Source organism: Leguminivora glycinivorella, chromosome 19 (assembly GCF_023078275.1).
Source record: "Leguminivora glycinivorella isolate SPB_JAAS2020 chromosome 19, LegGlyc_1.1, whole genome shotgun sequence".
NCBI classification, from domain to species: domain Eukaryota; kingdom Metazoa; phylum Arthropoda; class Insecta; order Lepidoptera; family Tortricidae; genus Leguminivora; species Leguminivora glycinivorella.
In genome coordinates this window covers 8,570,022-8,642,110 of record NC_062989.1, presented here as the reverse complement: position 1 = coordinate 8,642,110, position 72,089 = coordinate 8,570,022, and positions in this window count along the sequence as shown.

The following is a 72,089-nucleotide window of genomic DNA, read 5'->3' as shown; positions in this document are numbered from 1 at the left end:
GAAAAAAACGTACCTCAGTACCATATAGAAAAAGGTACGGTGGGCTAGATGGCATTACACCTTTGGGATACGCACAGCTAGATGGCGCTAATATTAATATTTGACATTTTAGCACATATCAAGCTAAGAATATGGGCCAAATTGTTAAAACTGAGGTTCAAAAGTTTTAAGCCTGTGTCCAGAGATGGCAGTCTATGCACTGTGATTACACATTTTACTTCGACATTAACTCTCTATAATACTCGATCCTCTTTGCTAAAACGCATGATAAAGCCAGACTACAGTAAATATCACAGGTATCTTTTCTAGACAAGAACAATAAGGGTTTACTTATTACATTATGTCACCCATGGGGGTCCAAAGTTCAACGTTTGAATAAGATTGAAATGAAATGAAATATGAAATGAAATGAAATTAAATATTTATTTTTCCAAGTAGGCATATCACAATGTTCATAATAATTATGAACGTCAAATAAAGCTACGCCGGCTCTAACCCTACGCCTCAGCCTCGAGAAGATTTCAGACCCCCCTCAGTTGGGGATTACTTTTAGTACACGGGCAAGGCTGCGGGAAAAAGCTAGTTATTTATATAATACTAGCTTTTACCCGCGGCTTCGCTCGCGTTAGAAAGAGACAAAAAATAGCCTATGTCACTCTCCATCCCTTCAACTATCTCCACTTAAAAAATCACGTCAACTCGTCACTCCGTTTTGCCGTGAAAGACGGACAAACAAACAGACACACACATTTTCCCATTTATAATATTAGTATGGATTTCAATATAGGCCTGAGTGATAACAGGATATCGTCATCATCATCACAGGTGACTCGATCACACTATAAACTTGGTTCCCGTCACTAGCGGCATTCGTGAGCGGAGGTGGCAGATAGTTAAACAAGCGCGGCTTCCGCACCACTGGCCCGACGATGGCCTATTTTGTATCCGTGTTACATGAATTAGTCGGCAACTACTTATATATGTTGGAAACACGGAATAGTTTATATATATAAGGTACTTATAAGAACTTTACGTGGCTGGATTTAAAATATACTCGGATTTGGGTGGAAACTTTGTCGATGTTTGAGGCCCTAAAAAGGGTTACCTTACCTTTAAAGAACCTACTCTGAAAATAAATAAAATCCCTCATGTATTTATTTATTATTCAAATAAGTTCAAGCCAAGGCACTCGGAAACCGAAAAATAAAATGTAATTCAAACTTTATTTCAAATAAAGCCGGTCTTGCCCGCACTGACCTTAATATATATCTTAATATACCTTAACTGACTGTTTCTGTTTAGGCCGATGGTTGACTGGTAGAAAATGCCTCAAGGCGTTGTCCGCCATTTGTACTCTTTTTTTTGTAAAATGCAATAAAGTTTAAATAAATCAATAAGTATATAACACAAAAAAAATCTATTCATTCAACAATTTAATCATCATCATTTCAGTCATTAATCGCCCACTGCTGAGCATAGGCCTCCCTTCGTGTACGCCACTTATCCCGGTCCTGGGCTAATCTCATCCAGAAGTGCCCCGCAGTTTTTCAAATGTCGTCTACCCAACGAGCCAACGGATGCCGAGCGCTTCTTAACATCCGATAGCGGGTGATAACATTTTAATATTCTCATTGATGTATATTAAATAAATATATGCAATTTTTATAGTAAGCGATCAATGTGGTCAATTGGTTATCGTAAGTATTTTCTGAGATTGACCGAAGTCTCCATTAAAAAAGTCCTTTATTTTAAAGTAACAAAACACGGAACGACTTCTGGGAGTTTGGACTCGGCAAAATTGATCGTTAGATTGGTGATCATTCTCAAGCTTATTGCAACTTTCAAGAACTTCGTTAGAAAGCAGATTAGTAAGAGTAAGTAATTACTTTTTCAGTACAGATGGTGTTTTTTTACGCATTAGTGCGAGAAGTTTTTTTTTTTATAAATGGGCTTACTCTTTACCACAGACTAGCCAAAGGCAAAGACGTGGCCTACGATGGAGTGAGCTTGATTTGAAGGTTGCCGGGTTATATGAGCTCGGAAATATAGCCGCCGGCAAGGAATTCTAATATTAGGAGTGGTTCATTATATACCAGGTCGAAACTTCGGAGGGTCATCGGTACTGAAAAACGTCGTACGATACACGTGCGAAAAGGAAATTCGTAACTCGTGTCGATTTAAAACACTCCCTTCAGACGTGTTTTGATTTATCGCCACTCGTTTCGAACTTCCTTTTTTCCGCACTTTTATCGTAATGTATATACCTATTATGGCTATTATTGTAATAAAATACACTATAAGTATTCGTAAAACAAATTATCCAGTTTTTTTGGTAGTCTTTTGTTTCAAAGAGCCTTTCAACGATTCAATATCAATTAATTTCAAACATCGAAAGAGGACAAATTGACGAAAACGATAACCTAATTATCCCCTCAAAATGTACACCCTGTTTTAATTGAATTCCTTTAACTTTAAGGAATGGTTCTTTATATCAAATACAATTATTAATTTCTCTAAGAAACTAGCGTCGTTACTCTTACGGTTATACAATATAATACAATAATTTGAAATAATGCCCTTTTCTTTATTGCACACCTCAATACACGTGTTATGAAACAACTTTGTTGTTGTAAAATACTCTAGCAAGTGTTATAAACAACAACAATAGGTAAAACAAACGATACTGCGTGAAGGCGGTCTTATCGCTAAAGAGCTCTCACCAACTGACAACCTATTTCTTGACCTCCTTTAAACGTAGTGGAGAATAAAAAATTTAACCTTGCTAAGAAATAGGTGTACTAAAATGTAGACTTAGAGAACAAAACATAAAATATCTTTAACAAAATAATAAACTACCATTCAGAAATCTAGCACAAACTATACTACGCAAAACAATATCTAATTATTAAAAAAATAAAAATAATTACTGAACACGTGTGTGAGAACCTTTACCACTTTCCAGTGTTATTTGTTTTAACATATGCCGTCAGTCACTTGACACTAATTTGAATATTATTCTTAAGGGTCTCTCACACTAATTAATTCATTTATTATGTATGGAAACGATGAAAAAAAATTTTTTGCGAATTTAACTAAAAGTGATATACAGTTCCTGATAACGAACCTAACGACATGTCGAATTTAATGGAAAACAAAAAAAACACTGTGTATACGAGACGATATAAGGAGACCCCAAAATCATTAGTCCTCTAATATTTCCCGAATAATTAATCGTGTTCGATCACTCGCTCTTCTAATTTCGGCAAATTGAAAACTGTGCTGATATTGTACGATATTGGAGAGATGATTTATGATAGGCGGCGTCTGAGGCCCTTACTACGAACCACGAACAGAAAAGTTTACCCAATATCACGATAGATGTCGCTGTATCATCTGTAAACTGCTGTACTACCTAATAGTTATTTCTTATACAAGGGTGCAAAGTTGTATTTTAACGCCGAATGTGGAATTGAAAACCGAGCAAGCGAAAGGATTCCATATTATTTCGAGAATAAAATCGTGGACTTGGCAAGTTTTTCAACACACGAGAAGTAAAATTATTTGCACCCGTATGTAACACAAAAATATTCCCCTCACAATGCTTTTGCAAAGTAGTAGTAAGTATTTCCACCCGTGGGAAATCATCTTCATCACTAGATTCACCAAGGTCAAATTACTTTATCCACTAGTGGATAAAATGCATTTTTACCCGCTGGCATTAAAGGATAAAACACGTGTTTCCGAGCTAGTGAGGGGAAAATAGAATTATGAGTAGGTAGGTGAGCTTACACACGATTTCACCATATTACCTCCGTGTCACACTTGCAAATTCGTACGTAAGTGTGACAGAGGCAAGAGAAATACGTCGAACATGGTTCACTTCACAGTATTGTCAGTTATGGTATGGAGAAACTGTTACTTACTAGAACCAAACATAGGGATGACGACTACATAAAAATATGGCATTCTGTTTAGTGCGTTAGTTAGATCGTCTAAAAATAATGAACACATAGTTTTCGCTTTTTCTAATTAATGAAAAAATACAAAGGTACGTCACTAAGTAAAAATTGTACCTAGGCGTGAAGTCACGCGAAACTTCAACTGTACGGTCGTCATTTTTCGTATAGGTACAAGAAAAAAGAAAAAATATGTGTCCAATATTTTTTGATAATGTAACTGACAGACTAAATGGTTTTTTCAGTACAGATGTTTTTTTTTTACGCACTAGTGGGAGAAGTGGTTCATTATGTGTCAGGTCGAAACTTCTGAGTGCTATCTGTACTGAAAAACGTCGTACGACACACGTGCGAAAAGGAAATTCGTAACTCGTGTCGATTTAAAACACGTAATGTACTATTTTAGTCGTCTCGCCTATTTCACAGGTACTTACATTATCAGTAACGTTTATTATCGAGTAACTTATTCTAAAACGGGGGAAACTCGTGGTAAGGGTACTGGAGGGATGTTAACTAGCGTTCTATTCGGTGATCGGCACGTTTTACTTAGCGCCATTAATGGTTTTTATCGTTTTTATTTCCTGAGATTTGAGGACGATTTGAGGTTGATTTTAATATGGGATTATTTTTTTAAGTGCACAATAATACCAAAGACTTATGTAACTACGTATAGACAGCTAAATTCTAAGAAAAAAACGTACCTCTAAACCATATAGAAAAAGGTACGGTGTCATAGATGGCGATACACCTTAGGGGCACGCTCGGCTCGATGGTGCTAATATTAATATTTGACATTTTAACACATATCAAGCTAATAATATGGACTAAACTGTCAAAACTGAGGTTCAAATTTTTAAGGCTGTGTTGAGAGATGACAGTCTATTTACTATGATTACCAGAGCCCGGAAAATCCATAGCAAAACAAAAGACTGTCGCAATCAAACTAGGGTGAGAAACATTTTTTTATCGATATCGATAGTTCTAAATATGAGAAGATGAAAAAAAAAATGTATAAATAATTATACAGGTACAGACAGATGAAATTTCTTCCTCGAAATCCACGTCAGTACACACAGCAGCACTTGACATCTTATTGGGTTTGTTATAGTAATAGGAGTATATAATCATTAATTTTTCAACATTCTCTGGGAGAAGACTGTTTCGTTTATCACTGTAAAGCCATTTATGTATACTAAATGAACGTTCGACTTCACTCGACGTCAAGGGAGCAAATTTATAAAACTCATTGTAGACTAGTTCAGGGTGATTGGTTATCCACGTTTTAATACGATCTTGCACATTACTCATTTTAAATAGTTTTATATATCAACCACGTCCGTGTCAAAATATTTAAGGTTTAAATAATAATTATCTACAGAGACACAACTTATATTTTATCACTGTCATACGCAATGAAATGATAATAATGACATTCAATGTCTTATGGAATATTAATTTTCTGCAGTGTCTATTATAAATTTACAATGAGGTTGATTACCTCTTTGTCACCCGACTACGGCCAAGCTAAAAGGAAAGGGTTATTACTTACTTAATATGCAGAAATATAAGTAACATTGATAATATAGGTTACGTTGTATTTTAGATGAAATAATAACACATATAAAACAAACCCCTAACTTACTACTTGTTTTGCGTTTGGCGTGAATAATTATAAAATAACGTACGTACCTAAACATATCGGTATGATTTTTTTTAGACAAAACTTACTCGATATCGATAAAAAAATGTTTCTCACCCTAGTTTGATTGCGACAGTCTTTTGTTTTGCTATGGATTTTCCGGGCTCTGATGATGATTACACATTTAACTTTGACAGTAACTCTCTATAATACTCGATCCTCTTTGATAATACTATTTTACTCTAAGAACAAATTAAATTATTTTCATAGAAATGAATGGTGGTTAATGGTTCGATTCCAGCTCGGAACACTGGGGGCCTAATACATATTTTAGTTGAGAAGTTACGGTTTAATGCTAATAATAATTTTAAAATATGTCAGGAACTCATAGCAAAGAGCCTCGACCAACATCTTGAGAGGCTGTAGCTAGGCTGAATCAAGGGTCAGATACAGTTAAGGCTGTGATGGACAGGGTGACAGGGCGCTTGGACAGGATGCGGTTCGGCTTTTGCTCTCTAAATATGCGGCAACCACCGGCAGCTTTCGCCCTGCCTCGCTGCTGGCGGCACCAGTTAAGTTTTTTGTTAAAGTTATATTTTTTTGTCGTTTTTATTTTGTAGATGTTTTTGTATTTTACTTTTATGTGCATACTAGCTTTTTCCCGCGGCTTCGCTCGCGTTAGAAAGAGACAAAAAATAGCCTATGTCACTCTCCGTCCCTTCAAGTATCTTCTCTTAAAAAATCACGACAATTCGTCACTCCGTTTTGCCGTGAAGGACGGACAAACAAACAGACACACACACTTTCCCATTTACAATATTAGTATGGATTGTAAATCGCCTAACCTAAGACTTTAAATAAATAAACAAGATTTCAATGTCAACAATAAATAATTAATTTGTTAAAGATTTTACTACCCACACTATAAAGCCAGCCGATATTTAAACAAAGTTTAAAGTTCCATTAATCAAACCGACTAAATTGATACGGTGGGCTCACAAACTGAAGTTTATTTGGACACAATAAGTTTAGCAAAATAGCGGTTTATGGCCAAATAAATTATTTTGTAACAGGGCTGGGACATTATTCGAATTAATGTGTATGTCAACCGACCACCAGCCAGTCTAGTCAAGGTGACAACTGTTTGCACTAAAATAATTAAACACTTTGTGTCTCTCTAGTTTTCTTAATGAAGTAACAGAGACAATTGGCTACGCGGCCTGATAATTGTTTATTTTATATTGGTCTTGCCTGCTTCCTCTCGTTCCTAAGATCGTTACTCTTACCGGGATTCGAACCCAAACCAGGTAGGCAGGGTCACCCACTAGGCCAGAATGGTCGTCGAGGAAGACATGATAAAATCGTGAAAAGTAAGGTAACCATAAAATGGTTTAAGACTTTTTCTTTCCGCGCAGACTATATTTTGTTTTAGATTGCTGGATGTCCAGAACTGTGCTTTTCTCCAGAAACTTATTGTCTTGCACAGCAAACTGCGTAATGAACTGTCGCCTGCCATATTTCTAGACCGATACGACCTAGACCTTCAAAGGCTTCAACAAAGGATCGTACTCCCATCGTAAAAGCTCGGCCACACATGCGCGTTTTGAAAGCGTAGGCGGAGTGTTAGTGAAGTGCTATGATAGTGGTGTGCCGGACGAACGCGTGGATTGCGAGCGGAATGCGCGCGGATTGCGAGCGGAATGCGCGCGGATTGCAAGCGGAACGCCAGCGTTCGTCCGGCGCATCAAAACGCTTTATGTGTGGCGGAGGCTTAAAGGTTGGCAACGCACCTCCAACTCTTCTGGTTGGTTCGAGTGTCCATGGACAGCGGTGATCATTTACTGTCAGGCGACCTGTCTGCCTTTGTGTGTCTCCTAATAGTTAAGAAAGTAGTAGGTAGTAAAATAGTAGTAGTAAAATTAGCCGTTAATTCTGAATCGCATCAAGGGAAAATATTTTCTTCTTAACTATTCTGTAATATTTAAGCTCTTCTAAGAAGATTGCTTTAAGCCGAATGTAAATAAATTCAAAATAGACTGAGTGATTGAATATTTCAATAAATTAATTGAATTATATAGAAGTATAAATTGACAAACTTTCTAAGTCCATTTCGGTTAGGACCATTAACTTATTAGTTAGAAACTTAGTCGACCGTTACACTTTTAATGGTTAGTAAATTTTCAATTATTCAAATCAATTCGAAATGGATGTGAATTTTTACGACTGCTTAGAATCGTTTCAGTATTAAAACTCGTTAAGTTTCAACATTTGAAATTTGTAGAAATAACGTTAAAGTTATTAACTACATTTAAATCTTTATCTTTACAATTAAGTGAATTTTAACACCTACGAAGTTTTCTACGGGGTATTTTGAGGTGACCTTAAATGTCAAAAATATGATGTCTTAAGGACGAATTGAACCCACCAGACGCATTTAACCCGGTTGAACTTATATTAAAATTACATTTTAGAAAATACAATGCCACGATGCAATTAAAATCAACCCACATCCCATTCGATGTTGTAGTTGGAGTGTCGCCAATGGTACCAACATGGGAATTGAACGCTGATGGCTTGTTTTATACATACATACATACATATTATCACGCCTGTATCCCATAAAGGGGTAGGAAGAGCACATGAACTACTGTTTGTGTTGTTTGTTTTATACACATAGAAAATATAGACGGAACACAGAACGGGTTTAAGCAAATTTAAAAATATTTTAAGCGGGTTACTCACGTATTAAGTCGATATAGCGTCGGTATGCGTCGCGCTCTCGACATGTAAAGGCGGGGTGTCGCTACTCTTGAGAAAGGTTCTCGAAATTGAACCGAAACATGTCGAACGCTATATCGACTTAATACGTGAGTAACCCGCTTAAAATATTTTTAAATATGTATGAGTCTCACGGGAGTTTTATGGGTTTAAGCAAAATTTAAATAACCTTATAATCATAACTTATAACCCTATGTACCTATATACTTTCATGAAGCATGTCATTATCGCGTTCCTACGCCAAATCTTGAGATTAATTGGCTGAAGCGGACCCCAGGCTCCCATGAGCCGTGGCGAGTGCCGGGATGTAAGAAGGATGATGATGATGAAGCATACCATATATACTGAAAGAGACAGATATAGCTACTCAATTTTCAATCAGTGAGGTGGCGTGGTGCCGCTATTTCTTCCAACTTTATGAAAATTATATGAGCTGTTGAGCAACTGGCTATCAGTCATAATTATACTGTCGTGATGGAAAAGTGGCGCCGTGATGACGTCACATACACCACCTCTAGGGGTATCTACTATCTATGGCTTGTATTAACATTGCGTTTGAGTAGACCTCTTTATTTCCAACACAAGGTGCTCGGTTTTGTTATCTGTGGGTTAATTTTACGCGGGGCGTAATGGCGTTCAGGGAATGTGTTGTGACAATTATTTCACCCATTCTAGGAAATTTACGAAGTGTGAATACGAGGAAGCTCTCGCGACGTGACATGGCCAAATAAATGGTGAAATGAGCATTTCTTTTTTTTGCCAATAAAAAAAATTTGGTTGTTTTAGGGTAGTTTAGGTCAATTGTACTCAGAATCACGAGTACTTTCAATCTCACTGGGAGACAAAAAGTGTCCCAGAATTTCCATACATCTTTGTTACCTTCCTCTTTTGTTACCCCATACAACATGTATGGAAAATGGTAACAAAATAAGAAAAAATCGTATGGGACAATTTTTTTAACAACTAGGATTCAAAAAGCTAATAATTCTAAGTAGAAATATCATTTTTTTTTAATATCACACTTCATAAAAGTGGCAAAAAAAAAGAAATGCTCAAATAACGGCACAATTATTGTTTTAAATAATATTTCTTCTAAAAACTCTGTCGCCTAATTTACTATGCACAATAAGTAAAATCTTATGTAAACTATTCTAAAAGTATTTTATGAAACTTCAAGCTTGTGCGACCAGTGGCCCATTTCTCGAAGCTACAAGTTACAAGTGGTTGTCAATGTCTAATATGATAAGTTGGAAAGAGACTTCCGCTTGTAACTTGTAACTTTCAGTTTCGAGAAATATGCCCTTTTTTTTTTCTCCTTGCGTTATCCCGGCATTTGCCGCGGCTCATGGGAGCCTGGGGTCCGCTTTGACAAGTAATCCCAAGATTTGGCGTAGGCACTAGTTTTACGAAAGCGACTGCCATCTGACCTTCCAACCCGGATGGTAACCAGGCCTTATTGGGATTAGTCCGGTTTCCTCACGATGTTTTCCTTCACCGAAAAGCGACTGGCAAATATCAAATGACATTTCGCACATAAGTTCCGAAAAACTCATTGGTACGAGCCGGGGTTCGAACCCGCGACCTCCGGATCGAAAGTCGCACGCTCTGTTACAAATTAAACGTAAATACACATCATCATCATCATCATATCAGCCCTTTATCGCCCACTGCTGAGCGTACTAGAAGAGAGGCCTATTCTCTTCTAGTACGCCACTTCTCCCGGTCCTGGGCTAGTCTCATCCAGTAACTAAAAGGCATGTTTGTATTAAATACTTTAAAGTTTTACCAGAATACCGACGCAGAAAATTGTTGCCCGTGTTTTAACGTTGAATACTTCGTTTCTCGGCTAACTTTATAGTTTCCTTAATTGGATGTAACAATAAGATTCTTTGACTCCCATAGTACACGGTTCTTACTAATTATGCGTTTATAAAACAATATAAAATACCCAGCTACCTAATTAAACAACGAGAAAAGCATATTTGCAATATCGTACGCCATAATACCGCCTCGCAATTGTGGTCGCGTTCAGATGTTTCGGAGGGGCAGGCCGTACAGCTGCGTTCGTGGCCCACAAACTGGTCTCGCCGGAAGATCAGCGCTGACCCCTGGGTCAGCATCTATGCTGAGGCGGGACCATTTCGTGGTAAACCCGTCATACATTTTTTAAATATTAATTGTAAAATTTATGAAATATTTATGTAGATAATTATGTGTTTACCATGAATAAACTATTGAATCTGAATCTGAATCTGAATAATTATAAGCTTTACGAAGTATTTAAGTGTTTAACATGTCATGTAAGTAAATACATTAATGAAATCTCCTTATTTATATAAAAATATTTACATAATTATATAAGAAACTAAGACTAAACTTAATGCTAGCTAATGTCTAAAATAGGCCCTTGAGGCCTTGGGCTTGTACCAAGGATACTGGCGACATTTCCTCGCTGTATCGCAATGCTGATACGTTGTGCGAGGAAGTCGCCAGCTCTTCGGTCACCAGTTATCTCAACAAGACGCTTCGCGATTTCTGTGAACAACTTCGCGCTGGGACCCCATGGATCTAGAGTAAATACAAACCAGAGTTGTTAACTTGTTACCCTAAGATTTTCGCGTTGAAGAATACGTTAAGTAAATACTTTGTCAAGTAACAACGTAAGCATCACGGAATATGATATTCATTGTATGGAGACACTGATCAGCGCCAAAAAAAATATCTACATTCATTTTTATAACGTATTCTAAAACATCAAAGTCTCATAGAGGTTGAGTAAAAAAGATATATTTTATCACAAAATATAAAAATGCCTTCCAGTAAAAATGCTGCAATGTTTATTCGATAAATATTCGCCCAATACATTGAAATTGGGGAGACAAAAAAGGCATTTTGTCATAAAAAGGAGTCTAAAAGATTTAGCAAAGTTAAAAGGGGACTCTAAACAAGTTAGAAGGCAGATAATGGCTTTTGGTTGGCAACCGCGCTTTGGATTAAATCGCCGAAACTGTCCGACTAGGGACGAGCTCCTACTGAGAAAATATTCGGGAATATTCTCGACTCACGAAAATCTTTGTTTCAAGTTTCAAGTTTCTTTATTTGGCCAAGTAACAAAACACGTTACATCTAGCAAGTCAATTACAGGTCATTGCTAAAACTAATCATGCAATGTCTTAAAATAGCTTATATAAAACAAAGATATAATTCATATAAGATGTACATTATTTTTCATTTTCTCAGTAAATTCATTGATTGAATAGAACGGATTACATTGAAAGAAACGTTTCAGTTTATTTTTAAATTCCGTACATGTTAAATTTATTACGTTTACAGGCAGTAAATTATAAAGAGTAACTTTTAAGGAGATACCTTGTTTAAATGTTTTGACTAACTTTGTTGCAGGAACGCATAGCTTATACTTATTTCGTGTGTTATATGTATGAATGTCCTTTCGCGTTTTAAAATCATTCTTACTTTTGTGGATTTCTAATAGGCAGTTAAATATGTACAATGAAATTACTGTCATGATTCGACTTTTTATAAAGAATTCTCTAACGGAAGTGCCTTTGCGTAGATTGTATACAATTCTCACTGAATGTTTTTGAGATATAAGAATTCTTTTTATTCCAACTGCGTTGCCCCAAGTAGTTACAGCATAATTCAGATGAGCGTGAACTAGAGCATAGTAAGCCGATATAAGTGTTTTACGATTGATTAAGGGTCTTAGTTTTAATAGTGCATAATTTCCTGAAGCTATTTTGTTACAAATTTTGTCAATGTGAAATGAGTGACTTAACTTATTGTCAATATGATATCCTAAAAATATTGTGTTAGTTACGTTTACTAATCCTATCTCACTAATATTTATACTATCAATTATATTTTTATTATGGTATGTCAATAATGTAGTTTTGTTAGAGTTTAAAATGATTCCGTTAGCATTGAACCATTCTCCAAGCGTTTTCATGATATTTTTGATATTCTGTTCCAGTTTGTCTAGGTTAGTCTCTTTTAAGCCCACATGTGTGTCATCTGCAAATAGGGTAACCATAGCGTAATTGGGTATGCATTCCGGTAAATCATTAACATATATTAAAAATAAAATTGGGCCCAAGATAGATCCTTGTGGTACACCAACATTTACGACTATTTCTTTTGAAGATGTGCCATTGATATTTACTTTTTGACTTCTGTTATTTAGGTAGCTTTTTATCAAATTAAGTTCTTGGTGTTTAAATCCATAGTAATCCAATTTCATTAATAGAACATCATGGCGGATACAGTCAAACGCTTTAGACAGATCACAGAAAATACTACAGCATTTTTGTGATCTGTCCAAGGCTGAAAGCACGAAATCTATTACTTTACGCAACACCATTCCTGTTGATTTTTCCTTTTGGAACCCATATTGGTTCGAATTAAACAAACTGTAACTATCGAAATACTCGGTTATTTTATTTTTAATTACAGACTCTAATATTTTAGACACAGCTGGAAGTATGCAAACAGGTCTATAATTGTTAGGGTCCTCTGTTGCTCCTTTCTTATGAAGTGGAATTACTTTCCCTATTTTGAGACATTGTGGAAATATACCCTCTGTTAGGCAGCTGTTAATAATATTTAGTAAGATTTCTAGTAAGTAGTTATTTCCTAAGAATATTTTTTTAACAAAACGAGAATCTACATTATATACGTCTTTGGAACATTTATCCTTCAACTTCTTTATTGTCTTAAATAATTCAACTCTATCAATTGGAATAAACTTGATACGCGTGTTTGGACGTTCAACTTTACATAGGAAGTCTTTGCATGTTTTTTTGTCATTAATTAGGTGCCCAGCCGTTTTTTCTGCAACCGAAGAAAAGAAATTATTAAAGGAGTTTGCGATTTCTTCTGTATTAGTAATGCATTTACCATCATCATTAATTATCGCTTCAATATGATTTTGTGTTTTTTTGTTTTGTTTCGTTTGTTCTTTAATAATTTTCCATGATTCTTTAACAGTGTTCTTAGCTTTATTTAACCTTTCTGACAAACTTATTCTTTTTGCTGAGATCAAAACTTTACGTAGTAGTTTTTTGTAGGTTTTTATATGATATTCTCTCTGAGCGCAAGGTGTAACTTCTTGTAAGATTTCTAATTTTTGTAAATTTTGTTTAGATATTGATATGCCCTTTGTTTGCCATTTTACATAATTAGAAGTGGGTTTTGATACTTTACGCTCTGGAAAAGCTATGTTGAAGTAGTGAGTTATCGCTTCCATTAGTAAGTTCATTTTAGAGTTTGGGTCAGAATTTGTTACAATTTGGTGTAAAAGATCACAGTCACTAGTAATTAGATAATGAAAATATTCATAGTTAGATTTGGACATGCTTCTGACGAGTATGGGAGATTTTTCACATTTACTATTATTATTTATTGACTCCACTGATATTTGGACAGTAATAACATTATGGTCTGATAGTTTGGTGTCTAATACTTGAGATTTGCAAAGGTTGTCCTCTAAATTAGTTATAAAATTGTCGATACAAGTAGCACTTGGCCCTTTTATTCTAGTTGGTTCTTTAATAAGGTATATACAACCATAATTATTTAAAATGTTCTTAAATTGTTTAATTCTACTGTCAGACTTTAAAATATTGAGATTAAAATCGCCAGCCATGATCATCTTCTTTCCTTCGCGCGTGATCTTATTGAATATCGTTTTTATAGTATCTTTAAAAGTCGGAAAGTCATGCTCAGGGCGGTACACACAGATTATGACAATGTTTGGCGACTTCAACTCTACGGCTGCAATTTCACAGCTCATTTCAAATGCAAGCTTTACAATATCTTTTCTTTCTTTTACTCTAATATGTTCTTTTACATAAATAGCCACACCCCCGTGCTTAAATAGTTTTCTGTTGTAGTACGATGTTAAAACATAGTCTTCAAGTTTCATGCTATCTACCTGACTATCATTGGCCCATGTTTCAGTAAGGCAGAGTACATCACAATTGCTTTCTTTAGTTAATAATTCTAGCTGTAGGTATTTATTCCTAATGCATTGGATATTACTATGAACCACTGTTAAGTTAGGTCTTTGGTTTGGCAATTGCTTGTAAAATAATTATTACATTGTGCTTCATTATTTTGAGTACAATTTATGAACTGTAACAAAGATGAGCCATTAAACTTGATAGAGTTAACAGTTATTGTGTCTACAATTAATTCCTGAAGAACATTTCTTGTATGTTTGTAAGATGAATTGAGGTCCAAAAACTTTACTCCTTCATATGTATTAGCCAATAGTGCTATGCTACGATTGATTTTATATATAATTTCATTATTTATTCCGTCATACAACATGCTGCTAATTATTACATTATATTTCCTATCTGAAGAGTTCAGTAATAACTTAAATAACAATTTTCTATAGTTAGTTTGTGTTTGTACAAATTTACTTAGGAGAAGGACTATTGTATCGTTTTCGGAGAAATCCTTAGAATAAGTTGCAAAATTTTCCAATATCTGCTCAGGGCTGGCATTTGGTTTGCAAATATTGGTGACAGATAGTGAAGAGTTCTTCTTACTAACTCGCTGTGCCAGTCCCGCTCCCATGTGATCGGAGAAAATTAAGACTGATTTCTTTTTACTTTCACTTTCTCTTTGCCCCTCACTACGACTCTGCTTCACTGCTTTTTGTATCCCTCCGTGTATTCCGTCTACTGTTATTATATCCTGGTTCGACTTAATACTATCTGGTTCCTGGCTTTTCACTTTACAATCGTTTTCATTATCCCTCACTGATGATTCTAGTTGTAATTTCTTCATATTTTGGTCCATTTTGAATTTATGTAACTGAAGTCTTTTATTTTTATTTGTTAATGATTTAATCACTCTATTTTGGCGTTTTATTTTTCTTTGCAATTTCTGGTTTAACTTAGGCTTATTTTTGTATTTATTATTTTTGACTGTAAAGTTGATAGCGTCGTCGTTTTCTTCTTTTTTACATTGAGACTTCTCGACTGCCCCAGAAATTTCTTCGCTAAAATCTAATCTGACTTTACATTTCTCCAGTTTTTCAATTTTAGACGTACTTCCATCTATACCGTTGTTTTTACTAATGCTTTCTTTTCTAGGCCCACTTAATATATTTTCGCACATATTTTTATACATTATCATTTTCTTGTGCAAGTCGGTCAAATCTGTTTTTAATTTCTTATTTTCTTCATTTAAAACTATTATTTCTTGATGCGCGCTTTCTAGTTCTATTTTAATATTTTGTATCTTGAGGTCGCATTGTGTCTGTAAATCATAATCCTCTGTGTTGTTGATGTCTGGTAAACTTTGATAGGTTTGTAAAGTGCCCGGCTCATTTTTAATTGTGTCCGGGCTGCTATTATATTCTAAGCTTTTTATAGTTTGTCTGGAATTTGAATCACAGTTGTCCAATTGTGCTTGTTGTTGCAATCTCAGCTTTCGCCTCGTCATCATTGTAGGTGTACCTTTTTTCTTATCAGAGTCCATTATTTTTATCTATAATACAAATATTTACAGTCTCCTTAAACGCACTTAATCGCGTTTCCGAACGTAACCGTCACGCTTGACATTGACAGCTGATGCACCACACGTCATTCCGTCAAACTTGATACTCGTGTTGTTATGACATTCAGTCGGTATTAGATGTTTAATTACCGCTGTTTTTATTACTGTTTTTGAGGTGGTTTATTCCTTGGGAATATTCTGTTCGTGTTCTGTTCCATTGTTGTTTGTTCTGCGGAAGTTTCTGTTTGATCCAATGGTTGACTGGTAGAGAATGCCTTAAGGCATTAGGTCCGCCATTTGTACAATTTTATATCGTGCAATAAAGTCAATAAATAAATATTCTTAACTCACGGGAATATAGATTAAAAAAAATCATAAACAGGAAACAGGAACCGAAGTTGAAAGGTCAAAAAGGACCGAAGTTGGAAGGTCACCTTATACGTAAATCGGCAATCGTGAATGAGAAATGTTATGAAAGTAAAGGAAGCAACAGTCAGTTGCTGAAAATTACAGAGAAGGAATTTCAGGGAGGGTGGACTGAAAGCATATTTACAATCAATATTTCTCATCAGAAATTCACCTCCATTTTATCGTATAGTCACCGGCATTAAGAAGTGATGATTCTGTACCTTGTCGCTTTTAATCGTTTGATAATATCGTATGACATTTCAAACAAGATGTTAATATGACAAGGTACAGAAATCATTACATATTTATGCCGGTGGCTGTACACAAACATGTAAAAGAATAAGGGAACATATTTAATGCATAAAACCTGGGTGGCTAGCCGAATGGCACAATCGCTCACGAAACGCTCACGAAACGAAGCGCTAGTAGATATCTATCTCTATCGCGCTTGCGTATTGGCGCGACAGAGCCAGCGGCGTATCGCTTTCGTTTGGCGTCGGAGAAATGCCATTCGGCTACGGGGCCTGATCATGTAACGGGAATGAAATTGTATTCCACGTTCCACGCCACATCACTACGCCCGACACAAATTGCGTTAGCGGCTTACAATGCATCTACTCGTTTATCGCCGGTTCGAGATTATGTCCAAGGAATATAAACCTATTTACAAAAACGGTAATGGCACTTTATACCTTATATATTAGTTTATAAAGAAGAGAGTTGCAAGAGCTGAACTTTTGTTGCTACACGCATGGTTGCACTAGTTGGTTTGGGGTGGCTCAATTTTGTCGTAATAAGATCGGGAGTACTAAAACTGAACACTCTGAGAGTTCAAAGATTTTGTTACGGAACTACAAAAACGAGTGTATTGTAAAATATTTTTTCTCAAACATGCAATGAAATATTGTCTTTACATTCCTTAAAATGGGCTGGGAAGTATCGCTTTTTGGGCGCAACAACTCGAGAGGACTGTAAAGGGATTTCATATTATTTTTTAGGCCTAGGCCTGCAAAGTAACTTTTTTTTATAAAATATTGTCCTTTAGAGCATTTTTTTTTATTTCATTGTATGTTTGAGAAAAGCACTATACATGCCTCGGCGTGAAAACGGATTCCCGGCCTCGTATCCCTATCCCACTTGGCCGGAAATCCTCATTTTACCGGCCTCTGATGTAATGTACTATTAAAATCGGGACGGTATCTCCAACGTTTCAGGGACGAAGAGTCTTCTCCGAGACCACGGGGACAACGCCGTAGGATTTCCCCCGTTTCAAATATAATTAGTATAGATAGACTGGTAGGGGTACCATCGTTCCAACGTTAATCATTTTAGCAAGCTAATATAGTTAGAAAATTTAAGAATAATGTATATTTGAAATCTAAATATATAAAAGAAGAAGCTGACTGACTGACTGACTGACATATCAACGCACAGCCGAAACCGCTGGTCCTAGAGATTTCAAATTTGGCACGTAGGTTCCTTATGTAGTGTAGAGGAGCACTAAGAAAGTATTTTCCAAAATTCACCTCCTAAGGGGGTCAAATGGGGGTTCAAAGTTTGTATGGGGAAACAAGATTAGTTTGACTATTTTATTCGAAACTTCACAGGAAGATTCCTTAAGACATATGACTGAATACGTGTTTCAGGTTTTTTGAAAATTTAACCCCTAAAAGGGTGATAAAGTCAAAAAATCAATATGGGTATCGTTTTTATGGTTTATCGGGTCGCTGATCACGATAAATACAACGTTTTTAAAATCTAACGAGGCGGAAGTGAAATACCTTCTCCCCTGTTGTGGTGCAATGGGGTTTAAATATCAAAAATATATATAAAAGAAGATATTAACTGACTGACTGACATATCAACGCACAGCCGAAACCGCTGGCCCTAAGAGATGTCAAATTTGGCACATAGGTTCCTTATAATTATAGTGTAGAGGAGCACTAAGAAAGGATTTTTCAAAATTCGCCTCCTAAGGGGCTCAAATGGGGGTTCAAAGTTTGTATGGGGAAACAAGATTAGTTTGACTATTTTATACGAAACTTCACAGGAGGATTCCTAAAGACATATGACTAAATACATGTTTCAGGTTTTTTGAAAATTTGACCCCTAAAGGGGTGCAAAGGGGGTAAAGTCAAAAACTCAATATGGGTATCGTTTTTATGGTTTATCGAGTCGCTGATCACGATAAATACAACGATTTTAAAATCTAATGAGGTGGAAATGAAATTTTCTCCCCTGTTGTAGTGCAATAGGGTTAAAATATCCAAAATAGCCATAAGAGGAGCACTAAGAAAGGATTTTTCAAAGTTCACCTCCTAGCATGATAATTTGACAGGGGCAAGGACAGGGACAGGGATAGGGACAGGGACAGGAACGGGATAGGGTTACGGTTAGGGTTAGGGATAGGGATAGAAATAGGAATAGGGGACGGGGATAGGGATAGGGGAGGGACGGGGATAGGGATAGGGATAGGTATAGATAGGTATAGGGATAGAAATAGGGATAGGAATAGGGGACGGAGACGGGGATAGGGATAGGGGAGGGACGGGGATAGGGATAGGGATAGAAATAGGAATAGGGGACGGGGACGGGGATAGGGATAAGGGAGGGACGGGGATAGGGATAGGGATAGGTATAGATAGGGATAGGGATAGAAATAGGGATAGGAATAGGGGACGGGGATAGGGATAGGGGAGGGACGGGGATAGGGATAGGGATAGAAATAGGGATAGAAATAGGAATAGGGGACGGGGACGGGGATAAGAATAGGGATTGGGGTCGGAATAATCGGTCGGCAATCGATATCTAGGCAGTGTAAAATGCAGGTGGCTCAGTGGTAAGGGATTAAGTACGTAGGCATCGGCGAGTATCCTGCATCCGTGATAACTATTATATTCAATGTGCCGTAAGAAGATCGTTGTTTGCTTGCCTTTTATATGTTTACGTTTGCAATAAGTATAAGCAAAATGGAAAAAATTGTAAGCGATAATGCAAGGAAGTACTTTTTACCCTACCGACCATAGCGTCGAGATACTGGCTATGTGGGTTGTATGAAGTTTCCCCAGTATAAATATTTATATAGGTAAAATACATACATATTCGTACCTACTACCTACGCTGTGGTCGCTGTGTAACAATTCTACAATCATTGCAAGAATTTCTTTTAAAACAATAGTAATATGTGTAAGGTACAGTCAGCCAAAAAGCAGTGTAAGGTTCTTGGCTGACCGTACAGCAAATAGATTAGTTACAATGCCCCCCCAGTCGAGAATTGCCCCGCTTTACCTTAATCGAAATAATCGCGGACAGATGTACCTACAAAGAAACCTACGGATCCAAATGAAAATCTTATTTTTTGTAAACGTTTCAATAAGAATACTTTTATTACGCGGGCGAAGCCGCGGGTTAAAGCTAGTGGCTAAATAATTCTATAACTGTATATCGAGGGTTTACTGGTGAAACCCGATAAGTTGAGCAAACTGGTTTTTGAAATTCGAACTATGTGTAATTTCTACAATGTTGTTATTTCAAGGACAAATTATCTCGATTTATCTGATTCCATCGGTAAACCCTTGATATGCAATAAATATTGAGTATTGAGTATGTACCTTATGAACGAGATGTTATGACTGTATACCCCGTGCTTCTTTTGTTTTCCATTAAATTCGACACATCGTAAGACTCAATAATAATACTAAGAAGATTTATAAAGGCCGTGCTATTATTGAGATATTAAATTTATTTTTTGAATAACTCGATAACACTAAGAGTTAAGACACTAGTTTCTTAGAGAAATTAATTGTAATACGCTTAAAAACCTTCCCTTAAAGTTAACGGAAATCAATAAAAACACGTCGTATAACAGTCAACAATTAATAAACTTTTTTTTAATACTACGTCGGTGGCAAACAAGCATACGGTCCGCCTGATGGAAAGCTTTCACCGTAACCTATGGACGCCTTCAACTCAAAAAAAAGTGTCACATGCGCGTTGCCACCCCATTAGAAACTTGTTGAACTTTGCCTGTTTGCCACCGACGTGGTATAAAAAAAACTTTACTTGAAAAATTTTGTGTCTCCGCCAAGAACATGAACTAAGTGATCTAACTATTTATTGCTGATTTTCCTAATTGCGCTGTTTTAGTTTTGTAAAATTACGTTTTGTTTTATCATTGTCTCTTGCCATAAGATGCAAATTTAATGCTTTGCCAGACGACTCCATCGCATACCTAACTTTATCTGCCAAGGTTGTATTGAAATATGTAGTTCTAAATTGAATCTTTTGAAACAGAACACTAAGTTTAAAGTCATATTTACTTACTTTATACGTTATGCGCCTTTTGTTTTATTTTAAAGTTTAAGTAAATAGAGAAATAAGCAAATAAAGAAAGTGCCAAGTTATTTATGGCTCTAGCACACGTGAGCAATGAAAAGTGTATTTTTCGTTTGTACTTAAGTAAGGACGTAACTTTCAAAGATTATTTTTGAGAGAAACATAAGGTGCAAAATTGTATAGCCACATTAGAAACGAATTATACGTATACATAATGTTCATGCAATATTGCAGCAACGTTGTACAAATTTTTGTTCAATTGTCAAGTTTACAAAATTTTGATTATAAAAGAAGAAATTGCTCAGAATAAACGGCCGTACGCTTCTTCGACCAACGTGTCTGAATATCGTAACGTGGTGACATAAATGTTCGAATACGGCAGAAAGAAGCATATCGTATTACTTAAATAAGATGACTGACCACTTATTTACTGGATTTTATGAGACATTTTTGTTTGAAGAATCATAATTTTTGACACTAACATATTATTATATCCGATTTATAACGTATCAATAGCTAAATCGTATCATTATCTTAAAGCGTAGGTGTCCTAACATTATTTTAAAGTTTTAATCGCGTCGACAGTTCCATGATGTTAATCGTAAATGAATAACACGCATAAACAAGCCATGAATCTGTATTTTGATACGACAGGTATAAAACATAATTCAACTAATGCAACCTCGTAAAATTCTCTAAATAAGGAAAACTACAAACGAGACGTCACAAACAGGAAAAGTCAAATAAAAGCCCACAAAAAGCAGGCCAGTACCCGTCTTGCAGTGTTTGATTACTACGGAACAAAGACTCTCATCCATCGGCATTCCTTTGTCTCCCGGTATAAAAAGGGTACATTTCAAACGATGACTACACATGTACATCATTAGGGACATGCATTGTCAATGCAAGCTCATGGGAAGGATGCATAAAGGATGTTAAAAGGATGCAAGATCTGTTATGGATGCATTTAGCGCGCGTTTCAATGAGCATTCATGTGTGACGCTATTCAGAGTAGGTTGTCGTTTAAATGTACATAATGTATACTTTTTATAGCTTAGAGAGTTTTAATGTTACACAACTACACCCATTATGTGTATTGTGTGTTAGAAAACATGGTGATTTTGGAAAGTCCTACTTTTATACTTTTAGCTTTTATATTATGCCTCTGTAATCTTTGTACATTTCATTAAATCTTTATACCAATTCGTTGTCAAATATACATTTTGTAAATCTAATTAGACATAATAAAATTGTAATGACTGAGTGATCATAATATCACTGACATCCTGTTTTCACACGTCTACCTAGACTGAATATATTAAGGGACAAACTATTGTAATCCAAGATCTTTTGTAACCATATGTTCATTGTGAATAAACGATTTCATTCATTCATTCATTCATACGGTTAGCGATAATCAACTAAACAAATTTTCATTCGGTTTTTACTTATCGGTTTGAGAATGTGAGAGTGTGCGGTTTTGTGTGACTCGTGCAAAGCCGTGGCGAGTTAATAAAATATGCATGGAAAGGATTGCAGTTTTATTAATTTGTGAAGCAAGCGAATCCTGTCATGATAAGCAAATACCGAAGCTGATGAACACCAGCGACATCAAAAGGGTCTAAGTTCGTTGCTGACTTTTAGGTGCATAAGTACCAAAGCCGCTTTCGATACTATCTTATAAGTGTTTTGATATTTCGAATATTTTGACCAGTATTTGTTAGGGTTCCGTGCCAAAAAAGTACAAAAGAAACCTTATGGTGCGTCTATGACCATATGTCTGTCACATTACTAAATATCTCGAATCGAGGACTACTTATGCTATCAATTTGATTTTTTTTTTCAGTTTAATCATAGTTATAAAGTAACCAGTTTTATTAAAAGGATCCTAGTTAATAATATTTATGCCTTGCATGTTGGGTTTGGATTGTGGATGTCATTTTTAATTATTAATGTCAACTGAATTTATTACTCTGTAATTACACTAATGTATCGTGTCAGCTATGCGAGATTGGACACAGAAAAATGCACGATTTTTATGGTGCGGTGTCATTTTGAATTATATTACTGGGCACAGTCGACTTATTTTATTTATTTATAACCCCCGACGCAAAAACGATAGGGTGTATTAATTTTGACGTGTCTGTCTGTCTGTCTGTGGCATCGTAGCTCCCGAACGGATGAACCGATTTTGATTAGGTTTTTTTTTGTTTGAAAGCTGAATTAGTCGGGAGTGTTCTTAGCCATGAAAATCAGTCCAGTATGTCGGGGGTGTTTTCAAAATTTTAATTCATGCGTTTATCATTCAAGGAGAACCAGGCGTTTTCGTGCTTGGATTGACCGTCATGGACAACACGACGCCACGTGGGTCGGTCTTCGGCCAGTCGCTGCCACTCGTTGCACGGAATATGAAATGTGACCATGTCACGCTTCACGCAACATTTTAAAGCGCAGCATTGGCCGTCCGACCGGTCTCTTTGCATCTGCAACCTCTCCCAGCAGGATTTGACGTGGTAAACGAGTCCTCTCCATTCGATGAGTGAGTTAAAATTGTCAAATATTCGAGCCATCTAGCCGACCATACATATTTCTTGATAGTCCCATGGTACGTTTCTTTCTTAGACTTTATCTATCTATACGTACCTAATATTGTCTTCGGTTACCGCGATAGTTACTCATGAAATAAAACTATGGAAACGGATTAAATCGTGTATAGTGAATTTAAAATACATCCCGACGTTTCGAACTCTTTGCAGCGTTCGTGGTCAACGGGTGACTGAGGAAAAATTACAATGTGCAAAAACTACCCACATACAAGAAATATTAACGAACCATGACCACAAATAATATAGATTTCTAAGGCAGGTTCACACACTATTAATAAATCCGCGTGATTTAATCCGTTTCCATAGTTTTATTTTATACGTACCTAGTTATAATATGTATTTGCTACATGCATATACTAGTGATATTACATACCAAATCCTAGTTTTCAAACAAGCTTCTCAAGAAAGAAAGGGCACACAAGACTCACTACCAAAAAGTACTTAGGCTAATGAATTATCAGATGTCAGCCAGGCACATTCGTGAAAGCGCTCACTCGCAATGAAAAGAGCATTGAGTCTGAGTTCTAAAGTTTGAATTAGAGATGGGCCGAATATGCGGTAAATATTCGGTATTCGGCATATTCGGCAAGTTTTTCAATGTTTGTACTCGGCCGAATAATTCGGTTGCATTGCCGAATATTTACCGAATAAACAAATTAATTAACTAATGAAGATCTTACGTATTCCATTGGATAATAAGCTCCTATTTTAGTAGCTTTTCAAGGAGCTGCTAAAAAGAGAGTAACCTATGCGTCAACGTATAAATACAAATGTTTTGTAAAAAAGTTTAAGAGTACATATAAATACAAACACAAATGTTTTGTAAAACCCGTAGTTTAAGAGTTGAGATGAGTTCAGAGATGTTTTAACAAAGTTGTCCACTAAATCATAAAAAAACATAGTTGTAGTAACATATGTAACCATTATCAATCGTTTAATAGTTTTACGCTGTGGCTTGCGTGGGCAACGGTCGCGCATGGTCGCGCGACGGCGATGCGACGCATACGAAATCAAACGTTATCGATATGGAAGTATGAGATGCGACGGCGACAGTCGCGCGACCATCGCCCACGCAAGACACGGCGTTGATGATCCTCTTTAAAAATGGCTAAGTTCAGAATATTCGGCCGAATGTTCGGTTCGGTGGTTCAACTGAACCGAATCCTTCGGTTCGGTAAGAAAATACTGAACCGAATGTTCGGCCGAATATTCGTATTCGGCAAAGTCCATATTCGGCCCATCTCTAGTATGAATATACTTGTACTTTGAGAAGAGGCCTGCACAAACTTTGCACGCTTTGAGTAGAGTACACCTTTATGCCGTTTTAATATTATGCGATTATGAAATAGGGCTTGCTAAAATTGTTTTCTAAGGTTTATCAATTAGGTGAACTGAGATCTTTGGTATATAAAGTAGTTACGGATTGGCATAAGTATGTCCGACTGTGTGAAATGAATTTGAGTCTCTAGAGCCCCCACATCTAGCGTCTCGCGAGCGTAGCGTCGGGCTAACTGTATGGAAAAAGACGCCGCGTCGGTGCGACGTCGACGCGGCGTCTTTTTCCATACAGTTGGTCAGGCTTTGCCATACAGTTGGCCCAACACTATTACGCTCGCGAGACGCTAGATGTGGGGGGCCCTAAGTGGGAGATGGATAATGTAATTCCTGTTACATGATGAATAACGCCGTGGCTTGCGTGGGCGACGGTCGCGCGATGGTCGCGCAACGGCGATGCGACGCATATTACGAAATCAAACCCTATCGATATGGAAGTATGAGACGCGACGGCGACGGTCGCGCGACCGTCGCCCACGCAAGACGCGGCGTAAGAGGTACGGCAATCCACTCACCACCACCGATAACGACCTATTTGTATTTTCTTTAGGTAACCTACCTAAGTACTTACAGTGTTGTTAAAAACTTTTATTCAACTTGCCTTGTTAGTACCTATGTTAGTTTGGGTCAAAACGTAGAAGCTAAATTTGACCCACTTCCCGATTTCCGATTGAGCTGAAATTTTGCACACATATGTGAATCACGTGACAATGCAATATTATGGAATCATGGAGCTAATCTGATGATGGAGCTGATCTGACGATGGAGCAGAAGAGTGGTCATAGACACTGTTATGTATGAAACGTCGTATCCCCATCGAGTAAGGGCGGTTTTTAGAAACGTCTCGGAGAGCAGTAGATGACTGTTGAAAGAAAGGTACAGTCGGCGATAAAAGCTTGTGCCAAAAATTAAATTTTTGAAAAAAACTTATTAATCCATACTAATCTTATAAATGGGAAAGTTTGTGTGTCTGTTTGTCCGTCTTTCACGGCAAAACGGAGCGACGAATTGACGTGCATTTTTAAGTAGAGGGATGGAAGAGTGACGTAGGCTAGTTTTTGTCTCTTTCTAACGCGAGCGAAGCCGCGGGCAAAAGCTAGTAATGAATAAGAGCGGCAATCCACTCACCATCACCGATAACGATCTATTTGTATTTTACCACTTACAGTTGTTAATTCAATAAACTATAAATTGAAGTAAAATAATTATAATATTTAGTACATCAAAATCAAAACGATTAACTTTATTAACCCCTCAAACTCAATTTTAATATTAATTGAGTATTATACAATTTTGCAAAATGGCGTCCCAGATTCACCGTCAACAAATCTATCGTACAGTCGGCCAAGAAAGTGGTCTACCAGTTTTTACAAAAGTTTCTGTGAGCTTTAAGGATCGCTAAGGTTGACTTGACACATGGCATAACGTAAACATCATATAAAGACAGAGCGATTGTCACTGACATAATATTATTGCAAGCGGAAATCGACCTTGTTGTCTCATGACGTTTAAACGAACCTCACCCGTTGGGTGGTAAACCACATTTTTGTCGACTGTACCTCTTCAATCTGTAAAAAGTGATAGCAAACAAATTCAACCGGTGAAAGACTCCAAATTTTCCAAATAATAAGTCCGCGAAACAAATAATTCTTATTTTATTCCTCCTTCACTTCCGCCAAACTCGCCTCGCTCGTGTCGAAATTACGTCAAAACTGTCCAAGACATCGCGAAATTCGCGAATAACTTTACGCAGCTCCGTCCTTATTACGCGCTTACGCAACTTTTTGTTTTGAAACAACAGCGCCTACGTCTCAGCCGGAGTTTTGTGCTTAGGGGCCGTTCATTTACTACGTAAGGTGGTTTAGAGGAATGGAAGGGGGGTAGAGGGTTGAGGGAGATATCATGGTTTTTATGTAAGAGACTCGCAATGATAAAATTAATCCTGAGCCGAGGAATTTGAAAGTTGTAATAATAGAAATAAAAATGTTAATCCGTTTTTTTTTTGTTAATTCCTCGCACTTTGAACACCATTTTTAAACCAGTTTTGCGACAATCCCGCTTATAAAGTTTTGATAAATATTTATACCGTTGTAGGTTTCAATTTCTTTTAACCATAATCACTTTTAAATTTTAGATATTCTTATTTGTAATTTTTGTATTAAGAATCCCTGGAAATCAAAAACTCTTTAAAATGTATTACGTAATACATGAACGGCAGTCGTACTTTAATTTAGAAATATCTGGGCGACCGAGCTTCGCTCGGTTCTATTTTAATATATCACGTCTTTAGATAAAAAAAAAACTCTTATAAATACAAAAACAAAAAAAAAGACAAAAAACAAAAACTTAATTTCTGACCGGGATTCGAAACCCTGACACCTACGATCTATCTGCGTACATTAGGCCGACCTCGTGCGACTGAGCTAAGCGGAATCGATGCGCGCGCGGCGAAATTAAGGACCATATTTTACGTTTACAAATGCGAAAGAAAAACTCATGAAAACTCGAAAATTCGCGTTTTCCGGGATCTAAGGCTACGCTAGATCGATTTTTCACCCCCGAAAACCCCCACAAAACAAATTTCAGCGAAATCGTTAGAGCGGTTTCCAAGATCGTCGGTATATATAAATAAATAAATAAATAAATATACAAGAATTGCTCGTTTAATAGTATAAGATAAATATGTCATGATCATACATCATTCGCTGGTGTTGGCGACACGCGCGATCCTTTTTTTTTATGCTTGCGACAGGTTAAAGGATAACGTATACAATACAACCCGATTGCTCAATCTGCGACATGTGTAAGGGGCTTTACGACATGTTTAGCCGTATGGTGACGGGATTAGAATTTCCCCCTTTCCTCTCGTGGGTGTCGGAAAAGTTAAATGAGAAATATGGGTTATTGGGTATGAGAAATAGCAACTTGTTACTGCAATATCACGAATTTCTTTTTTTTCATCCCTTAGGGACTATCCACACGCAGGCGACGCATGTCTCCTCAGTACATTTCGTCGCTGCAATTACTGTCACTGTCTGCACAAATGGGGGTGGAAAGACTCTGCAATGTGCGAGTGTGGCGAAGAAGTCCAAACTATGGAGCATATAATTCAGCGATGCCCTCTGAACTCATACTCGGGACCACCAGAAGACCTGCTGCGCCTAACACCCGACGAAATTGCGTGGCTGAGCTCACTGAATGTTGACATTTAGTTTAAATTGTATTTGTATTTTAATGTGTATTCTCTGACATTCATATAACTGCCTGTTTTTGTGTATGCCATTACGATTAAATAAATTTCGTATAGGGAGGACGTAAAACGCGCCTCAAGCGCTGACGTCCGTTCCGCGTCGTACGACGTGCGTCGCCTGAGTGTGGGAATTGCCGCTTAATTGCTGAGTGGCACTAAAATTTAAGCAGTTTTATGTGTTCTGCACTAAAATTTAAGCAGTTTTATGTGTTCTGCCTTTTTGGAAATACAATCTTAATTTTATGTGTGTTATGAGATGAGTGTATCTGTATTTTAGTGTGATTTTATTTGGTCTGAAATAAACGAATATTAATTTATCTTTTTTTATCCAGTCTTGATTCGATCAACTGTAAAACAAAAATCAATTTTACATTGTAACAACTTGTGTTAACTTGTTATAGTTGTCTAACGTCTAATTTTGACAATCCGCGCGTCACTTGCTTTTAGTTGTAAAGAAAATACCCTGATAAAAGGTGCATGCGATTGTAGCAATTCAACTAATCGCGATTTTTTTCAACATCAACGTAAAATCAATTAGAAACGCCAGTTTTCGCATATCGAATAAATCTCCAGGACTTATTCTTGCGCAAAATTGTGCAATAATATTGCCACAATATCAAAGATATCTGTCAACTTGTCATAAGTTGTCTAAACTGGTTGAAAAATGTATATGTTGTACTTTCCTAAAATATGTTTGTTAGACACCAATTACTTATTAATGAATCATCTAGAGTCCATTATATGAGGTCCAGATGTTAGAGGTCCATAAAATTAATATGCAAAAAGACAAAAAAAAACACAAAATAAAAAAAAGAACCTAGGATACAGACAGCAGCAAGGCAGGGCTTTTAAGCTGATAATGGAACAAATACGACTACCTGAGAGTGATTCTAAGGCCCGCCACAGACAGTCTTAAAATTCATAATCTTAAAATAAAAATTGTATGCGACTTGTCAGTTCACACCACGTTCAAACTGACAGAATTTTCAGATTGAACTGACAAATTGCATACAAATCTTTTTTAAGATTATGAATTTTTAAGACTGCCTGTGGTGTACCTAACGCCGTGGCTTTTCGTGGGCGACGGTCGCGCGATGGTCGCGCGACGGCGATGCGACGCATACGAAATCAAACCTTATCGATATGGAAGTACGAGACGCGACGGCGACGGTCGCGCGACCGTCGCCCACGCAAGACACGGCGTAAGTAACTTTTAAAATTTACCAGATACAAAAAGCCATTTCTCGACTCTACTGCTGCTCATTTAAACTGTAAATAAATTATATTTGGAATTAAATAAGTAGGTAAACGCATTTGTAATTTGGTAGGGTTTCCAACAGCCGCTAAGCTGATAGATTTTGGTAAATGTATATTTTAATCATTAATATCGAAATATACATTTGGCTGACATTTCGGTTGGTTCATTAAAATGCTGGTAAGCTAGGCCTGCGGACAAAGAGAATGGATATAGAGAATTGTTGTCAAAGTAAAATTTGTAGTTAAGTTGCAGAGCTGCTCTGACTGCGATCTCATGCTTAAAACATTTATAGAACCTCAGTTTTGTCAATCTGACCATAAATTAAATATAACAAGATCATACCATCCCATACATTAAAATGCGAACGCCTACGAACGCGCTTACACTCCACCACACATAGATGGCGCCACAGAAAATGCCTTGTTGCCACCGATTATTTGTAGATTGGCATTAAAAGTGTCAATTCCGAGCCGTAAATTTATGTCAAAAGTGACACTTAACGCCATCTACAAGTATAATCGAAAGCTACAAGACATTTTTTTTGTGGCGCCATCATGTGTGGTGACGTGTAAGCGCGGTCTTAGGCGGTCGCATTTTAATGTATGGGATGGTATGATCTTGTTATATTTAATTTATGAAACATGAGATAAATATTAACGTTAGGGTCATCAAATCGAGTATCAACAAGGTCCACACACCTTGCCATCTTGCAATGTTGCCATCTGCAGCTTCGCGAAAAAGAGTAGAAATAAAAAAGTGGCAACATTGTCGTGTCGTCTCTTCAAATCAATTTGTGTGAGAAAATGGGACGGCACTACGATATTGCTGCTGTAAAGTCAGACTGTATAAGAGTGTTTTTCATAAACAGGCTTACCTGAAAATAATTGAAATGGTAAATTAAGAGGATACGGTAGCGAAAATGCTAAAATGGAAAAGAGCCCCCCTTTCAACTTGGGAATTTTAGTTAAATATACAAGTGTTATTAACTATATTAATCGAAAAAAAATTAAGAACAACTCAGTCAAAAGATATTTCAAAAAAAATCTTTAAAATCGAGGTTCCGCTCTCGACTCTTTCCTCCTTCAAAAGTTAATCAATCGGAACGAAATTTGAGAATCTGATTAACAATGAAATAATCTATGTCGGACCGTTTAGCTTTTTTGGTTAATTGTTACCAATCTTGAGTATCACACCTTTTTTACGCCACAATGAAAAAGGCCGTTTTAGGAAATTTTGATTTGCTCTAGAGTCTTCAGAATATAAAAAAAATCAAAACGGTCCGACACAGATAAAAATAATAACAATCTGTTTTGAAAAAATCATTGCTCTATCTTCAAAAACCAGGTAGGAAATAGTCGAGAGCGTTTGTATGGAAAATTGACCCCTACCGTATCGTCTTAAAATGAAGTTTAATCAAAAAGAATAATGTTTTTTACATTATTAATACACTAAATTAAACCACATTACGCATATCCTCGTATTTGTGGGAAACCATGAACCAAATGTCTGCTTAAAACATATGAAACTATGCGGTTGGTCAGATATTGTTAAATACATTTTCGTTGACCATTCGATGATTACTGAATATTTATATCCACGTTCCTGTCCATAAGTACAGTCACCGGCAATAACATCGCACAAAAAAAGCTGCAAAAGTATCTGACACAATATATTGATTTAAACTAACACGATTTGCACTAAACTTTAGAACTAAACGGGACTTAATCCATATATGCCCAACACATCTATTTTTTTCCCTAGTTTTTGAGGTGACAACCTTATTCTTTTACTTATTTTAATGAGTAGTAGCGTTTTTCAGCGGTAGGTCGAAAACGACCCTATGGGCATATATGGGTTAATCGCGTAAACACTTACATCATATTTGGCCCGATGTTTCGAACATCACATTATGTTCGTGGTCACGGGTAGACTGACATATTTATTTATTTATTTTTATTTATTGGTATTTAGGACAACAACAGCCGTAAATATTCAACTTACATAAGTATTTTTACATAGTCTTAGGCCAATAACAGTTATCCGTTGATTGAAATGTATTATACACATTATATTACTAAAAAAAACTGTGTTATTTAAAATTACAGTGAAAGTGTGCAAGCCACACAGGAAACAGTGAACTGATGTAAACAATACATACAACGAAAAGTGGTTAGAGGTCGATAGTGTCGATACACAGGTTAAATATTACCTACCTTAATAATATTTATAGATATTTGAATTTAGCTATTATAATAAATAATTGTAATCACGCTTATACCCAAGGACCACTATATTACGGATAATATTATTTGTAGAGAATTTAGAGCTACAAGAGGGTGTCAGATATTTATGCAGCCTTCTCTCTGTAAGATGTTTTTGCCAGTGACTGCACCTGTACAGTCACCATCCAATATATCGGCGAGGGCAAAATGCGATCTCCGTCATCCGATTTCTTTCCGTCATCCTTCGAATCTAGTGCTTAAATGTGACGTTATCTGGGAAAAGGGACCTTATTGTCGATGGCGCTTACGGCGTTAAGGGCGATGTTCGTATACAAATACGACACCGAGGGACGTAACCGCCATCGACAATAAGGTTCCTTTACCCAGATAACGTCACAAATTACCATAAAAATAGTTCTACGGCTACTATTTACGGACCACATTTTCATGGGTTCGAATCCGATTCAGATCCAACGTAGTATCTTTAAAATGGTAAATTATCTGCTCTCTTTCGTCCATAGCAAACATGTCAACATAGTAATACTAACTAGAATTCCATTATCAAAACGGCCCAATCTATATAACTAACCAACAAACGCTAAAACCGTATCCCATCACTATAACTAGCCATGAATAAGTTAGTCCACATGCCTCCCACATAAAGCACCCGGACAAATTGTCCTTATCCGCGCTTCGATCTGCTTCTATTCTGATTAGTTGTACCAATGATAAACCAGTGTAACTTCAACCCTAGTTCTTCAAGATACACCGTGAAATAATAAGGACCATTCAAAACTTGCATAGTGACTTTTGAGGTCATATTGAGCAATTTTTATTATGGGATCAATGCTGAAATCTTAAAAAAAATTTGGCCGTTCCATAGCAATGAGCGGCAACAATGACAGTCGAAATGTATGAAACAGCCTAATTTTTTTTGCGATTTCAGCCATGGTTGCCATAAAAGTAGCCATAAAAGTTGTTCATTATAACCTCAAAAGTCACTATGCAAAGTTTGAACGGTTCTTTTTATTTCATCCTGTATGTTTAATCAGAGAACGCTGCTTACACTAGACAAGACTGATCCTACGTGCTTGACGAATGAAACACCCCTGAATCACACACACACGCAAACGTATTGCTACAACGTAATTCCGTGTTATCCCTCCCAACACTAAGAGAAAGTTCTTCACTAACCTCGAAAAAAGACCTAAGCGACATCAACTCCTAAAAATTCTTCGCACGACGCAAAACATAGCATGAGAAATGTGTATGAGATAACAGATTTGGGGCTTAAGCGCTCATAATGGCGCTTAAGCTGTTTTGCGTGGAAAAACCTTAAGGTGCCTGGATTGTAATTGCAAGCACGCCCAAGTAATTTAATTCCCTTATCAACCGAGATCGTATCGCTGGCTCGAGGCTTATCCTTATTCCTTCCAATTTCTGGGAGTCGTCGCAAGAATTTTTCGTCGCGTTGAACGTGACATGTGAGTTTTTGTCGCTTACGCGTTATTACTTAGGACGAAAGGTAAGCAATATTTGGAATGAGGCAGGTTTTGTTTTAGGAAAAGCTCCGGGAAAAGGCATCTTCCTGATTTAGCCATTTTCTTTAAGGACAGACAGACAGGAACTATTAGTGTGTGAAAGGGTTTCAATATGTATTTATCCTTTTTAGGATTATTTGATCCCTTTGAAACGTACCTGTAATAGTTTGTTACAATATGCTCTAATTTATTTATTGTACTTTTTCTAAGAATTTTACTATGATGACAGAAATGAACGCTCATTCAAATGTTAACAGCAATATAATAAACTAGCTTTTACCCGCGTATCCCTATCGCTATCCCTATCGCTATCCCTATCGCTTTCCCTATCGATATCCCTATCGCTATCCCTATCCCTATCCCTATCCCTTATCAAGATGTTTAATGATATAACACTTTAAGTTCTCGCGCTTTGTACACATATTTAAAGTCACATACAGGTCGAACGCGATTAATTAACATTATTTTTACCTTTTTCCCAACGTTTCGGCCAGGTTGCACTGGCCGTGGTCGCGGAAGACTGACGTCCCGGCAAAATGTCACCGGAGATGTAAACAACACAAAACTACCCGATATTAATTTATATAAATGTTCGGGGTAGACAAATAAATATAATCTACCCGCTTTTAGTTAATGTTTATTTCCCACCATGTTTATTTTAAAGGTAAAAATAATGTTAATTAATCGCGTTCGACCTGTATGTGACTTTAAATATATGTTTAATGATTTCTTATCAAGTGCTAAAATATAAAGTTTCATGGTTTTATCATTTAAAATTAAGAAGTATTAGACTCGTCTACCACAAAGTCTTTACGAGTCTCACATCAAAAAGTCAAAATTATTAATTACCTGTTGTTACTAAGACCCTATCCATAGTTTTGTGTTCCTGCCGATGAGGAAGTTTGCCAGAGCTCATGAGGGTGTTGAGTGTTGGGCTCGGCAACGCGCATGTATTTAACACTTTTAGAGGAGTTCATATGCTAAAGAGACTGCTTATCATCAATCGGCCCATGTGCTGTTCGCTACCGGTGTTATATCTACACATGTAATGTCTTTGTCTGTGGAGATACAGTATTGTTACTATGTTGGTATGTTGTGTACACTATATTAATCCAAAACAGATAAATATGTAATACAATCTTTGTATTGTATTCATCTTCTACAGTACAGAAAGAAATATTCAAAACGAACTAAAAAGAATAGTCAACATCGAATCCCAAATCCGACCACGTCGACAACCATGGACAAAACAAGCTTTGTCTAAAATAAAACCTAACCTTTTTTGGTGAAAGCCAAACAAGCCCCTCAGGCGTAGTGTAGTGGATACAGGATTTTTAAATCAAAATACGATTGAAGTGAGAAAACCAAGATATCTTGTTCCAAGTTTTCTGGGCTGGAAATGTACTGGGATTTTTAAAATGGGATACGTCTTTAGTACATTTACAGTTGGGCGGTTTTTCGTGGAAATGCTTTAGTGTAAACGGATTTCGTTTTGTGGAGGAGACCAATGATTCGGATGTAGCTGCTTTACTTGTATTTTTGTTTCGGACGGTCTTTATGTTAGGTTTTGAGCAATAGGACCAGTGTTTTTATTTAAGGTGGTGTTGCACAATAGCATCTAAAAATGTGAATGCTTGCTTATTAAGACGATACGGTAGGGGTCAATTCTCCATACAAACGCTCTCGACTATTTCCTCCTGGTTTTTGAAGATAGACTAATGATATTTTTAACACAGATTGTTATTATTTTTATCTGTGTCGGACCGTTTTAATTTTTTTGATATTCTGCTTTTTAAAGACTCTAGAGCCAATCAAAAATTTCCAAAAACGGCCTTTTTCATTGTGGCGCAAAAAAGGTGTGATACTCAGGATTGGTAACAATTAACCAAAAAATCTAAACGGTCCAACATAGATTATTTCATTGTTATTCAGATTCTCAAATTTCGTTCCAATTGATTAAGTTTTGAAGGAGGAAAAAGTCGAGAGCGGAACCTCGATTTTAAAGATTTTTTTTAAATATATTTTGACTGAATTGTTCTTAATGGACAATTTTTTTTCGATAAATCTAGTTAATAACACTTGTATATTTAACTTAAATTCCCAAGTTGAAAGGGGGGCTCCTTTCCATTTTAGCATTTTCGCTACCGTATCCTCTTAAAATTATTTCTCATCCGCTCCCCGCGTGTATTTTATTAATTTTGCCCCAGATTATTCAAAAATACAACAAAAATGGTTTAGATTAAACAAGACCAGCAGTACTGTTGTTATAAAGTATAGTTGATAATATATATTATATACGCTCTGTCCTATGAAATGACGTTATCGCAAATAAAAATTTAAAACAAATGTGTTTTTAATTTTGATCATATGAAAATATAGTTATTTTTTAGCTGCCGCAGCTAAAATAACATTTGTGTTTAGATTTTTATTGGCTACTAGCTTATGCCCGCGGCTTCGCTCGCGTTAAAGTCCCAGTACAATGACTTTTGAATACTACCTACCAATATAATTCCATATTCAGTGTATCTAAGTATTTACTTAATTTCATTTTAAAAATATATCTTTTTTTTAAGGTTTTGTAAGTAATTAGTAGATAATTGAAAACTTAAATTTTTGCATTCTTGTTTTTTTTTTAAATAATATGTAAGTACTTAGTAGTCGTCTTGTGTCACCGCCTCAACCCGGGCAGGCTGAAAATCAGCGCTGAAACCACGCCGGAAGGTCCACTTGTCACGAATACCTAGATTGTAAGTTAAATTTCCTTGTATTGTATAGGTTACATATAATTTTAAGATATATCATAAGGCATAGATTGTAACGACCATGTTGTGACAATAAATCATTTATCTATCATTTATCTATCTATCTATCTTAAAAAGAGACAAAAAGTAGCCTATGTCACTCTCCATCTCTTCAACTATCTCCACTAAAAATATCACGTCAATTCGTCGCTACTCGCTCCGTTTTGCCGTGAAAGACGGACAAACAAACAGACACACACACTTTCCCATTTATAATATTAGTATGGATTTAACGGAATCAAATTTTGCAATTTTAGCTGCGGCAGCTAAAATAAAAATCGGTGTTTTCATATTATGAAATCGGGGTCATAATGCAAAATTAAAAACACGTTTTTAGATTTTTAATGATAATGGTACATATATAGGTAACGGAACGGAATGTATAACGGAATAAAAAAGTCAAATTTCTGATACAAAGAAATCACAAATTAAAATGTTATTTTTAATTTTAAACCAACAATTTATTTTATTAAAATCTATCAACCTTTATTTTCACCGAATGAATACCCCGCCAGTGATTTCAGTTGACATTTACCGCTGACTGTGCGTTTTTAACCAATTTGTGTGAGTAGTGGTGAAATATCCCTTGTTAACATGTAGTCGTGCACGTTTGTCATGTTTATTTTTCTCGTTTATGCTTTTATTTTTATTCGTTGTTTTTTGATTCAAACAATGTATCTGGGATTATGTTTTTGCAATTATATTTGGACAAATTGAACTTCGCTACAATCGCCATGGGCCAAAGTAGTATTTGGCAAAAATAAACCAGAATGTGATTGAAAATGATGTATAACTTTCGCAAAAGTTGATAAGCTTTGCGCGTACACTAGAAAGTTATACTTACAGAATCACAAAAGGAAAAAAAAATACAAAGGAAAAGGCACGCAGTAAAATAAAAACTGTGGTGTATGTGTGTATTAAGTACCTACTACACCTCACCAACACACAACAAAATGACCTATTAACTACAATTTCCTGAATTAAAAAAGTAAATTGATCTCACAAAAATTATTATCAAGTCTAATATAGAATTTCTTCCTCAGTCAGTGCATACAACGTGTGGTTTATTGCGGCTGTAGGGATTTCTAAACGGGGTAGCAGAACTTATGAAACTGCTCAGGTTACCAGTGCCACTCTTGAAATGAAAAGAGGTTAAAGGAAGACCAAATTATGATACTCGTGTTGTTTAAATTTAAATCTCATCATCCCCTTCAGAAGATAGGTATATCCATACTAATATTATAAATGGGAAAGTGTGTGTCTGTTTGTTTGTCCGTCTTTCGCGGCAGAACGGAGCGACGAATTGGCGTGATTTTTTAAGTGGAGGTAGTTGAAGGGATGGAAAGTGACATAGGCTACTTTTTATCACGCGAGCTAATCCGCGGGCAAAAGCTAGTACGTAATAAACAAGTTCCCAAGGTGTGAACTGCCAATACTCTGCGGTGACGTAATCTAACCCGCCAGTCGGGTCGAATGTATAAACATAGCGAAAAACACCAACTATTCCGCCCGTGTAATATCCCCACTTATCCCGGGCCCGAGAGACGAGACTTAGTTTGAGTAAGGTGAAAGGACAGATCACTTATCCGATAGACGGAATACATTATACTGGTAGCACTGCTGGGTACGTAACCGAATGGCACAAACGCTCACGAAACGAAACGCTCGTAGATATCTATCTCTATCGCTCTTGCGTATTGGCGTGACAGAGCCAGACTACCATTCGCAGCGGTTCGTTTTCGTTTCGCGTCGCAGAAATGCCATTCGGCTACGGCACCTGGCCTGGTGATGGACGCTCATGGCGACCAAAACGCATACTGGCTCGGTCTTGCTATGGTCGTGCCCGTGACAATACAAATGAAGAGTTAAGGGAGAGCTAGCTATTATGATACGATTATGAAGCGAAAGCGACTATATTTGAAAGGTTCTTAATTAGCTATCTTGATCCTGGAATCTTAGTGTTTGAGTGATGTCGGTGTTTATGATAATGGCATAAAGCATTCAAAACGCTTAATAAATAGCAACAAAACCAAAAAAATGAAAATTGAGCGGAGCCCCTTGTACTTATACTTAAATATCGCACTGATACTGTCTAGATTTCTAATCAAGTTTAAAATATCACACCTTTCGCGGCATAGTCAACTGTGCCGTTAAAAACTATTATTTATGATTTAAAAACGTAGAAGAAAACTGTCAAGAGTTTGCATGAAATAATCTAATCACAAAATTAAAATTTTGAAAAAACCCCCGACTAAAGCTAGGAACATACTACGCGGACGTCCGTCGTCGATCGACCGCGGACGGGGATCTGGACAATGAATATACACCTAACCGTGCAAACTATCGGTCGACGGACGTGGACGTGGCCTTGAGCGCATGGACGTCCGATCGAAATCTGGCGTCCGCGTAGTATGTTCGTGGGGAATGCGTTTACGCATACCGCCGGGTCTGAGGTGGTGGGCGACCCGGTCGGTTATGTGGGGCTCGAGGCTGTAAAGAGTCCCCCCTACCCACTAAACCCCACGGTGTCCTCTCACCGCTTTGTGTGCGGGGTCCCGGGAAGCTGTAAAGTGCATCCGCGGCCCCGCAGCGGCCATCCTGGATCAGAATCCCTCGCTGGTCGGGCCATGAGCCGACCGGTCCTCACTGTGGGAGCGCTTCCCGGACACAAGGGTCGCACTCTCCAACTCGAGAGCCAGCGTATTGGGCGGGGGCGCTCTCATGCATCCCTCGCCCGCTGGCTGAACGCGTAGTATGTTCCTAGCTTAACTCAGCTTTCAGACAAAAAACTAAATCCAAATCGGTTCATCCGTTTGAGAGCTACGATGCCACAGACAGACAAACAGACATACAGACAGACAGACATACACACAGACAGACACGTCAAACTTATAACACCCCGTCGTTTTTGCGTCGGGGGTTAAAAATAACCACTCATGTTACTTTAAAACCGAAATAAATTACACATATGAAAGAAAAAGTGACCAAGAGTCCTTGTATAGATTACTCATATGAGAGATAATTTCGACCTCGACAGCTGTGACCTGGGTGGCCGAGCGGATTAAGAGGCATTTCCCGCGATTGGAAAGTACGCTGGTTCGATTCCAGCCTCAGGCACCAGAGGACTTGGTCACTTTTTCTTTCATATGTGTAATTTATTTCGGTTTTAATTTATATACATAGTAGTGTGACTACTTTAAGACAGCACAAGTTGAAATATTTTCAATAGATTATAATTTAACTTGTGCTCATTAGAACTCATGTTACTCTTTCATTTTGAGGAGTCCATGGGAAGTAATCTGTAGATACAAGTGTCTAAAATTTACAGCTACAACCGAAGCGGGGCAGTGTTCGTTGATTTAGGTGTGTTCGTGAATATTGGGCGCTAGGGCGTTAAATGGGACGCTTAGACAAATATTGCCGTGCACAACTATAGACACGCAAATATTTTGATACTAGCTATAGATGCAATATTCCGTTGAAATTGATTAATATTTGTTTTTCTGATTGATTACAATATAGGTACATATAACCTATGAAGCATAGGAATAGGTATGTAGAAATAATCGATGGAATCAGGCGTTACTTTGCAGAAATCTATGATACTCCTTAGGCTTGTGTCGTTCACGAACTATGAACTGTTAGGAATAAAATCCCATCAATGACCGAAATGAACTGAATCTTTCCGTGCTCTGAGAATCGGTCTTTGCTCATTTAGTTCAGTATAGGATCGGCGAGCGCGAGCGGTTTGGATCGAGAACGAATGTGTGACTGCGCCGACCGAGATCGAGAGCTATTTATTTAGCAACAAAAAAAATCAAGTTTTCATATTAAACTTCGGTTACTTACAACCTTTCGGCCCGGAATGTTACTATCTGTGGACTATTCGTATCATTTTGACACTATTCGGTCCCATTCGTTCTGATCTTTCCGACCGCAGTGGTCGCTGGTCTGGCTGAACTAAATGAGCAAAAGACCTAAAAGAGCGAACTAGTTCGTGGGAGCGATTGAACGAGATCGGAGCGCTCCGATCAACGAACGAAACGGCACAAGCCTAATACTCCTACCTACTGATAATCAAAACCAAGATGATTACTTTGCAAATCCGCGAAAATATAACGTGCTAAATAAATAGTTAATCCGTGCTAACCTGTTGTACTTCCGTGCGTATTTTTCATATGTGATTAATGTTCTATAATCTGTAAATATTCTACAATATATAATCTCTGGGATATTCAAAACGTGTATTGTATTATTCATAGCTGTTGGAATTCCTTGTATAATTAAATAATTTAGGTGATCTCGTCGTGGTTTGTTATAATTTATCGTCACTCGTTTCCAACTTCCTTTTTTTCGCACTTGTATCATAATGTACTATTTTGGGACACGTTTTTGTAAAATCTTATACCTAGCTAAAAGAGTCCTGAATAATTTTTTTCTATTCTATACGTTTTTACAGAACTCTCCCTAACATTTGTCATAATTTGAGTATGTTCGATAGGTGAAGGGAAACAATTAAATGCAATAAAAATAAACTGACATTCGAAAAATAAATACAAATGTACAAATTTTAAATTTCATAGTGTTCAATGTTCATATTCGATGTGATGTGATGTTAGTTGCAGTCGTTAGCTCGTTTTACAGTATATAAAAACTTGGCAAAGCTAGATGATCAATAAAAAATGAAATTTAAGCACTCATGTGAAACCCGTGTATCGGTAAAATGGTGAATTTATTCCAGAACATCGCAGTGTGCCAAGTATTAAATTTCGAAATGTAAGAACTTCTAAAAGTGCGAGTATTTCTATATTGAGCTGAGCTACAATTTTTAACAGAGTTTAGTTTCGCAGTTAGAAAGTTATGAAGTAGTGACAACACGAACGATTAACGCCGTGGCTTGCGTGGGCGACGGCGATGCGATGCATACGAAATCAAACCTTATCGATATGGAAGTATGAGACGCGACGGCGACGGTCGCGCGACCGTCGCCCACGCAAGACACGGCGTAAGTGTAAGGTCTGAGTGGACGCTTGGAGCGGAGCGTTTGGCGGGGCGTTCAACTGGGCGGGCGAGCGTGCATCGACTTAGGACACTTGTATGAGCTTCAATAGTTTAACATGCACGCCCAAGCGCGGATCCAGCTTCGTGCCCAGGGGGGGGTCACGTGGTAAAGGCCCGGGGCCCCAGGGGTAGGTCACGTGGTCTATTTGTATGGCCAACTTAGGCTCCAGGGGGGGGTCATGACCCCCATGACCCCCCTGGATCCGCGCATGTGCACGCCGCTCGCCCCGCCCCGCTGCACGTCCAATATGAGCGTCCACTCAGGCCTTATGGCCGCTGTACACATGAGGCCAACCCTTAGAGCAGCCCCTTGGCCAAGCGTGTAGAGGGATACTTGGCCGTATGTTGGCAGTTGGCGCTAGCGCTGGCCGGCTAACCGACTGGTGTCGGTTTTTTGTCCACACATCAAAGGATCTTGGCGCCAGTGGCCAACTGCGTTCACACGTCGGCGCCTCATTCAGTTTGTCGTCAGCCGTCAGAGAAGACAGTAGTGAAAGATTTACGAAAACAATAAGTTTATTTATGCCAATAGTAGTGTTGATTTTAGGAAATACAATACCCTTGCAAAAGTTTAATGTATTGGCTAAAAAAGATAAATGTGCTTATCAGAATATTCAAAAAATTGTTAATATTTCAGATAATGTAATTTTTTCACGAGGTTATTATTTATTAATTAAATTTTGCTGACAACGTGAATGACCCAGAATTACCTAGCCTTTTCCATTCTACGTCCATCTTTTATGAAGGGCCAATGCCAAGTGATTGGTTCACCAATGTGTAAACAGCGACTCTTATCTTGGCCAAGGGGTTCACCAAGGGTTGGTCCAACCGTTGGCCCCATGTGTACAGCGGCTATTAAGCACATTCTGTAAAGGGACCCACTGACGACAACGGACTGTCGGTTCGCCTGCGCTGTGACTTTTTACTTTTAACAACTAACCGTCGCGCGCTGTCAAATATACTCGAAAATTTGAATTTGGAACGGGAACTGTTTACTTAGTTCGAAGTTGGACTTATGGGTCATGATCTCATGATCGTCAGAAGTCACAAGATTATGTCGCCGCAAGATAGACGGATAGTCTTATGTAAGTAATACAATTAGAAAAAGATAAATGATCTATGTCGCGGCGAGATACTGTCGCGTCATTCACGTTCTACCCGTTCTGCTGTAGTTGTGTGTGCGTACTTTTGCTGTGATAAATGTCATTCCACGAACGATACTGTGAAATGGATTCCCTACCGCAGTAATATTGTCGAGCGACTGCAGTATTCTTTATTGAAAAACTGACCAAATGCGAACCAACGCACCTAAAAGTTCGTAGGATTCGGATACGGACATTTTGTTAGTAAAATGAAAAAAAAATGTCTTTATGGTATCCAGAATATCAGAAAAAAAAGTCCTTGAATTTCACTTTTCTTTTAATTCCTGTGATTTTTTTTTTTGGCCCGAACAGTCGTAAAACGGACACGAGAAGAAGAAGAAATAGTTACTAGGAAGCCAATTTATGTGCTGGCAATTTATTAAGTGATAGTACAAAGACGGTTCGAGAAGACTAGTAATAAAGGGTAACGATAGGTGACGCCATATATTCAAGTAAGTGCATTCATTTCTGAAGCTGGAACATAGCCAAAAACTAGTCTAAGCTACCTTGAGACGAAAACCCGTGCAAAATCGGCTTTTCATAACCTTCTTTTCATAACAATTTACTCTATAGATATTAACATTATTAAATATATTTTGACACAATTTTGTTATTGTAGTAAAACATTTTGTTGCACAAAACAAACGTACATGGCACATAAAGAATTAATGTTGCCACCCTCCTGCTGCAAAAATAAATGCCACAGACCACTATAAAGTACAAAACTCGACACGTGTTTTGCCTCTGTACGAGGCAACCTCAGGAGACGCTGGACATCAATTTTCTTTGCCGTTCATGGGCCATTTTTTTTTTCAAAGTTGTCCACCCCACTTTTTTTGTAACATGGGTATTTTTTACACGATTAATACTCAAAATCGCGAGGTCTTTCGACCCTGATAGGAGAAAAAAAATGTCCTAAGATTTTCACTCCTCACTGTCCTAAGATATGGACTCATGATATGGGGCAATGGAATAGATATCATAAGAGCATTGCGATGTCAAAAAAAATGTATTCGTGCAATCTGTGGTATTGCACCACTCGAATCATGTAAACCGATGTTTCTTAAGCTGAAAGTTCTGCCATTACCTTGCTTGTATATTTTTGAAATTGCCAAGTTTGTAAAACAACATCCTGAATTATTTGTTACTGCTAGTGAAATATTCCCTAGAAATACGAGAAACGGTGAAAGACTGGTAGCGGGAACCCAAAAGAGAACTGCTATTTTTAATAAAAATTGTACCGCAATGTGCGTGGAAATATATAATAACTTGCCTTGACCTGTCAGGTCCATCAAATGTTTGCCATTTAATAAATTTAAGCAAGCCTTGCATGAATGGTTATTAAATAAAATGTTTTACTCACTCAAAGACTATCTGACATAATGTATATAAAATAATACTTAGGTATTGTAGTGAATACTTAGTTTAAGAACAATATTTGCATGCTGTTTGTGGACGGTTGAATAAGGAGAACATTTTGTATTATGTAACACCTGTAATTTGACCCTATTCACGCAAATAAATGATTTATGATTCATACATTTTTTTGAACCTACATTCCGTTACCGCCATAAAAAACGTATGAAAAAATGGTAACGGAAATGTAAAAAAACTTTTGGACACTTTTTTTCTCGTATCAGATTCTGAGTGGAAACCACAAAAAATTCAAAATCCAAAAATAAGTTGGGTGGACAACTTTGAAAAAAATGGCCCTTATGTCACTTGCTCTGTTTGCAGATTTTACAATTAATATTATTGTTTCATTTTGTATGGATTTTCACAAAGTGAGCAACTGAATCAAATGTTTAACCCATTCAGTGATAATCACAATACGTCGTCGTACGTGTCGTTCTGCCTCTACGGTGCATTTTCACTACACACGGGAAAATCCATGTTATCAGTTACGACGTGGCGCTACGGCCGTAGCTCACCTTTGAATGTGTCAAAGTTATTTTAGCACATACACACACACACGCATTCAGCTAAATGTTGTCTAATGAGACATGATTATATCCAACGTATATTTATAATGGTGGTGGCGTCCACATGCGCCTGGCATTTGACATGTAATTAACGTCTACTATACCAAAACACACTGTATAATACATTGTGCATTGGCGATACACCATGTGCCTGAATTTCCCGACTTGGTTTTATATAAAGGAAACTAATTATGGGATGTTTGGCAGGGTGCTCATAGAGTATCGGTTCCGACGAGATTTTGTTTTAAGAAAATATAGCGATTGCTGTAATAGTTATTGGCCCACGGGTTAGTAATTACAATCACTGTATTCAAAATAAACAATTATTAGTAATAATGAGTTTTACTGATTACCTACATTAGGAAGGCAGATCTTTTTATGATAAAGTGAATCCGTCGTCCGTATCGTAAGGTGAAGGCAATCTTTTTATAAATAAAAAGTGAATCGGAAAGAAATCGCCAGATCGTGTGGAATTAAATATGGTCACCTATTGAGAACTGCAATCACAAGCGCTGCAAATGCGTTGGCGGCGTTTAATAAATGAGTATGCTCGAGTTTTGAAGGTGGCAACAATATCCCATCTGGGTATCAGTTTGAAAACACCGTACTCTGTCAAACATTTAAATATGATGGTACTACTTAGATAGCCTTAACTTATTTTAGGTTTTAGATTTACTTATATGGAGGAAGAAGGGGGCGCCAAGTTTACCTGTAACAAAAACAAACAGATTGTTTACAACATTATCATCACTTCTTACTATAAATTGTACAAATTCAGTTTTGAATGATTCGCGGTTACCTTCAATAGACTTTATATACCACCCGCCATCTTCAATTTTCCGTATAAATCATAATCCATGTATATGCGTCGAAATATCGTCGGGAGCTCAACAAAATTCAAAAAGTAAACAGTCTATAACCCGGTCAATATATAGGCTAAATTCTACAAACTGTTTGTTAGTTGACAACAAATATATTTTCTTAACATGCATTATGATAATTGGTAACATTGGTTGCACAAACAAATGTTTACTGTAGCGCCCCCTAGTAAGTTATCACCGTAACATCTATCTAAGAATGCACCGATCAACCACAAACCCATTGCTGAAAACCGCATTAAAATCGGTCTAGTAACAAACACAAACACACAAACGCATAATCCGTGCCTACGTGGGTAAAAACCGTACCATCTTCGCACACAATATCATACCATACATTTACAGCTTGAAACTTGCGATTTACGGATAAAAAAGTAAAGTTAGTTAAATAAATAAAAATAAAATATTGGGGACACCTTACACAGATCAACTTAGCCCCAAACTAAGCATGGCTTGTACTATGGGTGCTAAGCGACGATATACATACTTAAATAGATAAATACATACTTATATACATATTAGAAAACATCCATGACTCAGGAACAAATATCTGTGTCAAATTTGTAAAAAAACTGAGGTTTCGAATAACGTATCACGATAAAATGACATACCATCATATGATCGTAAAAGGGATGATACGAATATTTGCATTCGCATTCGCATATGCGAATGATTCGCATTCTTTTAAACATTTGCATTGACATTCGCATTCGCTTCAAACGATGCGAATGTTTTGCGAATGCGAATGTGTGCAAGTCGCAGCTTGTTCCTCGCCCGCGCCGGCCGCTCCAATTGCTACTTGTCGACTGTCGACTCGCTCGCGCATGCGCAGATAGGTCAAATTCGTACGGCGTGAAGTTCGTACTCGGCATTTTGACCAATAGTGCTTACTAATTGAATATTTTAATTTTTTTACCTAGCGGGTTGTTGGTGATTGCTTGGTTTTTAGGGTTCCGTAGTCAACTAGGAACCCTTATAGTTTCGCCATGTCTGTCTGTCCGTCCGTCCGTCCGTCCGTCCGTCCGTCCGTCCGTCCGTCCGTCCGTCCGTCCGTCCGCGGATAATCTCAGTAACCGTAAGCACTAGAAAGCTGAAATTTGGTACCAATATGTATATCAATCACGCCAACAAAGTGCAAAAATAAAAAATGGAAAAAATGTTTTATTAGGGTCCCCCCCTACACGTAAAGTGGGGGCTGATATTTTTTTTCATTCCAACCCCAACGTGTGATATATTGTTGGATAGGTATTTAAAAATGAATAAGGGTTTACTAAGATCGTTTTTTGATAATATTAATATTTTCGGAAATAATCGCTCCCAAAGGAAAAAAAGTGCGTCCCCCCCCCCCCCCTCTAACTTTTGAACCATATGTTTAAATTAAAAAATATGAAAAAAAATCACAAAAGTAGAACTTTATAAAGACTTTCTAGGAAAATTGTTTTGAACTTGATAGGTTCAGTAGTTTTTGAGAAAAATACGAAAAACTACGGAACCCTACACTGAGCGTGGCCCGACACGCTCTTGGCCGGTTTTTGTTTTTATTTTGGTTTTTTATGAAATTCAGCGATATTCGCATTCGCATTCGCATTCGCACATTCGCATTCTGAATATTCGCATTCGCATTCGCATTCGCGAATGTGACACATGCGACATTCGTGACATCCCTATCGTAATCAGTACGTAGGTATGCTACGAACAACTCTCGCGCGTGCGTCACCGCTCGCCCGTGAGGCCCTACCACAGAACTAAATCAAGATAGAATGAAAAAGTGTGTATACTTCGCGTGCGGAAAAGTTAAATAGCGAGTAACATTGTTCTGCTCCCGACCGCTGCCCGCGAGTGACATACAGTGAAAAATACAAAATGGGTCGGTGTTCGATAATTAACTGTTCAAACACCACCAATAAAAGCAAGGGTGTTAAAAGCAAAGTGTTTCCTATCATCGGTAAGTACCATTTGTCCTAAAATATTTTTTATTAAATAAAAAACACGATTTTCCTTAGACTTATATTGACCGGAATATAGACCGTGATTACCTTTTTGATTTTTGTCGAGCTCCCAATATTTCGACGCAGTTGCATGCATCATGATCACGGAAAACTGACGAAGGCGGGTGGATGTTAAAGTTGTATAGACAGCGCGCGATCTACCCTCCTTCGCGCGCGTCGGCTGCGTTCACTTTCAGCGTTACCACTGGTCGCGTTCACACTCGATGGTCTGTCCAAACACACTACACTCACAGTGTCACTACGTTTGTACGATTTTCCTATTTTTATCATCAAAACATTAGCTGACGTACGGCCGTCAAACTAGTTTTCCATTGCGGCTTTAATTTGACGAGTCCGACTTGGCGTGCGTTTAAAACAAGCGATATAAAAATAGGCTATTCAAACTGTCGAGATAAAGTGAAGGTAGATTTGTTATTTTGTTCGTCGAACTCACGTCGAACTTAAGAATAGTGGTGCACCACGGAACTATATCGTCATGTACGCTGCGATTTCCTTATTCGATTTAAATCGATTTTGCGAAGCAGTGGAAATTATAATTATGTTTTTATATTGTTATGAAACTATACATATAAAGTACGAGTGAAAAGTAAATTTAATTTAAAAATAGGTTACAGTTACGGTATTAACGTTGAATTATTGAAAAACAAATACAAACATAATACGCTTTATATTTATTATGAATAAAAATAACTCTAAAAATGTGTTAAGGGTTAACTATATTTATATATTACTAAAAGTTGTAACAAATAACATGATGATAATGCTTTGAGTCCAATCTCAGTGTAACACCGAACTATTAAAAATTAAAAACGAATATTAAATTTTTATATTTTTAGTATATAATGTCGATTGGCCAATAAAGCAAATATATTTTATTAAAAATATTACGAAACTTACTTATTATTACTAATATTAATACCTACATACTGAAATCTTTGTTCCTGGCCTTAGGCAAATTATACCTACTAGTGAATTGTTTGTCATGACACAAATACAGGTACCTATATACTTACTTCATTTCACAACGAAGATGAACATCCGATGTTTTTAACTTCGGCGGGCAGCTCGCACGCAACCCCCACAATGATTTTTAAATCGCCCGGATTACGCGGCGACAACGTCGCGAGGGCTCGATGCAAAATGTTACTTTTCGCTGTCAATCGCCGAGCATTCGATACCTACAGGGGTACGCGATACCTACACGCGCGAGTGGAACAGTAGTTTAGGAGATAATCGGTAACATTCGTTTGCACGAACAAACGCACAATCCGTGCCGTCGTGGGTAAAAACCGTACCCTCTTCGCACACAATATCATACATTTACAGCTCGAAACTTGCGATTTACGAATAAAAAAAGTCGTGTGGTTTACTGCCACGCTAAAAACACTTCCAGTTTAAAACAGCATTCACATTTTCGAGGAAATACGGAAAACGTATCATGTTACACGCCACTCGCTCCATTAGCTTTCGCTTCGACATTTCCATAACCAGTAATCAATAAATCAATATAGTATTTATAACACTTTGTTTTCCTTTACACTCACATTGAGTAAGAGTCGTAAGATTTATAAATTACGTCTGAACATTAAACATTATCAAATTTGATTTAAACTTTCACGATTTTTACACATATTTAAAATTGCAAACGGGACTAAGGGCCAGTTGCATCAACCACATTTGATAGACACATCATTGTCACGCAGCAGACGTCTATGGAACTTCCCTTACAATAAAATTTTACGAACGTTGTAACGGTGCCAGACGGTTTAGTGCAACCGGCCCTTAATCGCGTATTACTATGTTAGTGTTTAAAACATAATGTTTAAAACATAGTAATATACGATTAAATCCCGTTTTGCAATTTTAAATTATTATCAAATTTGTCGAGTCAACTTTGACGCTTATTAAATATTCTAAAAACAACTGACTTGCTATTGGAAAAGGTGTTTTACTTTTTAGACCAGTTAGTGCGTTTTCACATTATCCAATCCGATATCGGATGTCGGAAGGATTTCAAAAGCAAAAATCAAAGATGGCGACTTAAACGTGGGATATGGATTCTATGTGAAAACGCACTTAGTGTACCACAATACGGTTTTTTATTTCGTTTTCATTATACAAGAAACCTACGTCGATATAATAACCAGTTTTAGATAGTCGCCGTGGTGGAAATCGCCCAGGACAGTACCTATGAGTGTGAGTGAAAATAAGGAATCTCTTCCAGCCAAACAATAATTGAGAGGAAATCAATGTTGTAACGTCAAATGTATGTGGCCTTAGTAAGGGAAGTTATTAATCCGATATCCGATACACGTAATGAACTAAATTTATACAATCAGCCCTACAATCACAGTATAAGGACGACTCAGTAGTTAATCTCCCGCGATCGGTATTTGGCCTATTCGGTATTTATTTTAGAGTCTCGCTCGTTTCTGACAGCGCCACGCAACGCGGCGCGTACTGACGCGACCGGCATCATCCGGTTCCACATGTACTCTCTGCACCTCGCTGCGTGCGAGCGCTAGTCAAGGACAAACCGCGCGGCGCAAAATTTGTTAGAAGAATTATTACTGAGTCGTCCTTATACTGTGCCTACAGCCCCGCTGGGTGATTTGGAGTTGCGTTACTATTAATTTGCGGTAAAATAGGCACAAAGACGGACTATAAGGAATCTCTTCAAGACTAAACCGCCTTGAAGAGATTCCTTATAGTTCGTTAGTCTTAAGTTCGACTTTTCTTAAAGTCGCGCTGGATGTAAATATGGTAATATGATGTGTTAAACCATCAGATAACCATAGAATAAAAGAGAGGATATCAATGATGTTATATCGTGACGCGCACATTTGAATAATCCTTAATAAGGGAAGTTATTAAGTGGCTCCACACGATTTTCATCGATTTTTGACAAAGTTTTGAGTTGAAACTCCTAAATTTGCACTACAGATAGAATTATATTAAGACTAACGGACATCGGTTCTTCAATCTTTTATCCCAATTCGTAAGAGACTATTTTGAAAAAAAAAAATGAATTTTTCAAACATGGTCTAAAAAAACACTTATGTATCGAAATTTGATTTTAGTGAAGGATATTACATGCATATATAAAATTGACATGTTTGGATTTACTTTTGGCTTTTCTAAAAATACAAGGGATATTTTAATTTTAAAAAAACAAAAATTAATACCAAAAAAACAGTTTTTGACCCTAAAATTGTTCAACTTTGATGCCAAATATAACAGAAACAATGAGCTGTGCAGGAATTATGAGATACTATATTTTGTTTAAAGCCGCTGCTGTTAATATGATAGACTTTAGAAACTATCAGAATATCAATTAATTTAAATCGAAGGTCATTAGCTCAGTCCTTAATCCCATATCCGATACACGTAATGAACTAAATTTATACAATCAGCTTTACAGGCTACGTAAACAGCACAAACGCTTACGATAATATCGTTATCGTAGCCAGCTCTATCTCTCTTCCGTATTGGTGCGACAGAGACAGACAGCGTTTCGATCGGCGTCTAACGTCAAGTACAGTCGACCAAAAATGTGGTTTACCACCCTACGGTTGAGGTTCGTTTGAACGTCATGAGACAACAAGGTCGATTTCCCATTGCAATAATATTATGTCAGTGACAATTGCTCTGTCTATACCGGGTGCCCGGTAATTAATGGACAACCTTTTAACCACCAAGAGGGTACCTTATACTGGTCCAGAAAATCGACATTAAGGTTTAGTAAAAGTCGCCTGGTTTTCGAGATTTTCACACTTTTTAAAATTTTAGGTAGTATTAAAATTTTAAAAAGTGTGAAAATCTCGAAAACCAGGCGACTTTTACTAAACCTTAAAGTCGATTTTCTGGACCAGTATAAGGTGCCCTCTTGTCCATTAATTACCGGGCACCCTGTATATGATACTTACGTCATGCCATATGTCAAGTCAACCTTAGCGATCGTTAGTGAACGCTTACGATAATATCGTTATCGTAGCCAGCTCTATCTCTCTTCCGTACCAGCGCGACAGAGTCAGACTGCGTTTCCATCGGCGTCTAGCGTCAAGTATTGTCATTCGGCTAGGCCGACAGACCCGCTGCGTGATTTAGTTGTGGTATGTAATAGAAATTAGTACAATATTACGATAGATTGCGTGCGCACAGATATTGGAATATTTGTGTTATTAGATATCCACTTCCTTGTTTGGTTTCTAGTTTGGGTAGGTTAATATAAATTGGTAGATTGAACATGAGTAAATGTTTTCTATTTTTGTGCCGTATATTTTACACGCTTGCGATTTACGGCGAATGACTGTTTTTTTTTAATCCATTGGAACACTAGTCGACTGTCGCTGCCCTGGATCATTGTCAGTATGCAAATCGTAAGTATTCGATAAATACTTTACTAAATACAAAGACGATTGAGTATATAGAGAATTACTGTCAAATTAAAATCTCTCTCGATACAAGATAAAAAGTTTTGAACATTGATTTTGACAAATTAGCCCATTTTCTTAACTTGATATTAGGTTTTGATTGATATTTCAAAATTGGTCTCTTAATGCACCGCCTACAATCTTCCCTCCTTTGCCCAAAGGTTGACTGATAGAGAATGCCTCATGGCATTAAGTACGCCTTTTGTACATTAAGTTGTTCTTTTGTGCAATAAAGTTTAAATAACAAAATAAATAAATATCAGTTAAAATTGTCAAATGATAATATTAGCTCCACCTAGCTGATATAGTTAACCAAAGGTAGGTATAACGCCATCTAGACGACCATACATTTTTCTTGATGGTTCCCAGGTAGGTTTTTTTAGACTGCAGAATTAGTATAATTATAATAAATAATAACTAACTAACTTAGTATAACTATAAAGTTATACTAACTTAGTATAACTATAAAGTTATACTAACTTCTTCTTCTATCACATAACAACAATTTCCTTGTTTTATTCAACCCACAGTATATGAAGCAATTCATTCTGAAATCACACCGCACTAACATTGTTGACAGTTAATGCATTGATAATCTGTGCTAACAAACACTTGCTGAAAATTGCTTTGATCCTATTTGAATAATGCGTTGTTACCACATTCTTAAATGTGAATGAGAATTGTATTGAAAATATATTGTACGTGCAGCGCTTTCTTGTTCAAAATCGCAGCCGTTTGTCTGACAGAGATGTTTCGATGTTGATACATTGAACTAAAATGTTTTAAAATGGCAATCCAAATGTAACAGTTCGGGCCGCGGGTGATGAAAATTATACACGAAAGGGTTCTATTTACAGTTTATTTACACAGGCACAGGTTAAGCACATTACACAATTATTTACACGGATATATACAAAGAAAAGGCTATTTACACATAATAATTACAATCGGATGTGCAAAACTATACATATGAGCCTTGTAGACATTTCGTAACACACACTGAAAAAATATGTACATAAACAAAAGAGGCGCGCTGGCACCGGAATCCATACCGGCCAGGCTGTCAGCACGCGCGCAGCTCGGAGGTTGTAATTCCGTCGCCAACACCAAATATAGCCCAAATGTATCATAATTACCATTTTAGATTTTAGATCAACTTCAATAAAGAAAGTGTATTTTAATCCCGACATTTTTCAACGAAAATAATGGTTGTATCGAGCAGACGCAGTTGTTTATTATAGGCGTACCTAGTTATTTGTTATATACAAGGGTGCAAAGTTGTATTTTAACGCAGAGTGTGGAATGAGGAGGCACACTGACATTTCATCCCACCAGGCGGCGCCTGTGCCAGTGTCTAGGCAAGTAGGCATATAACTGTCATTCATATGAATGACATATGCGAGAGAGAAAAAAAAACATATCATCTTCTCGCTCTCACGTATGAAATTCTTTATCTGTGCAATGCAAGTGCAATGGACTAATAAGGTGGCGCCATCTGTCATAACCTTTGAGTCTGCCTCCTCATTGAAAAACGAGCAAATGAAAGACTCGCTTCGCTCGTGGTTCAAGTATAGAATCCTGAACTTGGCGAGTTTTTCAACACACGAGAACACAAAATTTTCCGCTTACTGTAGCGAAGAAAGTACAACGCAAAAAAACGCGTTTATCACTGTTTCCAGTAGTTCCACAGGTGGTAAATCATCTTCATCACTAGATCCAACCACTTTTATCAATTTACAAGCAGAAAATTTGACTATATTCAAAGTCAAATTACTTTATCCACTAGTGGATAAAATGCGTTCTTATTGGCATTGAAGGATAAAACACGTGTTTCCGAGCTGGTGAGGGGAAAATAATAGGCCCATATGGTGGAAATATATATATATATATCACTGTTGCAGCAGCGGCTGGTCCATACAAGCCGATTCCCACAGGCGTGCGTAAAATTCATTACTAGTAAAGTACCTAATGTAAAAGTAGGTCTCTTTTTGCTCAGTGTTGCCTAGCCGAAATGTTCACCAGTGCTACTGCTGGGCTGTATCATAGCGTCTGGTAGCTGAAGTAGCTGAACACCACTGGGTTAGCGATCCAATGTGATTCAAGTTCAACCTAACACAGTGATTTTTTTCCCTTTTAATTTTTAATTTTAATTAATTATAAGTAACTAGGAAATCGTGCTTACCGCACTAATTAGGGGTCATAAGCATCATTACAGCAGTTCTCGAAAAGTTTGTACAAAAATTAAGGGAAAAGTTAAATTTGTTTTTATTAATTCCTATTTTGTTACCAAGATTTTGTTAATGAATTGAGATTTTATTAAGTTTTATTTCGCCATTAAGGTTCTCTAGTATCTATATTTTCTTAATTATAACAATTATCCTGTATATATCTTACGAAAGTCGAATTATATTACTAAATGTTGGTAACAAAATAGGATCAATTAAAATTTGCTGACGTGGCATTGTACAAAGTTGACGGGAATTGCTGATTAACTAGTCAATTGAATCCTTAACCATTAACTAGCCAATTAAAATCATGAATAATCGAAAATGCTTATTGACTCGACAGCTCAATACCAACTTGAACTCTGCTTAGTGCTCTATAATCGGATTACACCTCTACCACGTCAAAAGCCAGTTGTATTTCCCTGTAACCTGTTATAAAATATTCAATCATTTCACGTGAAATTTGATTCCACCATTTCACAACCTTCTTATTTACATGCGTTTTTACATTATCCTATCCCATATCGGATGTCGGAAGGATTAAAATGAAAAAAAATCCAAGATGGCGCCTGTAATGTATGGCATATCGGTCCGACGTCCGATATCGAATCGGATAATGTGAAAACGCACGACATGGCTCAAATAACCGTCATGTGGGATGTTGACTGGACGGTAATATTGTAAAAACACTGTTAACATAATAAAGAAAGGATCATCAAAATAATAATATACACTGTACAATGCAAGCATCGCACATTTCTCGCATCAACATTAAAATTAATATAATTATGACTTTATTTTAAGACTAAGGTAGGGGTCAATTCTCCATACAAACGCTCTCGACTATTTCATCCCTGGTTTTTGAAGATAGAGCAATGATTTTTTCAACACAGATTGTTATTATTTTTATCTGTGTCGGACCGTTTTGATTTTTATGATATTCTGCTTTTTAAAGACTCTAGAGCCAATCAAAAATTTCCAAAAACGGCCTTTTTCATTGTGGCGCAAAAAAGAGTATCACATACTCAAGATTGGTAACAATTAACCAAAAAAGCTAAACAGTCCGACATAGATTATTTAATTGTTATACAGATTCTCAAATTTCGTTCCGATTGATTAAGTTTTGAAGGAGGAAAGAGTCAAGAGCGGAACCTCGATTTTAAAGATTTTTTGAAATATCTTTTGACCGAGTTGTTCTTAATGGACAATTTTTTTTTCGATAAATCTAGTTAATAACACTTGTATATTTAACTAAAATTCCTAAGTGGGGGCTCCTTTCCATTTTAGTCATTAATTAACACACATTAATTCAAATTCTCTCACAAAGAGCAAAGTTTTCATAACAAAAAAATCCACGAACAACACAAAGCGGAAAAATCCATCAATAATTGCATTTTCGACAAAAATCCGGCCAAAACAAAGCTAATAGCTTCCATCCTCCACTCCAAAGGCTCATTAATGCGAACATAAAAACTGATCTTTATTTCGTAAACTATCGGTCGAAGTTTACCCAATAAGTAAGGAGTTTTGCCCGAGCTATTTTCTCGGCCTGTTAGCAAGTTTTCAGGGATCCGTTGTGAAAGGGAAATAATGTTGTTAACTTATTAGAGGCGTATTTTCCCGCCTGATGTTCTGTTGTTAGAATTCCGTACCAAAAACGTACCTAAAAAAGGAACCTTTATTGCGTTTTCACATTATCCGATCCGATATCGGATATAGGACCGATATCCCATACATTACAGGCGCCATCTTGCCTAAAAAAGGAACCTTTATTGCGTTTTCACATTATCCGATCCGATATCGGATATAGGACCGATATCCCATACATTACAGGCGCCATCTTGGATTTTTTCCATTGATACTCTTCCGACATCTGATATCAGATCGGATAATGTGAATTCAAAAAAAAAATCAAAAATTCGTTTATTTATCAAACATGGTTTCTTAGGGTGTCGAATCCTCCTTTTAAAGTTTGACACTTGTGTTAGGAGGAATTCGCTCCTTCATACAAGGTGTTAAATAAACATTTAGGTAACAAAGTTGTTTACAAAATCAAATCTTATGTTAAGTGAATACGGACTTATGGTGCGTCTCTGTCTATCTGTCTCTCTGGTCTTTTTAGCCGAGAAAGAATAGTGACTATACTAGTAGTAGGTAAGTAATGGGTTAGTGAAAAGCAATACCAGTCTCATGTGGCGTTGGAAAAATTGGTGCATTGTACAATATTATGGTTCTGAATATAAATTCTTTATCATCTGCTATTTACAAGACTTTCTCGTTAATGAAAAGTATAGCATACTTGTCTAAGTTATAATTAACTATGAGACATGATGTTTATTTAGTCACTTGCAGGCATTTTCTGGATAAATATACTCGTACCTACTTATATTTGGGTCATTTTGAGCAACTGGTAATAGGTACTATGGGACAAATCACTATCGCAAAAAATCCCTTTCATAGAAAATATCATGTTGAGGCGGCCAAAATATATGAAATAAACAGCATTTTTTGCGGTTTGTAAAACTTACTCAGTTTGATCTATAGTAAAAATCCCTTTTTTGACTAAATATGTCACCCAGTAAGTAAATATTCAAACAAGCTTAGGTACCCTACCTAGAACATATATATAAAAACTTTTCTTTTGCAACTTATTTATTAACTACACCGAATAAACCGGATAAACTTCAGTTTCATTGAAAACTCGTTCTGTTTCAACTAGAGAGACCATCAATAACTGTCTTCATTTATACAATACTGTGCAGCACAAAGCAATTCATTTATTCTGACAATAGATAACAAATGTTATTGAGGATACAATGGAGTACATTGTTCAACATACTGGGTTTACGTGCTAGTGTTCTTTCTGGCTGTACTAATTAACTAGATATGGGGACGCAGGCATGACGTCCGATAGAGAGGTATGGAAGAAAAAGACATGCTGCGCCGACCCTAAGCAATTGGGATAAGGGCAAGTGAATGATGATGATGGGGACGCAGGCAAGGTGACGAAACCCATCGCTAAACAAATAAATATATGTCGGGAAGTCATCAGTACGGGACATCAATTGATTACCTACGAAACGCAAGCGCAGCGTTGGCGCGCTTCTACTGAGTCTGACCTGACGTACCTGCACGACCAGTGGTATTAGGGTTCAGGTATAAAACCAGTGTCGCCTGACCGGCAACGGTCATTATGATTTTGTAATTACTTGGTTACTGGTCACTGGTGCGTGCAGACGTATCAGGACAGGAACAGTATCACGTTTCGTATCATGTCCTGTTGTTAATTAATTGTTCTAAACCAAGTCGTTTACCTATCAGTTACTGTAAAATTGAAAGTGTGTAAAATAAATCATTGATTACTATCGTCTTCGTCTCAATCCTCGATGACCCAGCAACGCCCCGATGTGTGAAAATGGTGCCAATCCTGACATGTCACCGACATATATATACTTAGATAAGTCAGATTGATTTTAGATTTTTCGGATGGCCGTCCGGCGGGTCGACCCAGGTATCGCTGGGAGGACAGTGTAGTGGCGGATCTGCGTCGGCTTCAAGTCAGTGACTGGCAAGAGGCTGCGCAGGATCGGGACAGGTGGCGATCTCTCGTTTCGGAGGCCAAGATTCACTTTGGAGTGCTTTGGATCACTGAGCCAAAATAGTTAGTTTTTTTTAAGTCAGATTGATGAGCATTCATTTCCCATACAACCATTTCAGTCGCAAAATCTTCAAATCAGTAACTAACTGTCAAATGTGACATAAGGCGTGGTAACGTCGTGCAAACAATGCGACCGTATTGATACAATAACAAAATGTAGTCGTCGTGTGCACTCGTTACGGTAACAAAATGTGTACGAATTTGTGGCTGTCAATGTCACTGTCAGAATGACTTTTAACGACATTTTATTAGTCGACGTTTGCACACATAACGGTAACAACATGTGGACGAATTTGTGGCTGTCATTGTCACTGTCAGAACGGTTTCTGACAGTGACATTGACAGAATTTGTACACACATGTGTAGGTCTGATTACCGAACTGCTCCTAAACCACTGTATCCGCAAATGACAATCTGAAATACGAAGGTTTCTCAAACTGTCTTGTGAAGTTGTGGACTGGTTGCTTTGAATCATTTAAATATGAGCGAATTAAATAATAATAAACGACGACGACCATTTAAGCACTCTTCGACATTTTATAGAAATTTGGGAAAGTTAAGAAAAGTGCAGAATGATAATACAAATAGATAAGCACTTTATAGTTACTTAATGTATTAAATATATAATTTTTAATTCTTATTGATAAAAATGAAGTGTAGTGTTGCTTTACACAATAAAAGTAGGAATCAAATGAAATAGAGTATTTACTGTGATATTAATAGAATTTCTGTTGCGCAATGATAGTTTTTTTTCAGTACAGATGCTGCTTTTTCTAACGCAGTAGTGCGAGCAAATCAAGCAATGATTCATTTCTTGTCTGGTCGAAACTCTTAGCTTAGATTTAGGTACTGAAAATCGTCGTACGATACACGTGCGAAAAGGACATTCACAACTCGTGTCGAAGTAAAACACTCCCTTCGTTCGTGTATTAATTTATCGCTACTCGTATCGATTTTCCTCTTTTCCGCACTCGTATCTACAAGTATTTTGTTTGGGTTACAAAAAAAACACATTATTTACTCTACTACGTTTTATTTATGTCTCTTTAACATTACAAATTTGTAGACACTTATCTATACAAAAATCTTGACTTAAGAAGTACAGATCACTGAAATTAATGTTGATAGTAATATTAATGACGACTACTTCAACAAGTTGTAGTGATACTACATACATTTTATATGAAAATTAACCTCAATATCACCATCGGTTTTCGATGCCGTTTTTTTCCACAGAAAACATACACCGAAGCTTAACGCCTATATAAAATCGTGGCTTACCTTCTGAACTCCTAATTTTGCATTCCTTTAGGCCATATAGAAGCCCTGAACTTTAGATATGCCGCGATATAAACACTAGGCTAAGTCAAACTTCTAGGACTTGGTACACAGTAATTACAAAACAGAACTAGACTTTGCGCACACCAAAATGTTCCTTTTTTAACGTAGAATTTAGTAAATCCGATCACATCCCACATCTTTCGGTATTTCCAAAAAAGTAATTAGATATTGGTTACTTGAAATAGGTTAGAGAATGTACGGTAGAAATAAGTCAGAATTTGACAAATAGAAAAAGTTGGTGCGTTTCGTTTCACGTAGTTCGGAGGGGAGACACAAATAGAAAAAGGTCAAAGATTTGTTAAGAATTGCTATTAAATCCCGTGTGGTGATAACCATTATTAAATAGTATAAATAATGTCGATACGGTTTGAAGTTTAATTTATTCAAGGTTTTTTAATAGGATTGAGTCTGATATGGAGAGCGGACCGAACAAACGGAACGCAGATTTTCGTGGGTCGGCTCGGTTGACGGTTTTGACAGATGAGTACAGGATCGAGACAGGAACGTGCGCGCTCCGTTATTAAATTATTTGATCCGGTCCCCGCCGCCGCCGCAGGCGGCTGATTGCGCCTTGACATGCTGCCAGGCGTAGTTCTCGTGTTAGTAAACTAAGAAAACGTATATCGCGTGCGAAGTGTGCGTGCGTGCAGTGTGTTGAAAGCCCGCGAGGCTTCCGAGTCTCCACCGTAGAGTACAGCTGACGGGACGTGGGCTGTATGCCGAGCGCTGCCGTAGCGGTAGCGCCGGCGACCTCAAGGTGCTTTACACGTCCCCCCCATCATTCGCCGGCGTCGTCTGACCGGCGCCTTTGGCGCGGGCGCGTCAACGATGCGCTGATAGCGCTGGCGTCTTTCTCCGCAAGCTACAGCTCCCGGACCCGGGCTGTGAGTCGCGCGGCGCCTGGTCCGCCGCCGACCAAGCTAAGGACTTCACGGGTCACACTCGCGACCTGAACTACAGCGAGCTCGTCGCCCACCGCCGCCACCGACGTTCCGTCCGTACCCTGACGGTACCGGCGCTGCAAACGACGGGACCACGAGTTCGTGAGTGCACAAACATTTTCCCCCCGTTTTCTTTGGCCAAAGATACGCGTAGTCGTCTATCGTACAACACCGCGCGTGTAGACCATAAGCGGCTAGACCTTAAGTTTAACCGGCCTTGAGCCCATGTAATCGGCCCTTAGTTTTTTAGTCCTAATGAATTATATTTGCATGAATTAATATTTCGGCATTATTATTCACATCAACTCTATGAAACCCACAGCGTTAGATTAGTATAGCAAGAGGACCTTGTACTACAAAAGTCCGAAGCCTTACCAGAGTTCATTCCGGCACACTTTTCATATAACACCCATTTTATTCATTACAATACATTTTACAAAATAATAACCAAATACCAATTCTATACGCTACAATATGGCGCCCGAACAATTTAATACTTTATTACCCTGTGGATTTCATAGTGTATTATTTCTTAAAAATTTAAATTTAATAAATTTGAAATTTTGTGGGCCACATTTTTTACCTGAATCTTAATCAGTCACTAGATATGACAATAGAATAAATTTATTAATTAATTTGTGAGTCCACTTGTAACAGGCTAGCAAGTTTATTTATTATTATAATTTTTTAGGCTGCGCTATGAATGAATAGCATAGCACCAGCCACTTATTATTTCTCACTCTCACTTTAAGAGTGCATTTATATTTTATTTCACATTTTCTGTAAACACAGAAGTGTCATTGATTTATTTATTGCTAGACCTGACTCAGGTGGACCCACGTCTTTGGCAACATGTCGGACGTCGAAGATTATCAAGAAGTAAATACAAGAGACAATAAGTCTCCGATCCCCTCATATGTCAACACGCGACCGTGGGGTCCTGCTCATGCAGAAGCCCACCCGCCCGGCCCATCCACATCAGACAATCCTCAACCCTCAATGCCCACATTGGGGGCACCTGAACTTGTTCGCCGAGCAAACCTGGATTTGACAGGGAAGTTTTCTACTCCCATTAGAGACATTAGGGAAAATAATGAACGCATTGTTCATGTCCTAAAAGAGGACCATCTGCGGTCCTGGAACTTAAAGCTTTCAGGTGACTCGGACGTCTCTGATTTTTTGTCACGGATTGACAACTATAGGCGGAGTCGACATACACTCCTGCCTAGCTATTCTTGAATAGTATAGTAATTAATATTGTAACGAGGTATACCTACACCATTTTGTTAAAAAAAGGTCGTGACCTATTGACGAATGGCATGCATTCCATTAGATGCATTCCAAATTCGTTACATGACCTGAAGTTGCTACAAGGTGTAAGCTCGAATTAGTTGCAAATATTTTGGTAATTTTTTTTTTGAGTAAAGTTATTATAAAAACCCACATTTTTTTTTAAAAGGGATCCCTACTTCCTTGGCCATAGTTGCCAAGATTTTTTTTTAGTGTTCATAGAACACACTTTTTATGTGATCACATACTAATTTTGACAACTTAAGTCAAAAATTTTTTTTGGAACGTTCCCATTAAAACCAATTTTTTACATAACTGTGCACCCTAGGTACCAAGGGTAGTACAAAATCATGGACTAAAACTCAATACTTTGGGAGAAAAAACGAAAAATAAGTTTTTTCTTAGTATATTGAAAGCCTCAAGGCAAAACTTAACTATTTGAACTAGAAGTGTGAGATATGAATAAGCCTCCACTATCTAAATAATTTAAAGTTGTAAATAACAAGTAATAAATAGTTACCAAGTTATTTTAAAATACTAGGACTGTAGGTTTAAGCATGTATATAATATTGCATGCTAAATTTAGTATTGAAATAATTAATGAATATGGTGAACTTACAACAAGTGACCCTGATCAAAGTACTTGGCACTTAAATGTTGTATAGCCATAGAAGCTTAAGGTAGCTCGTATTAAGTAGGTATGCTATAAGTAATTATAGTCATAGTAATTAAACTATTTAATTTAAAATTATCTTTAACGAACTATAGATAAAACCTTAGGTTAAAATTTCAGAAACCATAGTGGGACGCCACTATGATTTCAAACACTTAGAATAGGAAACAATAATAGTTAAGAAATTAGCTATAAAACGTAGAAATGGGAATTATAGTCCAAGCGACAATAGTAAGTAACATAAGTGCATGATAATTATTAAAAAATAATAATAATAATAATTGTTGATTGGATCTATATTTCTTATTTTTTCCACGGTTACCCCGGCTGTTTCGGTCGAGTGGTACTCTCCCTTTTTGCCGAGAAGGGGGATACTGTAGTGATACTACATACATTTTATATGAAAATTAACCTCAATATCACCATCGGTTTTCGATGCCGTTTTTTTCCACAGAAAACATACACCGAAGCTTAACGCCTATATAAAATCGTGGCTTACCTTCTGAACTCCTAATTTTGCATTCCTTTAGGCCATATAGAAGCCCTGAACTTTAGATATGCCGCGATATAAACACTAGGCTAAGTCAAACTTCTAGGACTTGGTACACAGTAATTACAAAACAGAACTAGACTTTGCGCACACCAAAATGTTCCTTTTTTAACGTAGAATTTAGTAAATCCGATCACATCCCACATCTTTCGGTATTTCCAAAAAAGTAATTAGATATTGGTTACTTGAAATAGGTTAGAGAATGTACGGTAGAAATAAGTCAGAATTTGACAAATAGAAAAAGTTGGTGCGTTTCGTTTCACGTAGTTCGGAGGGGAGACACAAATAGAAAAAGGTCAAAGATTTGTTAAGAATTGCTATTAAATCCCGTGTGGTGATAACCATTATTAAATAGTATAAATAATGTCGATACGGTTTGAAGTTTAATTTATTCAAGGTTTTTTAATAGGATTGAGTCTGATATGGAGAGCGGACCGAACAAACGGAACGCAGATTTTCGTGGGTCGGCTCGGTTGACGGTTTTGACAGATGAGTACAGGATCGAGACAGGAACGTGCGCGCTCCGTTATTAAATTATTTGATCCGGTCCCCGCCGCCGCCGCAGGCGGCTGATTGCGCCTTGACATGCTGCCAGGCGTAGTTCTCGTGTTAGTAAACTAAGAAAACGTATATCGCGTGCGAAGTGTGCGTGCGTGCAGTGTGTTGAAAGCCCGCGAGGCTTCCGAGTCTCCACCGTAGAGTACAGCTGACGGGACGTGGGCTGTATGCCGAGCGCTGCCGTAGCGGTAGCGCCGGCGACCTCAAGGTGCTTTACACGTCCCCCCCCATCATTCGCCGGCGTCGTCTGACCGGCGCCTTTGGCGCGGGCGCGTCAACGATGCGCTGATAGCGCTGGCGTCTTTCTCCGCAAGCTACAGCTCCCGGACCCGGGCTGTGAGTCGCGCGGCGCCTGGTCCGCCGCCGACCAAGCTAAGGACTTCACGGGTCACACTCGCGACCTGAACTACAGCGAGCTCGTCGCCCACCGCCGCCACCGACGTTCCGTCCGTACCCTGACGGTACCGGCGCTGCAAACGACGGGACCACGAGTTCGTGAGTGCACAAACATTTTCCCCCCGTTTTCTTTGGCCAAAGATACGCGTAGTCGTCTATCGTACAACACCGCGCGTGTAGACCATAAGCGGCTAGACCTTAAGTTTAACCGGCCTTGAGCCCATGTAATCGGCCCTTAGTTTTTTAGTCCTAATGAATTATATTTGCATGAATTAATATTTCGGCATTATTATTCACATCAACTCTATGAAACCCACAGCGTTAGATTAGTATAGCAAGAGGACCTTGTACTACAAAAGTCCGAAGCCTTACCAGAGTTCATTCCGGCACACTTTTCATATAACACCCATTTTATTCATTACAATACATTTTACAAAATAATAACCAAATACCAATTCTATACACTACAAAGTGTCAATTGTGAAATGCCGCAAAATACTAGTTGCTCTATAGAAGACCATAATAATATGATCCCCGATCCTTTACAACCCAGCAGCTCGATACGCACGTTACAATTTTTTTTTAATCTTCTTTAGTGAGGGGCTGAGGGCAACTGAGTACGACGGCATATTTAATTGTTTATAAAGTTTGAGGATACCTGGAAAAAAATAATACATGAAGCCATTTTGAAAATATAATAAATATTCACTGCTTTCGGTCACGCGTGTACGCTGCGACCATTTTGCGACCGTTTGTCGACCGTTTGGTGACCGTTTGGCGACTGTTTTTTACATGGAATATTACCGTCTTAATCCATATTTTAACAACTTTATTGGTTTTCTAGGCATTATTTTTATTATTTCAGTATAGTATATGTACCGGAGCACTAAAACTTCACCAATCAATATACATAACACGCAAACACCGAGTAGTCAATAATATTATTACTGGTTAAACTGAGGTAAATTGATGGCGCGTTGATAAATTTAGACTTATTTTATGAAATCACTCGAGCAATTTAATTGGCCATGGTAATTAGCCCACATTATATTACAAATGCAAACAATATTTTATCTTTAACAAATTCTTACGCCATTACATTTTAATGTCAAATGATTTTATTTCTTTTTTACTTTGACGTCTCTGACAGTCGCCATTTGAAAAGAATGAAATGAACGAATGATTTTGGGAAAGTAGTCGCCAAACGGTAACAATGTGTGCACGCGTAGTGCACACTTCTGTCATTTCTGTGACCATTTGTGCCTGTTACCAATCGTCCCCATTTGGGTCGCCGTGACTAAACGTCGACCGTACTGCGACTAAACATTGAGACCCGAAGACCTGTGTGTACACAAAATAGGAGGATTTGCGTAGGAACGGCGACCGATTATGGTTATATGGGTTGGCAGACGGCAAACACACACAATACACAATTTGAAAGACTAGGTGCAACATAAATAAAAAGATACAGAACAGTAAAATATAATTGAGAAAAACTACTATTTTCGTTATTCAACAATTATTGACACAATCAAACAAGATTTCATAGAAATAAGTATATTTTTCAACATTAACGAAGTCACTACTTGGTCATCAAAGTTTTCAAATATAAGTGCTTTTTCACGTTCAGAGACGAAAGTAAAATAAAAGTATCTATATCTAAATAGGCGCCTACCTACTAGATCATAAAATGACGAAAAACTACAATAAAACTAACGTTGACGACGTTGAGGATGACGGTCTATTTATCTCTAATACTCGTCTCGCTTTTAATAACGAAGAAATGAGTCCATTATCCCCGAAGGGCTCTCCTCCTTCATAGATAAATAAGTAGGTAAGGATAGAGTGCTCACCTGTTCCTTTGCCAAAACACTTAGTAATCGACTTATCAGTATCGCTACTTGCCTCTAGATGTCACTAGTGTCACGTCTAATAAACTTTAGGTTTGTTAAAAAAAATTACAACTAATTTTGCAAGGAGTTTAAACAAAGTTCCGTTCCGTTCAATCAGTAAACATATTTTGATCAATAGATTTTTTTTTCGTTATGACATACTTGTCACTATATTGTCAAGTAGCAATAGGTCTGATAAAATTGTTTTTTGACGCTATATGTTGAGTTTCATTCGGAAATGTGGCGCAAAATAGACGTTTCGATATCTACACCTCGTTTTCTATGGTATTTTGAAGAGCGCTCCAAGCGGGACGTTGTGTAAGCAAACACTGCTTATCTAAGCAAATAGTGAGGCTTCTATTCTTACTTATTTCGCCTAGATACAGAAAGCGTTCGTTATCTATAAACACAAAGCAAACGAAAGCTATTAGTCCAGGCACTTCTCCCGCAGATACGTATGAAAAAGTGCCACCGATAAAATAACAATTATGCCGCGCCCGAGAGCTGCGCAAATAGAGGGGATGTGTAAAAATCCAGATGGTATTGGAAAGTTGGGCTTAGGTGTGAGTGTTTCTTACGTTACTCGATATCGAAAAAGTTATGGAAAATTACAATGATTATATGGGAACAGCGGCCCCAAATAGTTAGTTACTAAATCCAAAAATTAAGGATATACATTTTTCATTACGTTTACATATTAAAAACGTATTCTGAAACATCAAAAATTCATGTACGAGATAATGGAGACTATATATATTATATTATAATACTAGCTTTTGCCCGCGGCTTCGCTCGCGTTAGAAAGATACAAAAAGTAGCCTATGTCACTCTCCATCCCTTCAACTATATCCACTTAAAAAATCACGTCGATTCGTCACTCCGTTTTGCCGTGAAAGACGGAGAAACAAACAGACACACACACTTTCCCTTTTATAATATTAGTATGGATATACCCAGCTGCCTTGATGACCGGTCTGGCTCAGTCGGTAGTGACCCTACCTGGTAAGCCGCGGTCCTGGGTTCGAATCCCGGTAAGGGCATTTATTTGTGTGATGAGCACAGATATTTGTTCCTGAGTCATGGATGTTTTCTATGTATATAAGTATGTATTTATCTATTTAAGTATGTATATAGTCGCTTAGCACTCATTGTACAAGCTTTGCTTATTTTGGGGCTAAGTTGATCTGTGTAAGGTGTCCTCAATATTTATTTTTATTTTATTTTATAACCGAGATGACGTATAAAATCCAGATACAGGGACGTAATTGCGTTCATGTATCTAAATAATATAAATGATGATTCTTCTTATTTCTTCAGGTGGCGAAATCCGGGAGCCGACCGATTTCAATCAAACCGGGAGCCGGACTTGAAATAAAATCAATTAAAAACAATTGCAGATATCCTTTATTAACCCCCGACGCAAAAACGAAGGGGTGTTATAAGTTTGACGTGTCTGTCTGTGTGTATGTCTGTCTGTCTGTCTGTCTGTCTGTCTGTCTGACTGTCTGTCTGTTTGTCTGTCTGTCTGTTTGTGTGTGTGTCTGTCTGTGGCATCGTAGCTCTCGAACGGATGAACCGATTTTGATTTAGTTTTTTTGTCTGAAAGCTGAGTTAGTCGGGAGTGTTCTTAGCCATGTTTCATGAAAATCGGTCCACTAGGTCGCGGTCGGGGGTTTTTTCAAAATTTTAATTTTGTGGTTAGGTTATTGACTCAAGTACTACAGTCGAGGTCATAAATATGTGCAAATTTGTTCACCTTATTGCAAAGAGTTAAGGTGAAGAAGTGTACACATATTTGTGAACTCGACTGTACAATGAAAAAATATATAGACTATCATAAAAGAGCGAATTCTCCTTACTAAGGAAGACACCTGGAACCGTACTTAATTTTGCAATAGCGGTAAATGGGCTACTCAAATATGTTGGGGTGGGGAACTAGATTTTCATTGCTAATTTTCCTCCTTTTTGTATCAAGTGTTTTGCCGTGTGGACGATTTCTGCGCGTTCGTATCTAATTTTTGTTTTGTACATAAACTTGAATCGGTTTAAATTGTAATAAGTATTTTAAGTTAATTCCTGTATTTTATAGGTTAACTCAAAGAAATCAAAGATATATTTGCCAGTCGCTTTTCGGTGAAGGAAAAAATCGTCAGGAAACCGGACTAATTCCAATAAGGCCTAGTAACCCTTTGGGTTGGAAGGTCACATGGCAGTCGCTTTCGTAAAACTAGTGTCTACGCCAAATCTTGGGATTAGTTGTCACAGCGGACCCCAGGCCCCCATGAGCTGCGTCAAATGCCGGGATAACGCAAGGAGGATGATAATGAACTCAAAGATATCAAACTTAGGTATACGTTGTCCTTTGTACTTTAGTTTATTTTTTGCTGGTGCAATAAAGGTTTTGAGTGAGTGAAGATTCACAAATCAATTATTTTTACACTCCTTGTAACATGTTACCATTTTTTTTTACTTCACGATTTTTGTTTTCTAATTTTAGTAACGAATGTTTTTTAAAAGCCTAAAAGATGCTGCTTACATTGATGAGAAAGAAATATATTTTATCTTCTCATAGCAGCAAAAAAAATCGTATTATGCATATTAAACAAAAATTCCTGTCACCCCGCAGTTTTAAAACAAAACATAAGCGAAATCACTTGTCCCTGTCAGATGGCAGTGATTCCCACACAAGTGCCGGTAGAAAAAGGCAATTTTCGTCGCACCCCACCGTTTTTTCAGCTTCCCTCTGGCAATCAGCGCTAATAAGCTTAACTGACAGTTAAATCTGAGGTTCTACCATGTGCTTTTGTTTTGGACTATGTTACTCTTTTTTTTAATCTGTTTTTTAATTTATTTTGGAGCCTTGGTCCATGGGACTAAGCCGGCTCCGTTAGGCCACTTCATAATATTAACAATAAATATACAAACTCATTATAAAAAGAAGTCAAAACAAAAGTAGAAAATAAAACAACCGAATTTGTATATTTATCTATAAAAGAAACTATATACAAATTCAGCAGTCTTTGATAGGGTTTCCGCGAGAATTTCACTCAAAGAGCTGCATTTTCTTGTTTTTTTTTGTCGGAGTGGGGGAATGCGTTACGCACCGTCCCCCCAGCCGCGGGAAGGCCTTGATGGGGGGGTGTGTGGGACTCCCTCCTTCGGCCCCCTCTCTTTTCGAGAGGGAGGGAAAGAGGTTTACCCACTAAACCCCACTCCGGCGTTTCGCCCTCTGTACCGTTCGCGAGGGCGTCATGGGATTATCGGGTCTCCTCCACCATGGCGCTCTCCGGCAGCCCCGAATTGTTTCAGGGCATCCGCACAAGGGAGGGGTTCACCACAGTGACATTGACACTTGACACTGACAATTCTCTCTCTCTCTCTCACACAGCGTCCATATTTCCTTGTTGAACAGGCAATGTACGACGAAGTGTCACTGTCGGGTGACAATAGGGAACTTGACTGTAGTTAAAATAAAATATTTTATCAGATAATTATAAGAAAAACATGGATATAAGTTATCTTTAAATCCAATTTCTTTTTAATAAGTCAGGTAGAAATATATAAAGTAACTGAGTTGACCGTGACGTCACTCAATTCGGTTTCATATAATGTCCATATTAGCAAGTCGTTCAAATTCGTTTTGACAGTTCTTAAAAAAATCATTCAGTCGAATTGAGAACCTCCTCCTTTTTTTGAAGTCGGTTAAAAGAAGCTGATTTGACTAGGAGGCAAGTAGCCTATTGTCACTGTGGTGTAAAAGGCCACGCGCTTCCAAACGGCTGGCCCAAAATTAAGCCTTGAAATGAGAAAAGGCGTTAAAATTTACATACAATATTAGTGATTTTCCGAATACGCATTTTAAAACTTCAAAAACTTTGGTCGCGGCTCTGGCCCAGCCCTTAAAACACTTTCTTCTTCGAAAGATAGAAAACTCTAATGTATTTTTCGATCGAAGCCTTGAGTGATGTATTCTCAATGCCTAAAGAGCACATATGATCAATCACCAATCTTCGCGGATTTAGAAACTGCCATATTCTCTGACATTTTCGTAAACTACTTTCTGTACTCACGTGAGAACAAGCGAGATGCAAAGAAAGTAAGTTACATAAGCTCGCGTGAGTATCGTGTAGGTGACTATTTTTGGATCTTTATCTTATGCGACAGGAGGCAAACGAACAGACAGGACGCCTGGTAAGTGATCACTGCCGCTCATGGACTCCCGAAACATTGGAGTGCGTTGCCGGCCTTTAAGATGTCCGCTCTTTTCATGAAGGATAGGTCGTATCGGTCCGGAAATACCAGATCGTCAAGGATTTTAAGGTTATAAATTGAAATAGATATCATACATGAAAGAAAAAACGACAAGGCCCACTGGTGGCTGAGCCGGGAATCGAACCCGGGTCTTCAGCTTACGCGGCTAACGTCTTTACCACTAGACCACCCGCCCGCCGTGGTACCCGACAAAATTTCTCTAGTGTATGTTATCTCTTAAACTTGATAAGGCTAGGCGCCTTTTTGACCGGGCGAGCACCTCCTACATGAATCCTTTGCAGGACTACGATATAGCGAGAGAGATGCTGCCATCTATACATATATGCCATCTATACAACTAGGGAACAAATCAAATTATTTCATTAAATATTTTTTGATTTGTTCTTTTTTTCAAGTAGTCACACTACTATATATAAATTATAAATTGAAATAGATATCGTACACGAAAGAAAAAACGACAAGGCCCACTGGTGGCCGAGCCGGGAGTCGAACCCGGGTCTTCAGCTTACGCGGCTAATTTTAAGGTTGGAATAGGTTGCTATTTGGCAATAAGACCGCATGTTGTTTACCTTTGCTCTGCCATTTTGTACTACTAATCTGAATATAAGTATGCAGTTGTCTTCGCTCTAGCAGACGTCCAAGATACAGACTCAGCCGAGGTTGGAGTCTGATTGATATGTTAACATGTAATGTATCTTTTTGATAATAAATCATTTGTAAATGTATTTGTTCTACTAGAGTAACATAAACGATTACAAGTCAAAGTATTTGTAAGTGTGGATATATTTAACTGTAGCGTTGGATAGTTTTCGTGAACTATCTAGGCTGCGAAAAGAAAACTCCTAATAATTACATTAGGAATCCATTCGTTACTTGCGTGATGGATATAAGATACGTCTGGAGTTCTGGACAAGACACCTACGTCTAGTTTAGTATTTAGTTACGTACCTAACCATTCTAATAGATAAAGACATACTACTTACATAGGTATCCATACTAATATTATAAATGGGAAAGTGTGTGTGTCTGTTTGTTTATCCGTCCTTCACGGCAAAACGGATCGACGTATTGACGTGATTTTTAAGTGGAAATAGTTGAAGGGATGGAGAATGACATAGGCTACTTTTTGTCTCTTTCTAACGCGAGCGAAGCCGCGGGCAAAAGCTATGGGAAAGTGTGTGTTCTGTTTGTTTGTCCGTCTTTCACGGCAAAACGGAGCGACGAATTGACGTGATTTTTTAAGAGGAAATAGTTGAAGGGATGTAGAGTGACATAGGCTACATTTTGTCTCTTTCTAACCCCCCACTTCTCTAAAATGGGGGGTGGAAGTTTGTATGGAGCATTCCGCAATTTTCGAATTTAACGCGATCGAAGCCGCGGGGCAGAAGCAATTATTGTATAAATCCTTAAGCATTGAACGTGTCGTTTGCACACGTCAACAACACTACACAAATAAAACGGATACCTCCCAAATGTTTCATTGTTTTTATTTTTTTTATCTCCAGTGATTCCGGCCCGCATAGTATTTACCAGGGTTGACACAATCCTACGTCCTTTTGCGTACGCTACAGTACAGATTAGACCTTGCAGTGATTTTTGACAACCCTAAGAAATAGCCGAAGGGGATAGTGCCATGACAACTCGAAAACACAACACGATTCAACTTCTAGGAAGTGTATTTTCTGTGCGTTATAGTACTATTATTGATTCTGTGTCACTGTTCTTGTTTGCACGACGACTGTTCTAAGCGCCTTAAGGTCAGTTAAGATTTAGGTGGTTAGATCTATTTAAACGTGATATTAATCTAGTCAGTTATTGTATTATTTATATCTGTAACTTACGTTTGTTGGATTTATCATTTATCGTTTAAATATATCAATTTTGTCAGGGCGACCTGTGACCGTTAACTTACCGTTATTCGTGTATTCACTTGAGACTGGTCAAATTGTAATTTCAATTGTAATGCGGATATATTTTAAAGAGGAATTATTATTGTAGGATTTTAAGTAATAAATGCATTGTATATGAATTAATTTTATTGTTTTTATATTTATGATATTTTGTCAATGTACAATCTTTGTTAGTAGGGACAATAGGATAATAGTTTAGTACATTTAAATTATTTACACCAATCAATCAACTATAAAGATACATTTTATTTGTGATTTTAATTATTTATTGTTTAATTTTATTGTACTATCTTACATACTAAACTATTTTAGCTTATTGACTAACGTGAACGCAAAGTGTAATTTATATTATTAAATTATTTACAATAATCGTGCTTACATCTATTAATTGTTTACATTCAAGGTCTACGTACACCAGCTTCCCAAAAAAAAAAAAAAAAAAGAAAGAAAATGGTTGATGAAAAGGATCTTATTCGCAAAAGAGGCAGTTACAAAGGTCAATTAACCTTATTTACTACATACCTAGGCACCGTTAAGGAGTCTTCATTATCTCAAGTTGAAGCCAGCCAGTTGCAGATGCGTATAGGTAAGATTGAGGCATTGTATGAGCTTTATGATGATGTGCAGACACAATTAGAATGTACAAGTGAAAATTTAGATGTACATATGGCAGAGCGAGACGAGTTCCAAAATAATTATTTTGCCGTACTCTCGCGGGCCCAGGATATGCTCAACAATTTTAATAAAAAACGAGATGAGTTCGAGTCATGTAGCAATCGTGGGTCGCGGAGTGGGGTAAATAATCGCAAGTTGGTTAAGTTGCCAACTATTCAGTTGCCAAAATTTCAAGGTTCGTACGACAGTTGGCTAGGCTTCCGAGATACCTTCACAAGTCTTATTCATTCCAACGATGACATCGACAACGTTAACAAATTTCATTATTTAAGGGCATCGTTGGAAGGATCTGCGGCCTTGGTTATTCAATCTATAGAATTTTCTGGGAGTAATTATGAGGTGGCGTGGACACTCTTGTGTGAGCGGTACGATAACAAAAGGTTATTACTGCAAAACCATGTTTCTGCACTATTTAATATCGAACCGGTCGCAAAAGAGTCGTCTATGCAATTAAAACGGCTTATAGACCAAGTAAATAAAAATCTACGATGTTTGGAATCCCTAGGAGAGCCTGTCAAACATTGGGACACGCTTCTTATTCACATAA